We start from the raw sequence: 72,089 nt of genomic DNA, 5'->3' as shown, positions 1-72,089 counted from the left end.
GACCACCCTCTCAAAGTCAGGAATCCCACTCGGCTTTCCTGAAAACATTAGAGAACATGAAGATCTCTCCAAACACCATTATATTGGGTGACTTCAACTACCCAAACATAGACTGGGAGCACTACTCAAGCCCCAGCACCTTAGCCCAAAGGTTCCTGGAAATTATAAACTCAAATGCTATGGAACAACTAGTCACCACTCCCACAAGAGAGGATAACATACTAGACCTGATCATTACCAACATGGGGACTCTATGCTCCACACCTGAAGTATATCCCTCATTGGTAAGATCAGACCATAAATTAATTTCACTGGATGTCCACATCCCGACCCCACCCCCAGCCCAGAAAACCACAGTGAAAAACTTCTCAAAAGTGAACTTCTCACTTCTCAAAACTGAAGTGGAATCCTTCAAGGCCCCAGGGCCAGTGGAAACTACGGCCCAAATTGCAGAATCCTATATAAACGCATTCTACGGACATCTCCAGGAATGCATGGATCATGCTATCCCAAACAAAAACAAAACCCAAACATCCAAAGGCAGACGTCCAGTCTGGTGGACCCCAGCCATAAATAAACTGTACAACATAAGGAGGAAGATACTACATGATAGAGCAAAATCCCTAATAGGGAAGGCATCCCTGATCAGTACTAGCAAAAAATTACGATCCCTCATAAAATCCTCCAAGGCCAGCTTTGAGAGAAAAATTGCTCAGGACACTAAAGACAATCATAAGACTTTTTTTCAGTTATGCTAGGAACCTGGGATGCAACTCCCAGACTTGTTCTGAGTTGATTCTAAACGACAAAAAATACACTGAACCCACAGACATCGCCAATATCCTGGCAGACAGGTTCAGTGCAAACTTCTCGCCTCCCAAAAAAAGAGCAAGTATCTATCCCGGCAGAGGGCTGCCTCCCAAACATCTCTGATGCTCAGGTGAAGGCTGCCCTCTCCAAAGCAAAAAACACTGCTTCCATGGGACCAGATGGCATCCCGGGTTGCATCCTACATGAACTCCAAGAAGAACTAATCCCTCAAATAAAACAGCTGTGCAATCTCAGCCTCACTACAGGATATGTGCCCACAGAATGGCGTACAGCAACAGTGGTCCCACTCCACAAAGGTGGAGCCTCCATGGACCCTGGAAACTATCGCCCCATAAGCCTGACTAGCTTAGTCTGCAAGGCTATGGAGAGGATCATCATGGAGCTCATAAACAAAGACATTGGGGACCTACAGACACTAGATCCTACCCAGTTTGGCTTCGTCAAGGGCAAATCCTGCCTTTTGAACCTGGTTGACTTCTTCAAAACAGTCAACAAAGCCATAGATGAAGGGAAGGTAGTCCACACAGCCTATCTGGACCTAGCAAAGGCATTTGACACAATACCCCACTCGGGCATCATAGATAAGCTATCCAGCTTAAATATAAACCCCTATGTCACAAGATGGGTCGCAAACTGGCTCAAAGACAGAACCCACAGAGTGAGAGTTGCTGGAAACATGTCAGACTCGAAACCGGTCACAAGTGGTGTCCCACAAGGTTCTGTCCTGGGACCACTCTTGTTCAGTATATACTTTTCAGAGGTACAGGCCAACGTGGGAGGACTATGGCTCACCAAGTTCGCAGATGACTGCAAACTAGGCCCCATAATCAACTCTCCAGCTGACACAAACATCCTTCAAAAAGGTCTCCCAGAGACGGATAACTGGTGCCAGAGCCATGGTCTAAAGCTAAATGCCAAAAAGTGTATAGTCATACCCTTTGGCAAAAACAATGTGCCCACAAATTACCACATAGGCGCTAACCCATTAAGTACAGAGAAAGTAATTAGGGATCTGGGGACCCAAGTTGATAGCAACCTCTCCTTTGACAACCACATTGCCAAAGTGGTTAGAAAGACCTTTTACATAGCCCACCTCATCATGAAAGGATTCACATCTATATCAAGAGAGGTAATCGTGCCCCTTTATTCATCCCTCATCAGGCCCATCATAGAATACAATGCCCCTTTTGGGATGTACCTTACCCGACACCTGCAGCAATTAGAAAGACCCCAAAAGTACCTCACCAAGAGGATCAAGGGACTCAAACAGATGCCATATGCTGCTCGGTTAAAAAAATTCCAGCTCTACTCAGTTGCATACCGCCTACTTCGAGGCGATCTATGCCTGACATATAAAGCTATGTCCAATCCAGAATTAATGGACATGCTCCACCTCAGTAAATCTAAATCCCTTAGAGCCACACGCTCGAGGGACTTGAACCTCAGCACTGAAATAAATAGAACTTGCTGGAGGGACAGATTCATAACCCAGAGGCTCCCTTCGCTCTGGAACAGAATTCCAATTCATGTTAGGTAGAGCACCTCACTGAATCTCTTCAAGAAGAATCTTGATGAGTGGATGGGGGATTGTAGGTTTGTCCCGAGGATTACTTCCGTGTCACTATTAGACAGAGGCACAGCAAACTAAACCTTAAAAAGGGCACAGTATACTCAAATCAATGGGTGGCGTAAGCCAAACAAAATCGGGCTAGGCTTATGATTGCCCCAGGGCAGATAGCCTAGTATGAACCTATGAACCTATGAACCTACACAAGTACATGCATCTTATGATAGACGTAGCTTTTCAGGGACAGTATCAGCGTGTGTGTGTGTGTGTGTGTGTGTGTGTGTGTGTGTGTGTGTGTGTGTGTGTGTGTGTGTGTGTGTGTGTGTGTGTGTGTGTGTGTGTGTTGTGTGTGTGTGTGTGTGTGTGTGTGTGTGTGTGTGTGTGTGTGTGTGTGTGTGTGTGTGTGTGTGTGTGTGTGTGTGTGTGTGTGTGTGTGCTGCCTATATGTGTTTGTTTGTGTGTGTGTGTGTGTGTGTGTGTGTGTGTGTGTGTGTGTGTGTGTGTGTTTGTATTAATGTAAAAATAATATCACATATTTTAACTGTGGGCACATGGAGTATTGGGGTTCATACATATCTGTTTTGGTTAGTAGTGAAAAAATAGCTAACATGCTATTATCTTTTAAAATAAAGCAGAAAAATGCATTGTAGAGTACTTAGACCTTCAGAATTGCTGAGGACCTGGTGGCTCCCACACCCACAACAGTATAAGGAGATTTTCACACAGGCTTATAAGAGGAGCCCCATCTTAGGTTCATAGGAGATAACTAGCCTAATGGCCCTAGGGCCTTTACAAGCCAAGCCATGTAATTGCCTGAGTTCCCTTATTGACCATACTTAGATGTTCATTTTTAGCAGAATGATTCTGTGATCAGTACCATATGCCCCTGTCCATGACAGACATAGGTGCCATGCCCGGGGTTAATTTATGGTCACCCATTCAGTTGTCAAAGTTGCACTTGAATAGTGTTTTTGAGAAGTTCTGCTTTACATGGAGTGAGAGTTTTTTTCCAGAGGAGTGGTGATTAATGGGAGATATATCTGTCTCTTCAGCATTTTCTGTTAATGTCACAGGCTAGGTTGAGATCCCTGGAGTGAGTTATTCATGTCCCATTTGATTTGTGGATGTGCAGCATTTCCATTAGTGCAGGGTCCGAGATTGCTGTATAGACCAGGCACAGGTCACCTCTCAGCAGCTGTATGATACAGATTACAATGACAGGACTTTCAGTCTTTCCATGTATTTCATGTTTTGGTTAGAAACCTCTGAGGTATCTCCAGTTGCCGCAGGTATCTGATGAGGTTCATACAGAATAGAACATTGTACTCAATTAGGCCTGACAAGGGTAAGTACAGCAAAACTATAACCTCACTGGTCTTGGATGCAATGCCCTTATTTATGAGACATGCAATATAGAATGCATTTCTTACCACTATGGACATATGATGATCAAAGTTTAGATTGTTATCAACCTGTGTTCCCAAGTCTTGCACCACTGAGTTTAAACTTAGAAGGGTGCTATCTATATCATAAATAGCAGGGGTTACTTCTTTGCCAAAGGGGATTGTGATGGGATACTACTGCCAACCAGTATGATGGGATACCACTGCCAACTAGTAATCAAGGAGCCTCAATCCTCACCACTGGCAACAATGGGGAGCATTCACTGGGAGGATGATAAATACACACACAGTATTTTCAGATGCAGCTCTCAGCGTCAAGTGTAATTTCCCTTAAGAGCACACAAAGACCACAGTCAGTATAGGGCTGTTTTCTCCCTCTTTTTCTGGGTCCCCAGTATAACTCTCCAGTGGCACCACTGTAGAGTTGAGATCTCAGCTGAGTGACTAAGCTAAGACCTCCAGCACCCTCTCTGTCCAGCCAGTGCTTCATCTCCCTGCCCAAGTAGCTGCCACTCTCACACTTTGAGGTTTGATTTAGACACACACCTGGGAAAGGCTGGCACAGGTTTACTAGCTATGCCCCCTTCTGCCCAGACTATAAAGTAGTTAGTGCTGCCACCAGTCACTCCTTATCAGCTCCTTTAAGACCCTTAACAAAGAGTGTCAAATCATACTGTGTAATATTAATATTAACACAAATGGTAGTTTGACCAAGAGCAAGGCTATTAGGAGTGGTCAGCACAGTGTCACCAAATAAATATGCAAGTATTCTCAAAACTTAAATTTCTCTGCACAGATCAGCCACAATTAAATGTTTAAATATATTTAATAATAAATAATAAAAGAACATGACAATACTAAATATATATTCACAGTGACATCAGAGTTTAAAACCACAGGAAATATTTAAAACAACATTGCAGGACAGTCTCAAATAAATAAAGAAAAATATCTAAACTAAACTTTACTATATTTATGACTAAATCTAAGAGAATTATACTATAATATAGGAACTTGCTAATAGAGCAAAACAGATGTGGTGAATGGATCTTCAAGTTGTCAGATCCACGAAAGAATGCAGGATGCTCTGTCTCACTAAGAGACTTCTCAAATTAATCTCAAATATTACTGCTGGGATAGTTTGCAGAATTACGTCATTTCTTGCCATCTGATTCTAGTTCCCAGGTGAAACCCCCACTGCTAGACGTTGGCAGTATTTGGCATCTACCTGTAAAAATACATTGACTTCAGATCTTTGGCAAATGCTGGAAGTCATAAAACAATTCCATTCCTTCATGCTTTCAGAGGTAGCAATTAGTTCAGTCCGAGCACAATGCAGAAAGCTTCTCAGCACAGATTCTGTCTCTAGCTACATTGAAAACTGAAAGATACCATCTTTTGTTACACAGCCTATAAAGTAATTTAATTTGAGCTATTTTACTAGCTCCTGCAATCCAGTTTCACTGTTTATATATAGACAGTTACAATAGTGCATGTGCATTTCTGTTCTCTAACAGCAGGGCACACTGTGGATGCATTTCCAACACTTTATAAAATACCCATTTTGATATACACATGACATACAGTTCTAATACAGTCGTAACACAAGCATTTTATATAAATCATGTTGATATTTCCAAATGACATCTAATTATTTACAAAATTCTAGATAGCTGTGCTGGCACTATCTCCCTTCATCACACTTATTCCCCCTCTTTGAAGACTCAAGCTAGTTTTTCAAGTGACCCTTGAGAAATGTTGCTTGAGATGGATGAGCCTATCTGGGAATACATTAGCCCATACCTTTTCTTGAGAGTCCATCTGCATTGGTATTGCTAACCCCACTTTGGTGCTGTACTGTCATATCATATACCTGCAACCCTAGGCTTCACCTTAGTAGCTTGGCATTTTGCTGCCTGGCTCCATGTAGTCATGTTAAGGGATTGTGGTCTGCAACTACAGTGGATTTCCTTCCATACAGATAAGGCTGAAGTTTCTGCAATGCCTACACTATGGCTAGACATTCCTTTTTTACAGCTGTACAGCATTCCTCCCTGGGTTGGGGCCTACGGCTGAGATATACCACTGGGTGCTTTTTTTACTCTGAGGAAACCTGGCTGAGTACAGTCCCCACTCCATGGTTCCAAACATTGACCTGCACAACAAATGATTTGCTGTAATCTGGACTGGCCAACACAGGGGGTCCTCCCAAAGCACCTTAAAGCTTCTGGAATGTCTACTCACATGCTGGGGGTCCACACTACCTTATCTGGCCTGTTTTCCTTGTCAGGTCTGTGAGGGGAGCAGCAATGGTACTATAACTGGGACAAACTTTGTGTAGTTCCCTGATGTCCCTAAGAATGCCTTCATCTGCTTTTTGGTAACAGGAGCAGGCCATGCCTGAATTGCTTCTACTTTGGCAGGTTCTGGCCTGATCTTACCACTCCCCACTTTATTTCCCAGGTAGGAGACCTCTGCCATACCCACCTGACACTTACTGGGCTTAATGGTCAACCCTCATCTCTGTAGTCTGCCCAGCAACTCCCTAACATGCTGAAGGTGCTCTTGCCAGGAATGGCTGTAGATGACAATATTATCCAGGTAAGCAAGGGAGAAATCTCCTGCTTCTGCTAGGATACAATCTACCAGCCTCTGGAAAGTCACTGGGGCATTTTTCATCATACCAAAGGGCATATTTGTGAACTCATACAAGCTGAAAAGAGTCACAAAGGCTGACCACTATAGCGCTGGGAGTCAAGGCACCTGCCAGTAGCCCTTGGTAAGATCAATAGTGGTAAGATACTTAGCCCTGCCCTCCTGCTCTAGGGCTTCATATGTCCTAGGCATGGGGTAAGCATCTGACTCTGTGTGACTATTTCATTTCCAGTAGTCCACATAGTACCTGGTGCTGTCATCCTTCTTTGGTGCCAGCACCACTGGGGAGGCCCAGGGACTACTGGACTCATGGATTACCCCCAGCTCCAACATTTTCTGTATCTCCTCCCTCAGAGTCTGTTTGACTCTCTCAAGCACCCTATAAGGAGCCTGCTTAATAGGCCTTTGGGGTCAGGTATACACATGGTGCTGCACCAGGTGGGCACACCCTGGTTTCCCAGTGAACATGCCCCAAACTCCTGTATCACTGCTTGGATTTGTAGAACCAGGGTAGGGTATAGCTGCTGGGACATTGCTACCCCTTCCACTGAGATGTCAGTCCAAGCCTCACTGAGTAGATAAGTCACCAGATCTCCCTCAGACTCCTCCTTCCATCCACTGCAAATACTCAGGACAAGGTCCTTTCTATCATAGTAAGGTTCATCATGTTCACATGGAACAGTTTGTGTTCCTTTCTACTGCCTAGCAGTTCTTCCCTGTAGTTAACATCACTGACCTTCCTTACCACTTTAAAGGGTGCCTCCCAAGCTGCTTGCAGATTGCTGTGTCTGACAGGAATGAGAACCATAAGTTGCTGCCCCACAGCATATTCTCTAGCTTGAATATTCCTGTAATAGCAGACCTTTTTCTGATGTTGGGCTTCTGCCAGTTTCTCCAGGGCCAAGCCCTTGAGTTCCCTGAGCCTTGTTCTGAGGTTTAGGACATATGCCACAACAGACTCCTTGTGGGATTCACACTCACCCTCCTACTTATCGTGAATCAAATCTAGAGGTCCCCTCACTCTATGCCCATACAGCAACTCAAAGGATGAAAACCCTGTGGATTCCTGGGGCACCTCTTTGTAATCAAACAAAGATGGGGCAAATATCTTTCCAACTCCCTTTTAAACTGTTCTACAAATGTCTGTAGCATGGTCTTTAGTATAGAATTTAACTTCTTCACAAGACCATTAGTCTGCGGGTAGTAGGGGGTGATCTTTAGATGATTCATCCCACAGCATTCCCATAAGCAAGCCAGCAGGTCTGACATGAAATTGGAACCTCTGTTAGTCAGCAGTTCTTTTGGGAAACCTACCTTGCTGAAAATCTCTAACAAAGCATTTGCCACCTTTTTGGCCTAGACAGAGGATAGAGCCACCTCCTCAGGGTATCTGATAGCATAATCTACTACCACTAGGATATACTTCTTTTCTCTGGAACATGGGGTACTCAGAGGCCCCACAATATCCATAGTTACCCTCTGAAATGGCTCCTAAATCACAGTCAAAGACACCAAAGAAACTTTGACCTTGTGTCCTGCCTTGCCTACTTTTTGGCACAGCTCACAAGTCCTGCAGTGCCTTGTTACTTCCATGGAAATCCCAGGCCAATAAAAGTTCGGCATAATATGTTTCTTGGTATGCTTTATGCTCATATGACCTGCAAAGGTATTGTCATGGGCTATGGCTGGAAGTGCCAGACAGTAGGCTATGGGCCCTACCAACTGCTGTATTGCCTCATACTCTAACCCTCCATTAGAGGTCCACTCTTTATACAGTAACCTTTTGTTGTAGTATACAGATTGCCCTTTTCCTTGAGAATTAGGTGCCTGACTGGCTACCTCCCTCAGGCCTTGTAATGTAGGGTCTGAGAGCTGAGCCTGTCTCAACTCTCTTTGTAACCCTTCCCACGTCCTCTTCCATGGGAAGTGTGGTATTCTCTGACAGTGGTGCCTCACTGTCAGCATGGGTACAACTACTCACCTCTACCCTTGTAGTGACTCTGTACAAAGGAGCATCAGTACCCACCAGCAGCTATGGCTCACCTTCAGTCTCACATGCTTGACTCCAAGCCTGACTGCATGCAACTGCATGCACACAATGTGCTGCTTTATCAAAATCATTCCCTATCAGGACATCTGCAGGAATTTTCTCAAACGCAAAAAACAAGAGACCAGCATACAGTGACAGCAGAATTATCCTTTAATGTTAAAGTGCATCCACACTATGCAAATAAGAACAGACCGGTTTCGGCTTTACATTTACATAGCCTTCATCCATGTTAATGTGTAGCTACTGAGTCATTCTTTAAATACATAATGTAAAGGACATGTGACCAATTAAAGATGCTCATTAAGCCCTGGTTTAAAGAGACCTCCTAATGTAACAATCCATTTTTTCTCCATACCATTTAATATTTCATGCCACCCTAATTTATTATTTCTGGGTCTTTCTATCTTATCTATAATAGTACAATTAAATATTGCATTTTTATGTGTCATGGCATGTTTGTATAGGGCATTAGTTTCTTTATGGTGTTTAATGTTGCTGAGGTGTCCAGAAATTCTAAATTTAAGGGGTCTCGAAGTTTGCCCTATATAGAATGCTGAACAGTTGCAACTAGCTAGATAAACCACCCAGTCTGTGAGGCAATTTGCAAAAAATGAAATATCATAAACTTGAGGGGTAATTTGACTGCTGAAACTTTTGGTTATTAGAATTCTAGGACAGTCTCTTTAAACCAGGGCTTAATGAGCATCTTTAATCGGTCACATGTCCTTTAAATTATATATTTAAAGAATGATTCAGTAGCTACACATTAACATGGATGAAGGCTATGTAAATGTAAAGCCGAAACCGGTCTGTTCTTATGTGCATAGTGTGGATACACTTTAACATTAAAGGATAATTCTGCTGCCACTGAATGCTGGTCTCTTGTTTTTTGTGGATACCTTTGATTTTGACTGAGACCGTGCAACTGCCGTACTCGCAGAGGTTTTTTTCTGTCTGATTTTTTTCAAACACACCTACTTGCCTGCTTCTTTTTCCACCATCTCAGTCAAGGTGAACCCTTACCAAAGGTATTTGGAATGGCATCCTTTCTAAAGCTCTGACCAGAGTAGACTGCCCAAGCAAGTAGTGCTCCTGTTTAACCATTGCAGGCTTCAAAATGGTTAGGTCAGATGCTGTATCTCTCTTAGCAGTGTCCTGTTTCCCATCTACTAAGATAGGATATAACTCCTTGTGGTAGTTTGGTACCCTTGTTTTCTCCAAACAACTTACTGATGTAATTTTGTCATTCCCACTTGCTGGCCTCCCTTCTTTTTGTTCCCCTCCTTGCCTCCATGGACATCTATATGCTACATGGCCCTACTGGTTACATTCAAAACATTTAAACCTTGATCCTGGCCATGTACCTGAACTAGTGGTTTACCCTGTTACTGCTGGACTCTGTTAGGGACATTTGGGCTGCTTACCATGGGTTCCCTTAGACCCATGTGCAGCACTGGGTATCCCTTTCCTGTGCAATGATGCCCTGCTTACTAGGCATAGGTCTTCCTTTTTCCCCAACTCATGAGTGGTACTACATTCCCTATCTGCCAAACAGATTCTCATATCCTCAGGCAAAGTGCTAAATGCTTGTTCCCTCACCAAAAGGTCTGCCAACCCTTCAAAAATGATGACCTGACACCCACTCACCCACCTATGAAAATAAGTGCCTAGTTCAGCATTCATCTGCCTTGCACCTATGCTGACAAAACTTTCCTCTAACCTTTATGTGTTAACTTAAAGAATTCCAATACACAATTTTTAACCATATTATAATTTAAACAATCAGTATCAGACAATTTATAAACAGCAGTTACAGCTTTACTATGGAGTAAGGGGTCAGGAACTGAACCCAGAGCTCTTGGTCAACAGTATACTGTTTACATACCCTTTCAAACTTGTGAATAAAACTAGTCAAAACACACTTTCTGAATCATAGATTATGTACCTGTACCACCCCTGGATAGCAACTCATATTTCTCTGTTTCCAGCAAATACAGTAACAGCTTATCTACTGCTTTTTTAATGTCTGCATGGGTTAATAGTAACTCTGAACACTGTAAAGTAAACCAAAGGGACATAGCATGTCTCTCATGTGTAAAAATGAATTATGTAAGTTATCTATTCTACCTTCCTCCTATATTTGCTGTTATACACCTCTATAATATGTATAAATAAATGTAGCCTGTGAATATTGGCCAATACACTTTTTGTTAAACTCACTCCCCGGGATACATGAAGCTTGCGCCAAGCGCAGGCATAGCATAGGCGATATAACACCAAATATGGCTGCCGAGCGATTCAGGTACGATCCAATTCCAAGTGCACTACCAGCATATGCCAGATCTGCACAGCTCTTGGCTCATGTATGCTAATCACCCCATGCACAGTAGTGCAGCATGCAAATGAAGGTACATAGCGATTCATGAAGTGCTGCAGGCATAGCATAAGCATACAGAAATGTAAACCAAAAAAAAAAAAATGGTTTACATTTTTCCAAACAGAACATCGGAGCCATGAAAGCAGACCAAACTTATGTATTACAAAGTTAACATATGCCAATGGCTAAATATACAGCCAATGGCATAAAAAAAAAACACGCACAACACATAAAAAATAACTTTTAATGTCATGGCCACACTAATGCAAAGTACAACTGCAGGGCATGTGTGTGTAAATGGGAACACAAGGAAAATATATACAGATGTCATAAAATTGCAATGTAACACAAATCATGATTTTGCCATAATAGTCAATGGTATGCATGCTACGCCACAACCAAGGTGCAAGGGTTGCTAAGGGTCTGTGACAGTGTTCGGTGCAGTAACTATGAATTAGTAGTCAATGCCATGCAAATGAGGCAAGTAATACTGAATCACAAACATCCCGCCGGCCTAAGGATGTACCATACGGTGCAGCAGTACAACACCGAGGAGTGGCCTGGAGGTATACATGACATCAGCAGTGGGATGTGCCACTGTAGCTGTAAGCACATTGGAGCAATGCTAATCCAAATTGCCCATTGCTAAGCAAAGCCGCAGGATAGGGGTGTGGATGTAGCCATAGCTTTGCTTAGCTGAGAGCACACATGGTGACCAAAAACGCATGTGCACATGGATGACAATGCGCTCAAAACCCGTTAAATGGCTGCGCACGGCATGCACCACAGCTGAAACAGGAAGGTTACGAGAAGACAATAAGGAAATGCCGCAGTAGGGTGATTGGAATACAACTGAGTAATTAACACCTATTAACTCACAGTGGGCCATTGATGGTAGCTAACATGGCTGCTAGTAGCAACTTGCAGAACAGGATAGGGGAGGTGCCAGATTGCAAAGAAAAGAGAACTGTCACCACAGAGCAAAGCAAACCTGCAGTAGATCAGCTACAGAACACATTTCACAACACAATCCTGGGTTGGGAAAGTACTAAACAAGAAAGCAGGCTGCTGGATGCATGCCTGACAATGGGAGGGGAATCATTATGAAAAGTGAAGGCAAGGGCAAGAAGTGATCCATGGCAGCTAAATGTAATTCAACGCCAAAGGCACCACAATAGCAGTACCTGCAGTAAAACACATAAGTAAGATACCCTGCAGCTCTGATTGTACATACACACCCTATGACATCATCAGTTTCCAAAGCACAATAGTATAAAGTGTGAAGGCACCTCACACACACTCGTGTATTCCCAAACACTGCACCATCAGTGTAAACAGATGGGGAACTTTTACAATGTACTTGTTGGGAGCTGCCATAGCTGTGATTCATCACCATGTATTGGAGACTGAAGGTGGTGTGGAGGATGATGCTGACAACCACCTCAGGCCCCAGAGGAGGAGGAGAGTGTTCAGACCAAGGGTAACCTACCAGGGGCTAGATAATCTGGAGATAGTAGAGCGTTGCAGGGTGGACAAGGACATCATACAGCAAATCGCTGAGCTGTGCCGGCCATGCCTCAGAGCCAGAAACAATAGAGGGGAACCCATCCCAGTGGACATGAAGGTATGTGTAAGCTTGAGAATACTAACCACAGGTACCTTTCAAAGGCCAACTGGAGATATCATGGGATCTCACAGGCATTAGCATCCAGAGTACTAAACCAGTTCCTGGATGCCATGTTACCACATGCCAATGAGCATATATACTTTCCCCGAACTCAGGAGGAGTTGGCCAGCAATATGCGCCTCTTCCACCATGTGGCAGACTACCCTGAGGTACTGGGTGCAATAGACTGCATGCACATACATATTAAGTCACCACCCAGTGAGCATGGTATGCACTACATAAACTGCAAGGGATACCACTCCATCAACTGCCAGATCGTGTGCAATGCCCAGGGCATTATCATGGATGTGTGTGCTGGCAGCCCTGGAAGCTACCATGACTCTCACATCTGGCATGCCTCACAGCTGTACCAGGTATTTGTCAGGGGGGACATCCCATATGGCCACCTTTTGGGGGATGCTGGCTATGCACTGGAGCTGTGGAGGATGACTCCCATCAGAAATGCACACACACACACCCATGCAAGAACGCCATAATGAGGCACATGCACAAACCAGAATCATCATAGAGCGTGTGTTTGGGATAATGAAATCATGGTTCCATTGCTTTGACATATTTGGTGGAGCCTTGCAGTACTCTCCAGGCACGTGTGCCCACATCTTCATAGTATATGCCATGCTACATCATATGATCCTGCGGAAACAGCTGCAGCAGGGACATAATGGTGAAGGCTCTCACAGCCCTCTGCAATTGCCAAGGGCATCACAGGCACAGTGGGATTCAGACCATGAAAACCCTGTGCCAGCACCAGTAGGCATGCCCATATGGCCGTGCCTTGGCAAAGAGGGAACATATAGCACATACACTGACAGTGTAGGCCCCTACAGACTGACACACTTCTCCACCTGTACACACAGTAAAATGGATGGCACACACACATGACCACCTGTAAATTGTCATGTATAGGTGGTCTACTGTGTGCATCCTACATAGGCAGCCCTCAACTATTGTACACACAAAAGCTACTGGTACAAGGTAAGTCAACACCTGAACAGTAAATTAAGCTAACAGCATATGTTGATACTATATGTATAGGTTCCTAGGTGCATCGGTAGGTACATGCCTGATTGTCAGAGGCCATTCATCAGCCTAGCCAAAATGTGTCTGCTGTCACCACCCCATTGATTAACTAACTGTCCCTCTGTGGAGCAGAGCCAATTGCGGGATCCCTGGGGTGTAACTACTGTTCCCCCCCCACTCTGCAAGGATTCCCTAGTGTGTTAATGAGAGGCTCCATATAATGTAATCAGGGATGTAGTTCCAAAGCATGGGGAGTACCCATGACAGGTATCTGTCACCCCAGCATTCTCCAGTTATGGTTGTGGCAAGGTGTAGCACATTACAGTGTGTGGCTCACTGTGACATGGATTACCATAGCTGGAGCACATCCATTAAGCTTCACTTGGCCATACCATTAATAGGTATCATCCATATGTAAACTAACTGAGTTACACATTTGTTTGCAGTATGGAGGAACAGCCGTAGTACAGTCCACATACTAAACACCATAACACTTGTACATATCCCAGATGCCCCAGTGGTAAAGCCACTGACTGTCTCGTGCATGTTCCTGGTTCCACAACCTGCAAGGGCTGTTACGTAATTTCGATGTCCCGAATAATGGATGTTGGATGCAGGTCATTAGAGCACGTTTAAGCACATGTTAGCAGGTTTATGCACCGGCAAGTGCCGGTAAGTGTTGTCTAAACATGACTACATGGACATGTGCAAAACAGGTCTAAGCTTTGCTGAATATCGCACAGATCACGGGCAAGGCTGGCCAGAACTGCTGAAATCTGCATTATTCACTCTTGTACTAATAATGCCTGCTCTGAGAGGTGAAACGACCACTGCCAGGAGTAGAACATGCAACCATGTACACAATCACCTACCACTAAGCTACCTGAGGTGTACCAATGGCAGGTGTGTATTGTGAGTGACAGGTTAAAACACAAAAGGGAGGAGTTCGGGAAATAGTATACACCGCCATGTACCCAACAAAAGGTGTGTTCTCTCTCTCTCTCTTTTTATATATATATATATATATATATATATATATATATATATATATATATATATATATATATATATATATATATATATATATATATATATATAGATATATAGATATATAGATATATATAATATAGAGATAGAAAGGGTGGTAGAGAGATATATGTCGATATATACGGATATACACATATATGCAAATATATCGATAGGTTAAAAACATGTACACAATCATGGAGGTACATGTAAATAGGATACTACCAAATACCGAATGCTTTACATACTGACACACGTAATCACAAGGCTTAAAGACTGAAAGACCACAGTACCGGAACACTAGAACCACGAATACTATTATCACAATGTTAAGGGACATTTAGTTAGTACTTCTGGTGCTGCGGTCCATGTAGGTACTGTGTTTAAGTGTGTTTCTGATTGCTGTAGTGTGTGTAAGTGTGTGTTCTGAGTGCAGTGTGTGTTTCTGTGGGACTGTAATGTGTGTGTGTGTGTGTGTGTGTGTGTGTGTGTGTGTGTGTGTGTGTGTGTGTGTGTGTGTGTGTGTGTGTGTGTGTGTGTGTGTGTGTGTGTGTGTGTGTGTGTGTGTGTGTGTGTGTGTGTGTGTGTGTGTGTTTGCTTCATGTGCCTGTCCGTGCTATATCAGAGGTAGATTATTACAGTAGGTGTGGTGGGCGCAGCCACCCACATGGGGTGTGTATGGGGCATGGCCACCTGGCCATACGTAGTGTAGGATGGTTTGTTTGGATGTGATGGGTAGCAGTGTGTCTGTGTGTGTGTGTGTGTTTGTGTTCTGTGTTTTTGTTAGTTCCGAGAGTTTGACTGTCGAGAGTTTGAGTGTTCAGTATTGTGGGGTTTGGGAGTCTGTGAATGGTAATGTGGTTTTTGGAAGTGGGTGCGTTCCTGAATTTGTGAGTATGCCGTATACAGCAGTTGAAGTCTTCAAATATGTGCGCAACATGGACCATAGCAATCACACATTTTGCCACGACCGAACGTTATGAACAAAGGATATGGAGACTATATTATAGAAATAACCCACGCCTGGGTGTGGGTAATGCTGGATTTACCCACGGTTGGTGTGGTTTGGTCACGAGGGTGAAGCCTGAGTGGCCAAACAAAGACAACCATGGGTAAATCCAGCATTACCCACACCCAGAAGTGGGTTATTGCTTTTATACAATGACATTATTTAAGAAATAAACTTTGTAAAAACAACAGAGATCTTGCTTTCTCCATTGCTTTTGCCCAAAGCTCTGATGTACTGAGTAAGCATACGCATGCACAGTACATCAGAACTGCTGCAGAATAACAGACAGCTGTGGAAGGACAGCAAGGAGGCATTATGCAATGCCATTATTTAAGAAAAAATTATTATTTTTCTTCTTAAATAATGTCATTGTATAATAACAATAACCCACTTCTGGGTGTGGGTAATGCTGGATTTACCAACGGTTGTCTTTGTTTGGCTACTTGGGCTTTGCCCTCGTGAACATACCACACCAACCACGGGTAAATTCACCATTACTCACACCCAGGAATGGGTTATTGCTATAATACACTATTACAAATATGTGCTATGGACATGAGCTAAACATAGGTCCCGCTTTGTGTGGTAGTGTAGTGTCCTGACCAAAATAAGTACAAATACTAATGTCTTACAATCTTGAGAAGTTCTGCATGTTCCATAGTTAATGTAATGGTTGCATAAAATAGTCATCTGTATCTAACATACCTACATGCAACAAGAAACAGGATAAGCAAGTAAACCACTACAAGAATATAAGCTTTTATATAGGCATATATGTAAAGTTCTATACTTTGTACTGACCGTGGGTATGTGTCGGCCTCTAAAATCTGATGTGTGTCCTGCAAATGCCCCACTATGGCCATTTGAAAAGGTGACAACCCAAGCCAAAGAGGTTCAGTCACCAACACAACTCCAATGAGTGCAAATATCTGCCAGAAATACACGAGACAGCTTTCATGTAGCAACATTTCATTACATACCAATGTATTTCTGAAGGGATTGAAGGACCAACATCACCTGCATGCTATATAGGAACCAATTAACAATGGCTTAATGAATAAGCCTGCAATAACCATAGTATCAGTCTACTAAATGATAGGTCTTCAATTAGGGAAGGAGCCCTCACACACATATGGAATATGTATAAATGAAGTACCTACACACCTTCATCTGCTATGTACACCCACCTACATCTCCCCCACACCCGAAACAATTGCATTACAGACTGTAATAACATCACAAATATCCACTCACTCTATGATATCTGCAGAAGCCTTAACATACCTTGTGAGAGACACACTATAATGGCCCTATGTGAAATTGTTGCTGTTGTACAACAGAACAGAAGCCGATGTTACAGGGTTTGTTTGCAATAATCCCGTATCAGACGGCTGATATAACAGCTACACTCACATGTAGAACTACATCCTCTAGCCATTACACACAATCCACAGGGGCCATGAAATTAAAATATCTCTGTGTCTCTCCATATAGCTGTTGCAATTCATCACAAACAACACATCCAGGCCGTCTTCCTTGACGGTAGGGCAAAGGGACAACGCCCAAGTGGAGTATTCAATTATACCCCACCGTTGCCATGTAATTGGCTAATGGAGTAGCTGCACAGCTGATGTGCATGTAATCATCTACTCCGGAACACAAATTGGTGGCAGGATACCACATGTTACTGGTATCTATGTATAAAAGGATGGCTTGTCAAACATTCAAACCGTATGTACATATGAGAAAACCATTAAAACAGAAAATGAATAGGACTGATGTTATCATCAACTCGGACTACTAAGAAGGTATGTAGAACACTCAGTATGTTAGTGTATGTAGTGCCTGTTCTGTATTAAAGAAAGTTTATGCAATGCATATAGTGGGAAAAGGTATTATGTAGTGATGTATTGTTGAGCATAGTAATAGTCGTAGAAAATGTGTGTACTGCTGTGGGCCACAAGGTAAACACCTCATACACCACAAGGGATGCTACATAAGGACATTAAACACAACAATTCCATTCCAGCCACTGTCAGTGGCAGGGTTTGTCCAACAAGTACTTGCCATAACAGGGGATAGTATATGTTGATATACTGTAACAGTAGGCATATGTATGGGCGTATAACTGAGAATAACATGTCTTAGGTGGTCCTGCTGTGCAATTATAATTTGCATTGAGGGATATTGTTGCAAAAATGTGAAATGTACAGTATTGTAGGTAGATATGTCTAACATTTTACATAGCATTATGTTATATTATGCAAACATCAGGTATGTCTATTGGCATGTACAATACACAAAAACAGGATGCATATGACTTGTAGTCACCAAACAGTGTATAAGCATGATAGCTAATTGAAATGGAAGAGCTAGTCAATTATCCATGCACAAAGGACATGTAATAGCTTCATAGGTTCATAGTTAGGTACTATGCTGTCTGGCCAAGTCCATTCATAAGCCTAACTACAGTGTTTTCACTTGTGGCACCTCCCTAGGTTAGTGTCCTGTGCCTGTGAACAGCAGAGCCATTCATTTCCTGCACCTCTGTACAGCAGAGCCACTGCAGTGATCCCTGGTGTACATGTCTGTCTCCCATCCACCCATCGAGGTATCCCTTGAAGAATGCTAGTAAGGGCCCCTGCCTGATGTACATAGAAATCATGTTCCAAAGCATGGTGAGTGTCTGGGTCAGGAATGTATCCCTCCAGCATGTCCTAGTCATTGTTGTGTTTAGGTACATATCCCAGAGCATGTGGCTCTCAGTGGCTTTTGTTTATGTAGAGCATATCCATCAATATTGTTTTGGACATGGGCCTTGTATGTTCAGTAGAGATCACCTCGGAGTATGCAAATGAGTACAGTTGGGGTTTCTGTAGTTGGGCTGCATACGTCATCCTTCGGAGGTCAATAATCCTCTTGGTGTAGTAATGTTGTGGTATTTAAAGCCATTGCTGTTGTCTCATAAGGTACATCCCAAATGGGGTGTTGTACCCTTTAATGTGTTTCATAAGTCATGAGTAGAGAGGTACAATGGCTGCCTTTGTTCTGGCTACAAACCCAATAGAGATTAGGGTGGTCACGTAGAAGGATATACATACCACCTTGGCAATATGGCTATCAAAAGAGTGGATGCTATCTACTTGGGTTCTAAGATCCCTTATTATGTTTTATGTATGTAGGGGACTACCAACTATGTGATAGTCCGCAGGTGATTGGTGTAATCCAAAGTGGATGTCTATGCACCTTGTGGCATGCAGCTAGAGGCCATGTTATTGACACCAGGTATCCGTCCCAGTGACACCCTTATGGAGGATGTCTGTATCAGCTGGTGAATCAATCATGGCCCCTAGTTTGCAGTTGTCAGCAAACCTATTCAGAGAAAGTCCTTCTGTGCTAGCCTGTACCTCAGAGAAGCATATACCGAACATGAGGGGCCCTATGACTGGGGACTGGGGGACGCCAATTGTAACTGATTTACAGTAGGAACTAGGGTATGCTACCCTCACTGTTTGGGTTCTGTCCATGAGCCTCTTTGCATAACATCTCGTGACGTAGGGGTTGATGTGCAGGTGGATGTGTATGTTGACAATACCAGAATGGGGAATGGTGTTGAAAGCCTTTGAGAGGACAAGGTAGGCTGTGTGGACCTCCTTACCCTCATCTACTGCCTTGGTAACTGTCTCAAAGGACTCCACCAGGTTTAGGAGGCATGGTCTGGCCCTAACAAATCCAAACTGGGTGGGATCAAAGGTTTGGAGGCCACCAATGTCTCTGTGAATGAGATCCATTATGATGTGCTCCATAGTCTTGCAGAACAGTCTAGTCAGGCGTATAGGGCAATAGTTCCCCTGGTCCATTGTGGCGCCACCTTTGTGGAGTGTGATAACTGTTTCTGTTTTGCCATTCAGGGGCCACAATGCCTGATGCAAGGCTATCAGTGAATTTGGTACCCAAGTGGGGAGCCATTTCGTTCTGAAGTTTGTGGAAATCGCAGCCTGGGATGTCGTATAGTCACATGGATTCTGTGTTCCTGGTTTTAGGGAGTGCAGCTTTGAACTGCGTAGTTGTGACCGCAGGGACTCTGCATTGTTCCTGAATAGAATTGGGCTCTTTAGGGTGTGAGAGGGGTGAAAAGTTAGCACTGAACCTATCTTCCAGGATGTTGCCAATATCAGTCGGTTCTGTAATGTTCATGCCTAATTGCTGTATGTCAGAGCAGATGTGGGTATCGCCATCGAGAGCAGTGACATACCTCTAGGACACTTTGTGGTAGTCCTTGGAATGAGTCGCAGTAATGTTTACATAGCTAGCTTTGGAGGATGTGATAAAGGATCTCAGATTCCTACTGAGGCTGACCAGGGAGCTCCTCCACTCATGGGATTGTACTCTACTTTGCAACAGTCTCCTCCTTCTGTTGTACATTATGTCTATGGCCGTGGACCAACATAGTGGCATCCATTTTCTGGTGGGTACCGTCATGGCTCTGTTTGGGATAGCATGATCCATGCAGTCGTGTAAGTGCTAATTAAGTGCAGTTGTGTAGGATTCAGCAGTTGTAACTGTATTGTCCATCTGCACAGGTGTCATGACATTTGCTACTGCTGTCATAAGAAGCCTGAAGTTGGCTTTGTAGAAATATTGTACTGTGTTTTCCGTAAAGGGTGTGGTGCCAGAATGTGGATAACAAGGGTGATTAGCGTACATTCGGATCTGACCAATGAGGAGATAACCCCAGGTGTGGAACACCAGTCACACATGTTGGTAATGTCCAGGTCTAGGATATTGTTGGCCCTAGTGGTGGTGCGGATAGGTTGATCCAGCCGATTGGAGGTTATGAATCCCAGAAAGCATTAGCCTAATGTGTTGGTACATGAGCAGGTATCCCAGTTAATGGTGGGGTAGTGTCAGTTGCACATCAGTAATTTCTATTTGAACTCTACTTTCCAGTACACCAAGAAGTGAGGACCATTAACCGTGGGGTATGGTGTGGAATCTGTAGCAAGCTACAATTTGTATAGCAGTTATAGCCACAGTTAGTTGCACTTGGATTACCTCTGATGTATTGTGCTAAGCAACCAGCCTGGAGGTGTGTATATACTTGGGAAATATGGACACACCTCCACCATGGGTGTTCCGGTCCTGGTTACATGACTGAACAGTGTGGTCTGAGTAATAGCCTGTTAGTACAGAGGTGCTCTCAGGAGCCTAGAAGCAGGTCCCAGTCACTGCAGAGATATCAAAGTGATCCATTACAAGGAGTGCCTCAGGTGAGTGTGTTTGAGATGAAGATGTCAAGCATTGAGTAGCATTACCCTCAAGTTTTGCTTGCCTGTTCCTGTTATGGTGGTGAATATGTTATTTGAACCGTACCTAAAACAGGCACTATAGGAGCAGCAAGAGCCTTAGACATTATCCATAATCCCAGGGCAAAAGGTGCAGGCCATCTGTGCCAAAGCATCGTGTTCTGTCAACCATGTCATTCAAAGCAGACAGATACTGGATACCCTTGGAATGACACCAGAAGTATAGCCAACTGTTGAAGTGAATAATTCAGTCCTTGTACTGTGTTATCAGTCTGGATGAATGCCGAATGCTTCTCAGGGCTAGTGTGATACCTGCCTGGGCTACAAGATTGGAAAGCTATTCCATGTCTCTGTACATGTAGTCCAGGAAGTTACATCTCAGGGCATTTACACTGACATGGAGAATGGTGTGGAATCTGTAGCAAGCTACAATTTGTATAGCAGTTATGCCACAGTTAGTTGCACTTGGATTACCTCTGATGTATTGTGCTAAGCAACCAGCCTGGAGGTGTGTATATGGGAAATATGGACACACCATGGTGTTCGGTCCTGGTTACATGACTGAAAGTGTGGTCTGAGTAATAGCCTGTTAGTACAGAGGTGCTCTCAGGAGCCTAGAAGCAGGTCCCAGTCACTGCAGAGATATCAAAGTGTCCATTACAAGGAGTGCCTCAGGTGAGTGTGTTTGAGATGAAGATGTCAAGCATTGAGTAGCATTACCCTCAGGTTTTGCTTGCCTGTTATGGTGGTGAATATGTTATTTGAACTGCCTAAAACAGGCACTATAGGGCAAGAGCCTTACATCCATAATCCCAGGGCAGGTGCAGGCCATCATGGCATTGTTCTGTCAACCATGTCATTCAAAGCAGACAGATACTGGATACCCTTGGAATGACACCAGCATAGCCAACTGTTGAAGTGAATAATTCAGTCCTTGTACTGTGTGTTATCAGTCTGGATGAATGCAGATGCTTCTCAGGGCTGTGATACCTGCCTGGGCTACAAGATTGGAGCTATTCCATGTCTCTGTACATGTAGTCCAGGAAGTTACATCTCAGGGCATTTCACACTAACAAGTGGGGTATGGTGTGGAATCTGTAGCAAGCTACAATTTGTATAGCAGTTATAGCCACAGTTAGTTGCACTTGGATTACCTCTGATGTATTGTGCTAAGCAACCAGCCTGGAGGTGTGTATACTTGGGAAACATTGGGAATATGGACACACCTCCACCATGGGTGTTCCGGTCCTGGTTACATGACTGAACAGTGTGGTCTGAGTAATAGCCTGTTAGTACAGAGGTGCTCTCAGGAGCCTAGAAGCAGGTCCCAGTCACTGCAGAGATATCAAAGTGATCCATTACAAGGAGTGCCTCAGGTGAGTGTGTTTGAGATGAAGATGTCAAGCATTGAGTAGCATTACCCTCAAGTTTTGCTTGCCTGTTCCTGTTATGGTGGTGAATATGTTATTTGAACCGTACCTAAAACAGGCACTATAGGAGCAGCAAGAGCCTTAGACATTATCCATAATCCCAGGGCAAAAGGTGCAGGCCATCTGTGCCAAAGCATCGTGTTCTGTCAACCATGTCATTCAAAGCAGACAGATACTGGATACCCTTGGAATGACACCAGAAGCATAGCCAACTGTTGAAGTGAATAATTCAGTCCTTGTACTGTGTTATCAGTCTGGATGAATGCCGAATGCTTCTCAGGGCTAGTGTGATACCTGCCTGGGCTACAAGATTGGAAAGCTATTCCATGTCTCTGTACATGTAGTCCAGGAAGTTACATCTCAGGGCATTTACACTGACATGGAGAATGACACAGTCATATTGTACCTGTTGAGGAGTGACCTAAGTGCATAGGTTATGTTGCGGATCCTGATACCCGGCAGCCAGCTGAAAGTGACTATCACCTTGTGTAGCCTGCTGAGTGGGACATCAGTGTGACCGCCTATAGAGTCACCTATGACTAGTGTGTTGGGTATGTTATATCGCCCTATTGGCTGTAGTTGATGGGCACACTGAGTTTGTGGGCTATAAGTATTTGGTGTTGTGTTGGGTGATTGGGGCTGCCTGCATTTCTGCTTTGGAGTTCTCTGTTGCCTAGACAGAGTAGTACTGAGAGGCTCCGCAAATTTTGTAGTCTTACTATGTGTGGCCTGTGGTGGTGGAGATCTAGTGAGACTATGTGATGAGTGTGGTGTGGTGCAAATGTTTAACATCCCCACATGATTGTCAGGTTCAGTCTGGGTTGGAGAGAGCTTTACCTCCAGCATGGCTACATATGTGCATCTCCCACAGGTTGTAGTGTTGCATGTTAGGAGAGGAGTATTGACTGTGTACACTAGACAATTTCTATATTGCCTCATGATGCCCATATTCATCATATAGACAGGCAATAACACTGGGAATTGACACTTGGACATGCCTGAATATTTAACTATTTCCCACTAGATATGTGAGGAAAGTGTGTACAACAGCTGTTTTACTCTAAGCAAGCAGGAAATGTAAATACAAACAGTGTTTACCTGTAGAAAATGAGGAGGATTGAGTGCTATAGTAATTAATAGCTCATGAAGTGCTTACATGTTCTGAACAAGTGCTGAGCATGAATAAGCAATACAGATAGGGTGTCGGATAACATAAACACACTGCCCCCCAACAGGTACACAATAACATATCCATGAACACTACAGAGCCCCTGTAACTATAACTATGATGGTAAAAGGTGCACTCAGGCTGCATGTGACCTGTCCACATCCCTGGTTGTATCATACACATATGGCAAAACAGTTTGTTCTACACATACACATCATATAAAACATAGCTTCATGTCAGTCTGTGAAAACAATGAATGGTGCACACCAACAGTTATCACAACCGACAAAGTGGAGACACCACTCATAATGGGTGGCACTGCACTATTTCCCTGCTGAGTCTGGTCTGAAAGTCCATGAACCTTAATCAACGTATATGTTGTTAGCAGTACAGATGTAGATGACAGCATGGATGATTTCACACTGCATATCATACCTGTGACAGGTCATAGGACATCATCACCCATACTGTGTTCCACCTACACTCAGTATACTAGATGTACCTTTGTATGTCACAGGAGTGTTCTGCCAGTGGACTGTTGACAAAACCGACACTACAAAAGGTGTCTGAGTGATATGTGCATATCACACCAGTAGCAGCTACAGTAAAAAAGGGTTAGTTCATTGTACTCCCCCTCATTTTAGCCCATACCAGACAGACAAATGGGAGGCATCTGCGTATGTAAGTATGTGAATGGCTATGACCTAGGAACAATAGCTGACTCAGTGTTGTGGACAACATACAGAATGGGCTTTGTGGGTGAGGTGTGTGACATATGTGCACAATCTGACAGCTACATATTGCATTGTCACGGCTAGGTTAATAACCCTGTACCCATGAACTACCACCTAGGCAGCGGTCAACATAATGGACACTGTGTGTAAGGGATGGTGCTGTGCAGTTTACCTCCCTGAGCTAGAGACATCACCAAGCCTATTAGGTAGTCATAAGAGGCAACCCTAGTCATGACAGGGTGCCATCCATTAACATGGAGATCATTGTACAGCCATACTCATCACTCAAGTGACCAATATTGGATCACATATCACCTTTAAGGAGTATTGCCCATGTTTGGATGGGCAACACCAGCCTTCACAATCCTCATCTCCACTATGTAGCATGATGCCAACCCTGCATAAAGACATATCCAACACTGTGATGTTGGGCATGCTACACGTACATATCCTGATCTGAAATACATGCGTAATGGACATCCACCTTTCTAGTACAAGGATCGCCACATGCTGGACAGATCCTTGTGCCATACACGTTACATACTCCTGCCATACTATGCAACCCTATCCAGCACAGCTGCCCATTTCACCCCTGTCAGACATGGTGTGATGACCACATGGTAGATGTATCATTAACCGTCTGGATCAGTTATGTGGCACTGCTTCACCTGGTGCCGGAAACATGGCTGTCAGCTACAGCTAGAAATCCTTACATCCGATGCTCATACATGGCCCAGGGCATACAGACTACTACATGACCTTGGCATAACATGCTATAGTTGATAACCATCCCTGAAAATACCATCTGGTTAGCCATTGTCCCATGTGTATCACATGTGCAACACAGGCGATACGTGTCAGGATGTTGAACTGCTGTACAGTGCTGTGCAGATGTATATGCAAAATACATGCATGTAAAGGCTTCCGTGTGCATGTCTGCAATGTCAGAGGTCATGTCCGTTAAGGCAGTGTATATGTTGATATGTGACATATACATGCATCAAGGTCAACAGCATTAATGTGGACACATCCAGGCATGTGCTGATAGGTAAGAACACCAGTACAGGCAAACAGACATGCCCACATCAAGACAGCATCCACATGGAGTGTGAGCAATGTAATCAGGTGACACACATATATGGTGATAATATCCAATCCCCATTGGGTGTCACATGTGTGTGACACAAACATGTCAGTGGTTTCAGTGTCATGAAGATTTGCAAAGACAACTGTTCATATGTACTAAATGTAATACACATGTATGTGCAGCTGTATCTCTGTGCATCTCTGAGATACTGTGACCTGTCTCCATCATTATGTCTTCCAGATATGCCTCGAGCAAGGCTCCCAGCCTATATCCCCTTGGAGGATGAGGCCCTTATACCTTAACTCCAAGACAACTATGATATCTTGTTTAACCATGTGCCACTGCATGCACAACAGCATGATGACCTGTGGCAGGAACTTCACAGGAGGGTTAATGATGGGGGTGGCCATAACTGCACATACCAGCAGGTGCGCAGACACTGCATGGACCTGATCAGACGTGCGAAACAGTGTGCAAATGCAATCACCAGGGAACAAGGTGCAACAGGTGGTGGGCCACCAACCCATCCCCCACTCACATGTACCGAGGAGCTACTGGCAAACCTGGGGACACCATCAGAACAGCATCCATAAACCCTAACTGCCATCATGGAGGTGGGTGTCTCTCAACCACCGAGGCTGGAGTTGCCTGGTAAATCACTACTCCACATATAACTATTATATCCCATTTAGTTGCATGTGTCACTGTACAATATGTAATGTAACATCATATGCAAGGCATGTATACACACATGCCACATACTATAGTATGCTACTCTGTGTATGCACACATGTGCATATTCCATAGTATATCCTGTTATACTGGCGAATGTGTTAACATGCACATTGCACCCTGTAGCTGTCATACAGTCATGGATAATGATCAAACTGCTGTGTCACCCCTCTATATGTACCTCTGGTATTCCGCAGAGACAGCAGGCAATTGCAGGTGAGACAGTTATAAGTATCAGGCATGTTAATGCACAGGTCTATTCACCATGTGGCCAGTTAACATATGTACACAAAATGTATGGTCCTGTCACAATATACAGGTCACATCTTTAATCAATCACACTGGTTACCCATGTGCAATACTTATAAACTAAGTGAAACACCGACATGAAACCACAGAAACTGTCATTGCTAGATGTGTAGACAGCTGTGCATACAACGGTGGATGTGTTGTTCAATGTAGGAATATGTACTATACATCAGAACTACACATGTGGGGTACACAAACAGTACTACACAGTGAGTTGGAGTATGGGCAGCCCACAGGATTCACCATTGTGGAATATGCCCCTGCAATGAGTGCACACATTGTGATTTGCCATCTGACATGTCCATGACATGTAGTGGTCTGGCTGCAACATTGTCTCACTATCCCATAAAACATACCCCACATACCAAACATACAACCCTTTGTCTGCATAACCCTGTGGACAGTGGAGTATCTGTTATCTATTAGTGTATGTCATATGGGACAACACAGACATGTGAGATAGATGGCCATCACAACCATTTGGCCAACACATGTTCACACATGGCCATGGAGGATGGCCAGAGATATGTAGCAACACAGAGTAGATGTGATGTGTTTGTGTGTACACATGGTCCAACTATAGCCTTTGTTGAATGGTTATATTGCAGATGTGGAACACTGGACATCCTACAAGCCTGTGCACAGCTTGTGGAGGCGTCACTTAATTTGACCACATAAGATGTGTTGAGCATCATGACTGTGTCACAGCATGACAGTAGTCACCTGTACAGCATCCACATACATACACAGACAACCACATCAGACCACAGATACAGTACATTTCCCTTGCTACTGTTGGACATCACTGCCAGCCGTGCACCATGTGTGTGTGGTACACAAATATCATGTGGGACATGGTGTATTGACAAGTCTGCCATGTGTGGACATGGTTGCCAGGCAGGTAAGATATGTTAGCAGATGTGCAGGGGTGTCATCCGTATGTCCTTCGGTGACCTGTCACACATTACACATCATGGTTTAGTGTGTATACACCTCAGTGACATGGGTCACAATCCGCAGTATATATGTATTGTGTATGCACACAGTCATGGCTATGCACTGTGTGTGTAATCCACACTGTATAGCAATAGAGAAGCCTCATGATTCCATGCAATGGCACTGTGTCTGTACTTCACACTGTATAGCAATATAGACACCTCATAATACCCTTCAATGGTCATGCACATCTGTTAAAAGTGCATTTTATCTGTAGGGCATACAGACAACACTGCAATGTGACACCATTACACCACTGTACATGTGACAGGACACCATTGTGTCAAACATGTCAATGCACATGTCATCAGATTACGTGCCATATTACATGTTAATGTCAAGGTCATATGCCTCACATCAGCCATGTGTACTGTTAACCTGTGCTGGTCCACATGGTGTAACACAGGGATGCATGCTTACTACTATGATTGTGTGAAATGCATGGCTTCTGCTATGACACATGTTTGTTGTTGTGTGCAAGCCAGGGATGTATGATAACTACCACTATTATTGTCTGAGCTGCATGCCGTCTGCTGTATCACATGCATCTTGCATGCCTTCTGTCAAATCACATGCATGGTGTGTATGCGTGTGTGTGTGTGTGTGTGTGTGTGTGTGTGTCTGTATTGTAATGTAGAATCTTTGCTTGCCTTCACTGGTGATGTAGGTGTGTTACCCTCCTGCGGTCCATCTGATGTTAGTGTCCCCAGACTCTAGCAGTGATGATGAACATATGCTTGAGGCACAGGCAGGGTTGTCAGGGGCTGAATCTGTGCCATTGGTTGCCATTCCACCTATATCCCCCTCATCCCTGCACACAGTTCTCATGCCAACACATACCCCATCACCAGTGGCCATAGAGGAAGGACAGTTACCGTGTGGTAGCTTGGAACAGGAACGTTTGGTGGTTATGGAAGGTGTGTATTCACACCATTTTGTCAGTCAAATGACTGGAGATGTGCCACACAGGCATGTGGCCAGTGCTGTTCATAGGAGGACCTCTGGCCGACATGCCACTGCAGGACAGAGCGCAGCAGCTGCTGTCACCAGACGCATGTTTCAGACTGTAATGGTGGCACAGGCAGATGCTGAATGGCAGAACAGAAAAGGGCAGAGGCTTCAGAGGGCTGCTATCCATTCTTTAAATGACAACATCCAGGCACTGGCAAATGCTCAACAGCAGATTGCTGATGTTTTAGACAGATGATTAAGTGGCATGGTTGGAATCCTTGACCATGGCATGACAAGCAGCGAGCGTGAGCTGTCTGTGCTGGAACATCTGGTAGGAGTGAGGCATAGGGCACTTGGACATAGGCCAGCTACATCACCTGGTGCAGGTCTACGTGAACAAGCTACCTCACATGCCCGCTCCCATAGTAGCAGTAGCAGCAGCAGCAGTGCAGCTGGTGCTGCACTGTCCACACCAAGATACAGCAGGCTACGTGGCCATGGCCCTGGATGGACCCAATGGGGACATGGTTCCAGTGGACATGTATCATCGGAAAGTACCCAATCTGTACCTCTGCCTGGTACTGCCCGTGGAACCCCTGGCAGGCACAGGTCATGTGGCCATGGCCGGACACTGTGAGCTGTAAATCCTGGTCTGTACAGTCTGGAGCTGTCAATAATACCCCTGTGTAGGCCAGACACATGGCAGAACTGTGTGCACACATACACGCATACACCAGAAACATCTGTAGGGCACCGCAACACTCACATGCATAACAACCACACATGGCCAATTAGATCATAGGCCCTAACCCACACACATGATGTTGTCTACTGGTATAGCCTAGGCCCCTGGCAAACATTATCACCCTGTGCATATGATGATGCCTGTGCCGCATTCCTGTCATCCACACCATCGGTGCAGGGACATGCTCATATGGTCTGATGCACAGGGTGAACAGAATAGGGAGATAAGTGTAGATTACAATTGTTGTGTACTGTTGACATGCATCAGACATGCCATGTAGTACATGTTTAGAATGCATTGTTCTCTATTCACAGTATGTGTCTTGGTAACAACAGTAACAGCATGTTGGTAATGGTGTCCCACTTCCCTCCTTCAGGTCTAATTGCATGTGCCATTGTGTAGCAGTGTTTGCAGTTTCCCATGTGTAAATGTGGACTATTCACAGTCATGTATGGCAATACCAGCATGCTATACGTAGCTTCAACCTCACTGTTAGAAAGGCTGACATTCCAAAGATGTCTACACATCTACTGATCCAGGAGCATGTGAGATGTGTACTAAGCTACAGTGGCTAGAGATGTGACATCCACAGCGGGTGACATCACAGGTACAGTTACATGGGGCAGGGAGTTTACATAGCGGTCTAGCTGATGACAAGGGTATAGGCCAGTTGATAGCTTGAGACCTCACTGTGTAGCAGTAATACACATTCACATTACAGGATGAGAACACACAACTACACACACACACACACACACACACACACACACACACACACACACACACACACACACACACACACACACACACACACACACACACACACACACACACACACACACACACACACACACACGTATTCGCACACATGTATTCAGATACAGTAACACGCTCACACTTATCAGGTCAATGACACTGTAACACACACACACACACACACACACACACACACACACACACACACACACACACTTGATAGTGTTGAGGTGTGGACCCCTGCCTATGTGGTAATCACCATTACAGTACTGTGCACCCACATGATGCGACACAGAGAATGAACATGTACAGGTAGTCAGTAACGCCTAAGATCAATGCCATCAACAGGGTAGTAGATTGCATCACCTGGAGGTGTTAGGGGTCCTATCTGTTCACTATGGTAACATACATCCTCACTCCATGGACCAGGCAGCCATACATACATACGCACACACACACAGACACACACACTGTGGAGTCCACAACTGAATGCACCTATGTCATGCACATACAGATAGCTCACATGTGTGTGATACACACCCCACCCCTGCCTATGTCTTGCTTTCTACACTGCAGTATGTACAGATCTCTACAACAGTGTACAGGGGTGTGTAACAATTGGGATGTATTCCCCACCATACATGGCATATATGGACACACAAGCAAACACACACGGCAATACTGTTAATCAAATACCTGCTATCTTATGATACGTATGGCAGACATGCAGCAGTATTGCCCGCATTACAATGTGTACCGACACTACCTTTGGCAATTGTGCTGATATATGCACATGGGAGGTCTTAAGTGTTACAGGTGTCAAGTGATTTACAATCAGTGACACTCTGACCGCTGTGTAGGTTGTATGTCTTCCCCTTCAATTAACAGAAACATAGCTTAGTGTTTGCACATGTTATGGTAGGACGGCTTGTGACACACCTGTGAGCTGTCTTCAGCAAGCATCCATCTGCAAAGTTGGCCCACCACTTTATGTCCACACATCCGTCCATATCTGATGTTCATCTTACCATACTGTCAGTATTTCATCATATGCAGTTGGCAATGATGGGGCTGCATTGCAACTGCATGTTGTAGTAAGACACAGGTCACCTGCAAACATCAGCTACTGCACACGCATGGTAGCTGAATGCACACCACTACATGTACATGTGTGCAGGTCCTACATTCCTGTCATTTAGCCATGTTTGTAGGCGTTGCAATTGGTGGACATGTGTGATGACATACATGACACATGGACTGTTGTATGATATGATAGTTGTCATGGGTAACCATTACAGAGAGAATGTTAACTCAGTCAACATTGCTATCACACCTTATGTACTGTTATCATTCAACAGCCATGGACCTACCTTTCATGTGCATGTGTGTAATTGCTGTAGCCACCTGTCTGCATAAAGGACAGCAACAGCTATGCTATGTACATATGTGTTGTGTGTGTGTGGGGCATGTACATATGCATGGCAGGTACATGTATGTCATATCCAAACATGAGTGTGCTTACTGGTGTATAGCAACAGTCATCTGTTACATCTGTATATGACCCAGGGCACCTGTTATGTGTACAGCCAACCTGGTTACAAACAGTGGTATCACTGCATTGCATAACACATGATGCAACTGTGTCAGTACATGGGTAGTCTGCACAGTTGCTGTAGAGCTAAGTACAGTCCACTGGTCATGGGGTCACATGGTGTTGTACTAATGTATGTTCTACCACATGTATGGATGTGTGTTGCTGGTCCAAGGACATGGTGATGTCTGAGGGCTACATCCTAGAATGTGGCTTTTGACACTGTGATCTGCACCTGACACATCAGTACATGTGAGTGGCCTTCATGTACGTGGGGACACCACCACCTGGAGCGGTCCATAATGGTGTTATGGCCCACATGTCTGTATCTGAGCTATACGGTGGTAGTGCTATTGTGCACAACTGAGCCTTCAGCCAAGTGTTCCTCACTGCACAGATGTCAGTATTCCCCATTGCTGGATCTAGATTGGCAGCTGTGATTACGAATGCTACACATCTAGCACTGTTTAGCATACACATACAATGCAGTTGTCCTCCAAGTGTCAGGGTGTTAACCTGGTCTCAGGACATTCATCTATGAATGGCACTATATGGGCAAAGTAGCCACTCCTGGCAGGACATCACCACGGGTGGTATTAGTGTGCCAGGTTTAGATTGGTACATCTAAGGTGACGGACAGCAGCAGACGCTGTGTAGAAGACTGGTGTCAGATATATGTAGTGCAGCATTCATGCTAACAATGACAACTATCGACACACTGTGCCCTTCCGTGTTTAGAATCAGAGTGCATACAAAACAGCCCTTTGCTACTAAGTGTGTGACCATGCCCAGTATGACGTTGTGTAGATGGACACATAGGGCATTCCAAATGGACGTGTGCTATTAAGTGTGTGAGCATGCCCAGTGACACCTTGTGTCAGTTATGTGCCTCTATGTGTATGGGCATGGCCATTGTAACCCTGTATAGCGATGGTGGTTGTCCAGGCAACAGATGGCCATACCCCACTTCAGGATGGATTCCTACATTGAACACACTGGTTCACAGGTATGTACATCATAACTGCCAGCATCCATGTTGATGTCCGCATTCCTAGAAGGTCATATTGACAGTCTTGAAAGGTGTAGTGTCTGTGGCACATCTCGTATCTATATAGTGTTGTAATAGTGGTCCGTAGATAGGCAGTTGTCCTGATCACACCACTGGCGTGTGTTTGCCTCCGTCTGCCTGGGGACAGTAATATGCTTTTAGACTGCTCACACTCCATACAATCCATATCGGCATCTTTTCCATTGCTGATGATGTCACCCACCTAGAAGTATGCCTCTGGGAGTACTGGGTCTCAGTAATCTCGGTAGCATGTTCTGTAACTGTGTAATGCGATAGTGTAATAAAGTAGTTAGGTCTATGTTCTAATCCCAGCTATGCCAACTGTGTGTGTGTGTGTGTGTGTGTGTGTGTGTGTGTGTGTGTGTGCTTCCATCTGCCTGGGGACAGAATAATGCTTTTAGACTGCTCACACTCCATACAATCCCTATCAGCGTCATTTCCATTGCTGATGATGACACCCACCTAGAAGTATGCCTCTGGGAGCACTGGGTCTCAGTAATCTCGGTAGCGTGTTCTGTAACTGTGTAATACTATAGTGTGATAAAGTAGTTAGGTCTGTGTTCTAATCCCAGCCATGTCAACTGTGTGTGTGTGTGTGTGCTTCCATCTGTCTGCGGGCAGAAACATGCTTTTAGACTGCTCACACTCCATACAATCCCTATCTGTGTCTTTTCCATTGCTGATGATGTCACCTACCTAGAAGTAAGCCTCTGGGAGTGCTGTGTCCCAGTAATCTCGGTAGCACATTCTGTAACTGTGTAATGCTATAGTGTGATAAGGTAGGTAAGTTTGTGTTTTAATCCCAGCCATGCCAACTGTGCATGTTTCCATCTACCTGGGGACAGAATAATGCTTTTAGACTGCTCACACTCCATACAATCCCTATCGGCATCTTTTCCATTGCTGACGATGTCATCCATCTAGAAGTATGCCTCTGGGAGGACTGTGTCCCAGTAATCATGGTAGCTCATTCTGTAACTGCGTAATGCTGTAGTGTGATAGAATAGACAGGTAGGTGCTCTATTCCAAGGCATGACAGGTGTGTGTGCTTGGCAGTCATATCCTATGTGTTGATATCTGTGAGTGGCTAGCTCCAGGATGTGTTGAGCGTGTTTTGTTGTTTTCCTATATAGTGTCCATAAATGTCACAATCGCCCAAGAGACTGGGTTGGCAAGACATACACAGGCATTCGCCAATAGGTCTGGTGAGTAAATGTCAGCAGTCCTAATCTTACCCTTAATACAGTCTGACCTGTGTGATGCAATGAAACACACTTGCCTTGATAGTAACTCCAATACATAATGCAGGAGGCACATGTGGTTTCCTTTTCATTCTTGTCTAATGCTTTGGTGTCACGTGGTCCGCTGTATATATATATATATATATATATATATATATATATATATATATATATATATATGTGTGTGTGTGTGTGTGTGTGTGTGTGTGTGTGTGTGTGTGTGTGTGGACATTAGCACACATAAATCTACATGATGGAAAACATGTCCTATACTGCTGAATGCCTGTGCTGGATGATCTGTACGTGATCACCTCAGATGCATGTATATCTGCCATAGCTTAGTGGTAAAGCACATCGTCTGTGGTGTACAGGGTCCCACGTTCAAGGTGTGTAGAGACCGTTTATTTTGTTGCTGGGAAGAACAAGGGACATCGAATACGGTGATAGTAAGGTGCTTTTAACCAGTTGTGTGCAGATCTGCATTACAGTAAGCTGTGGTTATTATTTTGGAGGCTCAGTATGGGTCATGTAACTATGCATTAGAAGACATTACTATGCAAACAAGGTGGAAAATAGTGAATCCCGTTTATCCCCAGGGTGTGATGCAGATCCCAAGAGTGTATGTGTATAGATAGCCGGGTGCAGGACTTGAATATAGGTGAAAGCATGGGGGGGGAGGTTTCAGGCATACTGTATGTACATTGGAGCCCTGTGTCTCGGGATTGCTCCTGCCTTAGCATGCCTAAGCTAGGGGTGTGTCTATACCTGCCTAGTGCAAATGGGAGGGACAACAGCAGTAGGAGAGTAGTCAAGGTGAACAAGCTGCACAAACAGGTGGTAATTAGCGCAATCAGCAGATTACAGGCCCAGCCCAGTCCAGAACACTACGATAAAGTGAGCAAGCACCATACACACAGTTTTTTTCCATAATCTACACCACCAGTGTATACATGCGGGGAAATTTTATGAAACAATCCAACTAAATGAGAAGGGCTGCAGCAGGCAACATTGACCAACATGTGCAGGAGGCTGAGGGTGGTGAGGATGTCAATGCTGCTGAACAACCCTCAGTTAGGAGACAGAGAAGACTGTACAGACCCAGGGTAACCTACCAGGGGCTACATGAGCTGGAGATAGTAGAGCACTATGGGGTGGACAGAGACCTCCTACAGCAGATTGTTGAGCTGTGCCGGCCACACCTGACACATCGAACAGGCCGAGGGAAACCCATCACAGTGGATACCAAGGTATGTGTAGGCCTAGGTATACTAGCCACAGGTACCTCCCTAAGCACAACTGGGGATATCATGGGGATCTCACAGGCATCTGCATCCAGAGTATTCCACCAGTTCCTAGATGCCATGTCACCACATGTCAGTGAGCACGTACATTTCCTCAACACACATGAGGTGTTGACCAGCAATATGCGCCTCTTCCACCAAATGCCAGACTACCCTGGGGTAGTGAGTGCTATAGCCTGCATGCACATATGCATCAAAGCACTACCCGATGAGCGGAGTAGGGCTTACATTAACCACAGGGGCTTCCCCTCCATCAACTGCCAGGTCGTATGCGATGACCAGAGCATTATACTGAATGTGTGTGCTGGCTGCCCTTGAAGCTATGATGATTTCGATATATGGCATCTGACGCAGCTGTACCACACCTTTGCCAGTATGGACATCCCCTACGGTCACCTAGTGGGGGATGCTGGGTACCCACTGGAGCCGTGGCTGATGACACCCATCAGAAATGCACACACACCTGAACAACTATGCCATAATGAGACACACGCACAGGCAAGACATATAATTGAGAATGTGTTTGGGATGCTCCGGTCACGGTTCCAGTGTCGGGACACATCCGGTGGAGCCTTGCAGTATTCACCAGCTACATGCACCCAAATTGTTATGATATGTGCTGTGCTACACAATATGATCCTGCAGAAACAGTTGTAGCAGGAACAGCATGGGGCAGGGTCACACAGCCCCCCACCAATGCCAAGGCCTGTACAGGCACAGAGTGACTCAGAGGAGGAACTACCTGAGCCCGATCCAGTAGGCAGAAGGAGGCATGCCTAGTATGACCTGGCTTTGGCAAAGAGGCAATGCATAGCATATGCACTGACACAGTAGGTACCCAGGGAATGACACCCTCCCTGACTCGCATGGACAGTAAAAGGGATGCCAAACATGACACCACCTGTGCTCAGCCATGTATAGAAAGTGCACTGTGTGCATCCAACATAGGCAGCCCTCCAGCACCATCCTCAGGTCTGGAACACCCTCAAGATAAGTCAATCAACCTACCAATTGGCAGTTGTATTAGAATGTGTTTTTACCTGTAGCTATGGTATGGATGTGAGCGTGCAAGGGAATTTGGTGGCCGAATGTTAGGGCAGCGGACGGTACATGTCCATAGTGGCACCATGACATCAGTAACACTGGGATCACAATAGTAGCCAGTAGTGCACAGGGTGTCCTAACCCACTGCGGGTTATGGGCTGAACATCATGTGTGTCTATACAGCCCACACAAGTCTCAAACAGGTGGACAGGTGTAGACGAACACAGACAAATGCTGTGCAATGGCCTCTGAATATGCCCAATGGATGACCTCCCCCTCCACAGACACACACACTACAGCAGGCCAGGCAGTTGGATGTAGGTTGTGAAGGCTAGGACGCCTGAAACTAATATGTTGGTAATTAAAGCTAGAATCTGGAGTACACTGGTATGCCTCTAGCCAGCACATTAGGTAGGTCCACACACTGAAATGGAGTACCTGACATACCAGTACAGTAGTAGCAAAAGTGTACAATTGACAGCTGTGCCCCCCTTCCAATGTACACATGTAACAGTCATGTGTGACCCCCCCCTGGTGCTGTGTAGGAATGTGGATACAGTTGGATGTTCCCCCCACGATGTGCAGAAATGTAGCAACAGTTAATGCTACATGACCAATGGATACCCTGCAGACATAGCATGCCACCTGTCAGTGTACAATGCAGGGGTCAGCAGCACCACAGTACTGACTACCTCGACATGTAACACATGTGATCCAGTTGACCATACTGGGCATGCTCAAACACATGAAGGTATGACAGTAACGTCAGTCAACAACATGCATAACAGTCATACTGGGCATGCTCACACACAAACACAAGACGGCCAGGTCTGCAAACACCAGTGGTCCGGACATATCTGCTGGTACATTGCTATACTGTTGGATGACTGTGCTGTATGGTATGTGTGTGGTGCTGTCTATTGTCTGTATATTTGCCATGGTGTACTGGTAATTCAGATTAGCTGTGTGCGCTGGGTGTTGCTACCAACAATTGCAAAGGACGGTTCTTTGTTTGCGGCCAGAACAAGGCCATTGGATAAGGAGTGAGTAAGGCACATTGCAGCAGTTGGGAGCAGTTGTCCGTGGGTTTGCATGGTGTTAAGTATGGTTACAGCTTCTTATACTTGTTTAGACTCCACATTTCTTCAACAGTGCAATACTCGCATACTGGTAGCCAAACACGCTTACACCTGCTCGCTCACTCACTTGCACATGCACCGACATTGGTGCTTGCATTTATCACTCACGCTAGGTGGGCGTGATCCCTTGTGATGCCTATTACATCTGACTACATCATTACAGTATCGGGTATGGCTGACCATTAGGCGACGGCATGGCATTCGACTGTACGGAATTGGCGGCCTGTCCAGTGAGTTAATCATATTATATGCGTGTTCCTCTTACAATCTGCTCCCATCTGGCTGATACATGGGAACCAATACTCTGCAATGCAGACAAGTAAATGTGTTTTGGGAACCACATCCATCTGTTGGGTCATGCTACCGCATACCTATTGTATGTTTTTCACCTTTTAAATTGGCTAAAGTGAGACTTTAGGATTAACACCTGTCCCACTTTGCATGAGACAGTCCCTCATTAGACGTATGTGTCATGCAAGAATATTCTAGGCATAGCAAATGTCCTGATTACAGGACAATATTATATTCTACATTTCTTTAATAGTTGCATGTAACAGTTATTGTATAAATGACACTAATATATATTATGTGAAGTAGCATAAGCAACTTGACTGCTGCTAGACTAAGCTTTGATTTGTGCTAATATGTATATTTCTGTACTATGCACGGCTGTAGGTATGTTCTGACCTGGTACGTCTGACATTTCTATGGAGCAGGTCCCACTTTGGCCATTTGGAAATGTGGCAGCCCTATAGGACCTATATGTAGTGATGTCAGATATGGCAAGGCAACACATACCCACAACCAGTAGAAAATTGACTACTTCACCGGTTTGCATAAGTAAAGGTTATTCTTGTAGCATTATAGTTGCTAATACTGTTTCTTATAACATCTAGGTGTTTCAGATACAACAAAATTGTTTTATGCAACCACTGCAAACAATATATGGATTATTTGCCCGAAATCACAGGCCATGTGCCATAATAACGTTCATTTTGCATGACACAACTGCCCAGAGGGGAGTGTCCCTCACAAAGGCGGACAGGTGGTAACCCCGAACTATTATGCTATCATCTACCTAAGGTAGTCGGCGGAATATGCGCTTTCCGTCACTAGCAGACCTCACATACGAATGGGGGAGAATGAACATTGTATCAGGGACACTGCATAACACCCTCAGGGACACATTTAGATGATTGTTTCTGTTAACCTGACACATTGACAGTCACAGGGCATACCTATTCATTCACATTTGTCGAGGTACATGCTGTTTATGACTCAGACATATTGTCATTAGTCATTACGTGTATTCCGCCACCTGTCCACCTAATATCACTAGTTCTGGAAGTGTTTAGTTAGGACTATGTTAGATTCTGATTTGTAATCAGGGACATCCATGATAATCGGGTACAAGGCACTGATATAGTCCCTATGTGTTCCCCAAATGGTTTACGGACTATCCAGTAGATGTGCTTCTACAGTTTTGGAGGTATGGGCGTCTGCTATGCCCACATAGGAATATTAATTACTTCCACGGGGCAGGCCTAGTGCATCTCTGCCAACCAACACCTGCACACCTACACCCATAATTGCATACCCATGATTCCCATACCTGACACCCCTCTACAGCACTCATGACTCATCCTTACTGTGAGCGCAGCTGGGGTATGAACACACCCCTACACACTGCCCACTCTCCCCGTGTCGGGACACATGTCATATGTTTTGTCAACCCATGTGTTATCAGACTTGCACAACCTACTGTTCCGTGTACAGCTATATCCTGGTCGCGTCAATCATCATAGGTTCTCCTGCATGGCAAATTGTTGGTGTCTCACAAGGGACCCTGTGATCCATGTTTAAAGTGTAGACCTTGCAGATCTCTCCCACTGGTACTTTCCTGCTGGTGGTCTGGAAAGCAGTGGTGTATTTACCTTTGTTGCGTGTCTGTATGTCTCACTGGCCTAGCTGGGGAGGTGTGGGAGGTAAACGTTTGTTTATTGGACCTCCCACTAACATATGCCCGGTCTGAACATATATTACCCGTAATTGCTGTAACGTAACCTAGTTATATATATATATATATATATATATATATATATTTATTTTTTTGTGTATATATGTGTATATATCTATATATGTTGTATGTGTATATATATATATATATATATATATATATATATATATATATATATATATATATATATATCTATGGGTCTACTTTAAATAACCGAACCGACACTTCACCGACACACAAAACACCGACCCCAAATAACCGAAAACACACAACACCGACAACTCACAAAACCAAACACCATTACACCGACACAAAAAACGTAAACTACACATTACACACAATGACATATCCACTAACCTTAACCCAAACCCTAACCCTAAGGTCCGACACTACCACACACTTACCCTACCGCACTAACCTAACTCACTTAACCCACCCTAAACCTAAAGACTGTCACTATCGCACACTTAACCTACCTGCACCCTAACCCTAACTCACTTAACCCACCCTAAAACATAAAGCCGTCACTATCGCACTCACCCTACCCGCACTCTAAACCTAACTCACTTAACCCGTCCCTAAACTACAGTCCGTCACTATCACACACTTACCTTACCCGAACCCTAACTACGACACTACCGCACACTCACCTTTCCCACACCCTAACCCAAAATCCCTCAATATCACACACTTACCTGACCGCTCCTAAATCCGTCACTATTGCACACTTACCGAGTCACGCTCACACGTTGCCCTTGTTGGTCTTTCGGCTGTCGGCAAATCACCTTTTCGATCAACTTGCTTTTCGGTCCTTTCGTCTCGGTCTTCTGCATGTCGGTGAAGTGTCGGTTCAGTTATTTAAAGTAGACCCATATATATATATATATATATATATATATATATATATATATATATATATATACATGTGTGTGTCTGTTGACCAATACATTTCCCGGCCGTACGCTCTTACACATGTGTATTGGGTTTTATATCTGCTTCAACAGCATACTATTGCCTTAGGCATTATGACACAAACACTTCACTCCGGTTAACTTGTAATCAGTATTTAGCACATTATACAGCGGACAGATGTCGCAACATGTTCATGTACGTTGTACCGATGGTAACTAGGATGTGATGCAGTGTCATTTGACCTGTTCCTCGTCTGCACAGCCTATTATTCCAGCTACTGTATTTGTTTGTCTGTGCGCATTCATATTATTTATGTCAATAAATGTAGTGCATGTGTTACAGAGAATGTACTTCAACATATTGTTGTCTGCATGTGCGTATGCATATATACCTATTACGTACTAGCTGACCTACACGGGCCGGTCCTTTGGAACTGGTGCAACCAATCCTGGCACTCCTGGATCCATAATCGCATAGCCATAGTTTCTACACCCCATCCGTGTTGAGTTTTCATGCGTAACAGCCATTATCCACCTGATATTGCAACCATGACACATCTTTACACATTACCCTCTCCAGAGTGTTTGGGGCCCTACACACATTTTGTACCACCTTGTGTATTCACAGGGTCTCCCGCCATTTATATTTGCACATACGTGCCTTTCCTGGTGTTATGGATTACGGCCATTTGCGGGTAAGAAGTGTAGGTGGTCACAACATGAACTACATTCCGTCTGTGTGTAATGTTGACATAGCAGTTCAATGATATTATGCCCACTGGTAGAACCCTGCCTCTGGTGTGAATAGCGGTGCTCTGCTCACTCTTGGGCAGCTTTATCTGACATACACTGCAAGCGCTATATAATACCTTAGTTGGTCTAGATTCCCTTCACAACCCTTGTGTATGCTTTATTCTTATGGTGTTCATTCTTACAATATATATATATATATATATATATATATATATATATATATATTTCATGTCTGTGGACACACACACACACACACACACACACACACACACACACACACATATCTATATATATATATATATATATATATATATATATATATATATATATATTTATTTTATTTTACATTTGTTGACCGGGCTAGTCTGGCTGGATACATGTCCATTTTCAGCAGAGGCCCGTGGAGAAAAGCTCCACTATATACTGGTACATTACATAAAATACATTACTATAAGATACAACTTATAAGGATTAATGAACTAATTGAATGTAGGATATTAACAATACAGAAGCATTGTTACAGAAATGTACAGTTCTTAAATTACATCATTTTTACAGAATATGTATAATACTTAAAATACTAAATACTGAGTAGAATTCCTAATCCAATGTTATTAGGAAAAGCAGGAGTAGTAATTTTGAAAAGAAAGAAAGAAAGAGGCAGCACATACAAAGGTCTATACTATATAGTATTGACAGTTATGATAATGCATTTGTGCCAGGGCACCAGTTCTAAGAAATAAAATTGCACAGCAGGGAGCAAAGTATAGGTTTAAGTGAGAGGGTAGATGACAGGATCGAGAGGTGTATTGAGTAAAGAGAAGAGATGTTATAGGAAAAGTAATATCTAAGTAGATATACGGTGAGCTACAGACGAGGAGTGATACAAGTAGTAGAGACAAGTAGAGAAAGCAATGGAGAGAGCTGTAGAGAGAGCACTACATAATACGGGGTGGGAGGATTTCCACTGGTGTTTCCCTTCACATTCGTTACAAATGCTTATATATATATATATATATATATATATATATATATATATATATATATATATATATATAAGTTACATCTGTACATAAAAAACATACATTTGCTATGCTGGGAGCTGCTTACACCTTTGCAGGTGCACTCGCATATGCTTACGGTGAGTTACATATGTTTACTGCCACTTCTTTGTGGTTACGTGTGCCTTATTCATTATGACAGTACAACTTTGATTGAAGGAATCCGGTTAATGGCCCCATGCGAAACACACATTCACCTTTACATGTTTAAATGTTGGCTTTACAGCACAGAGACATTCATTCCACAAGAAAATGATATGTGCTATAGCCATACTTGAACCAGGAATGCCTTTACGTTAGGCGGATGCTCTAACCACTACACTATTGATGTTCTGCTTCATTTATATGTATACCCATGGTTCATAGCTACCCTAACATATGCTTCAACACTTCACTTACGCAGCAGGCATCCATTCTCCTGTTGGGAAACTGCAGTACTACACATGCGATATTTCCTATTCCCTACTGCTCTGGACCCATGCTGCATGTTTACTCACTCCAAGGGTATTCAGAACTCCAAAGCTTATAGCCCTGGCACATAGATGTGTTTATTGTCAGGGTGTTCTTGTGGTCATCTGGGTTTAGGCTTGTCTGACTGGTGACTGTAACTGCCCTGTACCTGTTTAAAAGTCAGAATTAGCACGTGGACAGATTAGTCCCAATGTTAATATTCTACCTGTCTTTACAGATGCAGGGGTTTGGACACCTCTAACCAGATTATTATGTCAGCACTACATAATACGGGGTTGGAGGATTTCCACTGGTGTTTCCCTTCACATTCATTACAAATGCTTTATTGTGACTATGTTCATCTATCTATCTATCTATCTATCTATCTATCTATCTATCTATCTATCTATCTATCTCTGTGTGTACATACACATACACCTACATACCTATTTGCATTTCCCATACAGTTGAATGTCCGCCACGCATACCCACTGCCTTTACCTCCCTATATCCGAAGGATATTATTCTGGCCATCACATAAAATTAGCGGCCCTTACATGGCTTGGACCGAGAAACAGACACACATTAGTCACTGGTTTAACCACTACACCATCCGTGGTGCATTCTGCATGGATAGCAGTTAGGATATATGACTTCACTACAGGTATTCAACAGTACTAGCAACAAATGTGACAGTTGGTTGGTGTACATATGTGTATGGACCTCTCAACCACTCAGGGACTAATTTCAACAGTGACAGGGACAAGGCAAGGACAAATCAGGGACAATCACGGACACTTTTACAATATTAGTACTATTACTATATCACCGGTTTAACAACTACACCATCCGTGGTACATTCTGTATGGATGGCAGTTAGGATATATGACTTCACTAAAGGTATTCAACAGTACTGAAAACAAATGTGACAGTTGGTTGGTGTACATATGTGTACGGACCTCTCAACCACTCAGGGACTAATTTCAACAGTGACAGGGACAAGGCAAGGACAAATCAGGGACAATCATGGACACTTTTCAATATTAGTACTATTAACTTGAAACGTGTTGACAGATTCAGAGCATATGTATTAATACTTATTTTCTGAAGTTAAAAGCGTCTATTACTCTTAATTATTGTCATTATTCATTCAAGTGTCATTCAACACCTTTCCTCCAAAGGTCACTGGTCTTAGGAGGGATTAAGAGGCTGGCCAGTTATTGTGCGAATGCTCTGACCACTGGTAAGGTTGCCACATTTTCATATGTCCAGGATGGGATATATTCGGGACACACCAGATTTTTCAGGCCAACACATACCCACGGTCAGTACAGGGTTTAGAAATTTAATTATTTTCCTAGATGAGAGCTTATTCTTGTAGCAGTTTAGTTGCTTATTCTGTTTCTTGTAAGATTTACATATTTTACATACAAAAATAACTGTTTTAGGCAACTGTTACATGAAATATGGTACATAGTTATTTCTTACAATTACAGGACATTTGCCATTGTATCATTCTTGGTCAGGACACACCTACCCAAACAGGGACTGTCCCTGTCAAAGTGGGACAGGAGGTACCCTGCTTACATCAGCGCCTTAATCACCCTATATCCAACTGCCACTATGCGAATGTGTAAAGTATATTTTCTCGATAATTCATGTGGGGAGCCGTGCATCATGGTCAGGTGTTTGAACCCGGGTAGTAGGTTCTGCATGACCGGCTAGAGGCTGAGCAGTCTCGTGAACCACTACTGCACATACAACTTGTGTCCAGATGTCTACAGAACTGGACTTCGTGTTGTGATACCAAGTCTGATGTTTACACAGAATACTTATTCCATGAGGGATATCCAAAAATTGAACAAGCCAATACCTTTCGATTTTTTTGGATTTACGAAAACGTGATAGGTTTTTACATGCAAGGGATACATAGTTTGCAATCCTGACACTGCCTAGGGTGACACTGCCTACTAGATATGAGTAGTAGTCACTATGTGCAGATATGGCTGCACCAAGCTAGCAGCCTGAGTATGGCTGGATTTGGTGGACATTCAGGAATGGGGGGGGGGGGTTGTGTGCTGTAGAGGGGATGATGGGTATTCAATTATGCATCCAGGTGTGTTGTAGTTGGATGGCTCAGTTCCGTCCTGACCATTATGTGGGTATGTGCTGTTGACATTTCTGTACATGTGTATCGCACATTTTAATATTCATATGTTTGTGTGATTGTGTTCTACAGTATGGCCTGTTAGGTTGTATCGTGGATGTGTATGTTTGTTTTTTGTGTTTCTTTCTGATTCACCCACTGCTCCCTCATACACCTCCAGTTCACCTATTGTGCATCCAACACAGTCTCCCCCTTGCGGATTATTACATTACCCGTCCCCCCCACACCCATATTTCACACACTCCATCCTTCCCTTCTCTGGTTGAGGGCCCATGGCACGGTCAAGGGAACTCATTGCATACACTACATATCTCTGGTACCTGTATGGTTATGAGGACTACCCTAGCATTTTTCACCTTCCACATGCTGTACATCACGCACATAGGTACACACAAATACTTATCTTTCATGACATGGTAGGTAGACCCGGGTAATACCCATTCATCTTTGACCCATCCTGACAAAGACTGCTTGGACTGCAAATGGGCCGATTTTGGCCGAATGCTCTGACCATTGGTAGGGTTGCCACCTTTTCCTATGGCCAGGATGGGATATATTCCAGACACACATCAGATTTTACAGGCCAACACATACCCACAGTCAGTACAACGGATAGTACTTTTGTTTTATGCCTAAATGTAAGCTTATTGTTGTAGCAGTTTAGATGCTTCTTCTGTTTTGTTTACTTGCTTATTCTATTTCTTGTAACATGTAGGTATGTTACATATAGAAATAACTATTGTATGTGACTATTACATGAGATGTGGGACATAATTATGTCATACGGTTACAGGATATTTTACATTTATAATGGATTTGGTATGGATACAACTGCCCAGATAGGTACTGTCCCTCACAATGTGGGACAGGTGGTAATCCTGACCATTGGGCTAGACTTAGCTATTGGCGGCACGCTAACACAATGCGTTTTGCTTCCACTTGGTATAACTATCAACACTGCATTAGAATACGGGCACGGGGTTTTAAATGTCATTTGTTCGAGGGATGGGGATTCAATATTCGGCTACGTGCATTTGTGTTTGCTTCTTATTTTTGTGTTTGCAAGAACTGTCTTGCATGCTTTGTATACATTTCAGTATCCACAGACACTGACAGGTGTGATTACTATTGCAGGCAGGCTGCAATATTCAGCATTTTAGGTTGCACGTAAACAGTCGACTTGTCCACGCCTCTGTGCGGTGCATCGACATGCCCCATGCACTCGCGCACATTTCCTATGCAAGTGGATGTGGCGGCAGCGCTCCTACATTAATATGCATATGGCACTACTGCTCCATCTGCATGCTGCACGATCGGCGCAAGCCTAACGCCGGCCTTGCACCGAGCTTCATAAATCCCGGGGACTATTATATATGTACTATACTTCTATAAGAAGTATAAAGAATGTTTCCTCTGCATATTGTCTAATGTACCTTTTGGTTAACGTGCTTTCTCTTGCTAACGATTTTACTGCTCTGGAGCTTTTCTCCCCAGGCCTCCACTGAAAATGGACATATATCCAGTTGGACTCCGGTTAAAAAATGTAAAATAAAAAATAAAAATAAGTAAAATAAGGCATTTGTGTATTTCTCTGCATTGGTGTTATTGTTTTCTATGTTGGCAGAGGCTTTGAAACCTTTATTGAATTACTTAGCAGGCAATAGTTTGCTTTGGAAAAAATCTTCATCATCTGCCTGAGGATTCACATAGTCCTAAATGATCCCTATTCAGAAGAGTGCACAGAAGTTGTAATAGCTTATTTAGGGGTTGAGTAGTCATTATTTCACCTTCCTTACTTTTATACCTCAGAGGTTTGCACAGAAGGTCACTATAAGTGAATAATGTCTAGGAGTGATAAGCTGGCATACCTTTCTGTGATCACAATTTTTTTTTTATTTTCCTTATAATCAGACATCAGACATGTTCATAGGTGGCTATCTTCTGGGGGTAGGTGTAAGCAGCATGTTGTGTATGTATGTGTAAGCATCATTTTGAAAGATGATACTGTAGTCATTTTAATGATTCATTATTGTCACAGTTTGATATTGGAGGGGTACAGAGAAGTGGGTTGGGGGTTCAATGGTAGTGATGAGGAGCCATACTACATATATGCATGTTAACGGCAACTAATACTATATGATTATTGTTATTAGTCCTTTCAGTTTCATCCCAGTCTGACATTATATAAGGGGTTCATATAAAGTGCCTATCATTTGTTGGGGGTAGGGAGATAAGCAGCATTTTCAAATATGATCTATGCATCTTCATAAACATTTCTCTTCTTGGTTTATTTGGAAATATTCCATTTGTCAGCTTTGGGAATTAAGCCTAGGAAAGAAGTTACTTCTTCCTTGGAAAAGTTAAGACTGAATTTCTTTAGTCATGAGTTTTATTCATTCCATCAGTAAAGCAAAAGGTTGGAAAAAAGGGCTAAAATACACTTCAGATTGTGAATAATTCTATGGCTTCCAGGTGCCTGGGAGCCCCAACACTATCAGCTTAATTCACGTATTTTGGGACAGTGCTGGCCTGTTATGCTGCTGAGAGGATACAGGAAAAAAGCTGAAGCGTAACAGAAAAAAAAAAAAATAGAAAGACATAATCCAGATGGCATAGGGAGACTGATGGAGCAAGACAAACAGATATTATTGTCTTGGGCTAAATAATAATCCTTGCGGTAGCATTGTCGCCTCACAGCAAGACGTTGTCCCATTCTATTTTCAGCTAGAGTGTCTTCTGTGTGGAGGCATGCGTGAATGGGCATGCCTTCATTGAAGGTTGTGCATCAGGGCTGGTAAATCGGCATGTAAAAATCCACTACCAAACATTAGTGGACCAGAGTTCCGCTGTGGCGACCCCTAACTGGGATAAGCCGAAAGACACAACAACAACATTATTAATTAATAGTGTGCACTTAATGTCTGTTTGACATGTACTTGCTTTCTGCAATTCAGTTTTCACATCTTCATATATGCATTTGTAAATATGCAGAACATGAAAATAAAATGAGAGATGAGTGAACTAGGAAGTGGGATTATATAGTACTGAGAGGCTAATGATATTTAACGACTGGTCAGCAGTAAAGATCTGCCACTGAAAGTCATATGCATTTCAAGGTAGGAAGTTTCAGGTGACATCTGCAAAGAGTAGACTGTTAAAAGTTTGTTCACAGTTACAAGTATAATTCTTTGTTGTAATTCATTTACTTTGCTATTGTATGATAATTTCATCAGAAGTTAAGGACTTCTCAGAATGAACTGATGTTATCTATAAGAGATGTGAAAATAGAAGGGAAAGACAGATAAAGTGAATGATGAATTTGTGGATGCAAAATCTGAAAGTGCAACTGACAAATTGGTGTTTGTTTGGGAATGTTTGCACGAGCAGGTTGGGATAAAATTGTAATATGATTCCTAGTGCAATGTGGTCAGAAAAAATGGTTGGTATTACCAATCATGACCTTTATTCCACACAATCAGTGTGAAACACTCATCAGCTGGGAATCCAATCCAATAATCAATTATTCACATGGCTACTAATCTGAAATAAACATTACAATGTTATTTTCTAAAAAAATAAACAATATAAAAGGATTGTTGTTCAGGAAAGGTCAGATTTGGACACGCTATGACTAAGAAAAAGCAATTATTTCTGTTTGTTTTTTTAAATCCTCTTAAAAAGAGAGAAGTGAAATACCTAAAGTGAAAGTAAGAACCCATGCCTGATGAAACAATCTGGATATATTAGGAATATAATAATCTGCAATGCCTACAGTAAGAGTACAGTTAAGTGTACATGATCTGTATTCAAGAACATCCCTACCACAATTTTCATGCTTTCTAGTCACTCAAGAAGATTACACTGTGTACATGTAGTCTACACTTGAATCCTAGAGATTATCATTTAACAGTGAATACAACCTGTGTAATGTGGGAGATCGCAGATATACCCCAGGGATTACTTCAGTGTCACTGCTTGACAGAGGCACAGCAAAATGATAGGCATAGTTTTTATTCAAACTAAAGGGGTGGCGAAAGCCACATAACTATGGGCTAGGCTTATAAATGCCCTTGGGCAGATAGCCTAGTATGAACCTATGAACCTATATACAAGTTGTAAAAATATATCTTTTATATTTTGCTTATTAATTAATATAGAGCCACCAATTTCTCTTCAGATGACCTTTGTGGAAAGATATAACAAACCTGTGTTCTAAGGCTACAAAAGGAGCAGAGAATGTGTATTGCCAAGTAAAAGGTAAACTCTGCTTTCTTTTAGTTAAGATGCAGATAAATATTTCAGTCATGGATTAGAAGAAAGCAGTGACATGAGTTTGTTAGGTATAATATGGAGAAGGCAAGCTAAAAGTTATTACCAACATATTTAACAAAAACAGCACAGATTTAAATGAATATAGAGAATGCTGAGAGGGCTGTGGTATGTTTAATACAGTTAATTTCATACGCACATCAATTATTCAGTCTCTTTTTCTTCAAATGGGGTTGAACACAGTGACATACTTTATGTGCAGACAAGCCACCAACAGGCTTCATGCAGATGGCTTTGTTCCCTTTACCATGTATTTAATATACCTAAGTGCAAATCTGCATCATCTGGGGGTAACTTATAATATTAGCAGAGTCAAGCATTTTCAAAGAAATCAAGCTTGTAGGATCAAGAAGAAATGCACAATACATGCTAATCACATAGGTAATGTAAGAGAATTCTACTTCATTCCTTTTTTCAAGAATCATTATGGTCATGGGTATTAAATACTGGGGCAAAAGCTGGTCACTACATCATACTGTACCTTACCACATTATACAGACAAAAGGTTAGACAATACTGGCATTACTACTGTTACTATTACTATTACCTGTCCTTGATTTTTTGAGACGTGGATTGTTGCATCCTATGGGAAAATGTCATGGAATGGTATATGACAGATTAATCTGCACTTCTATCTTACTGTACAGGGGATTCTAAGCAGTAAATGGCAGAACCTAGCAGCAAATGCATAACATGACAGAATATAATTGTTTTGATGTTATAAAGAATTCAGAAAAGGTCACTCATGCTATGTTGACTGTCCATAAGACTCATTCTGACATTTGTTAGAACTTGTCTACAATTGTTCATATCTGCATAATATTTGTGGAGTTTCTCATAATATTCTTTGGATATGGAATGTGGATGTTTAGTATTGTTTTTCTACATTGGATAAACTAATAGCTTCTATGGGGTTTTTCTGGGTGCTCTCATTCCCTTCATCATCCTAAAGACATGCCTTACTATGTGAAGCAGTGATCATCTACATTTCCCAGTTAGTAAGTGTTTGGTATGTGACTGCATGTTTCCTCTGTAATGCACCCGTTGCTTGCTAGGATAGGCTTCAGTGCTATCGTGACACTGAGAAGGATAAAGCATTCTTCAGGAAATGAGTGAATAAAATGAACTCATAGTCACAAATGTAAAAGAGAGGCAAACATCCATAATGTGTACATGTTGGTGTATATTTGTCAGGAGTGTTTTAATACTGAGCTGAAATATTAGTTTTTTTTTTTGAAAAATAAATATTATTTTAGTTCTGATATCAGACCAATACAATGAATCAATGATTCTGATATTTAGTGAGTTTTTCAATCAGAACTTAGTATATGATTGTATTTCTTATGAACTTAATGACAGAAAACTGAATAGTCCAGCAGCTATGCATACCTATCAGTGGTTTCTACAAATACTGGAACACATCTACTTATTTATCTATCTATCTGTCAATTCATTTCTCTCTCTCTCTCCCCACCTGTACTGTAATGTCTCATGAACTCTGAACTGGGACTCATACTGATGGCAGCCATGTTGGGGAAATGAGTGAGCTGTACTCCATTGTCCTTATTTCTCCGAGTGCATTAAGATGTTCTTGAAGACCCCAAATCAAAATGTCTGCTATGGAATTATCAGAACTGAGGAAAAAAAGTGTCTCTTTGGCTTGCCAGTTAATCTGAAAGCAATGGTATAGATACAGCATTAATCCTGGCTGTAATTGGCTGGTTTACTTGTTATATATGAAATTTTTATGAGCAATTCCTGCATTTGCTGAGATAAACAACATTCTCAGAACTGCATACAAGAACCTCTGTATCTCAAAAATTCTGTTTTGTGAAGTTGTATCGTTGACCGCTTTACAAATCATTGCATGGTTTGCATCTTTTTATTGCAGACTTTTTTCCACATGAGGTTGTTCACTTTTGTGAAATATATTGCTCCTAATAATAAGATGCTGTAGCAGTAGTTTACCCAGAGTTGTTGAAAGGGGTGACTGCCATAGGTACAAGCTGTTAGATGCTGCAACTAGTAGCTCAGCTACAATTCTGGACTATTCCTCAATGTGACTAATGACAAAATGGTAGCAATAGTGTCCTGAACCATGGCTGGATATAGTAAATAAAATAAAGCACTATTACAAGCTTTCATGCATTTATGTATACTTTATCAAGTAATTAAGCACATGGAATCTACACAGACTTAAATAATCAGACAACAAACATGAGATAATTATTTTCTTAAGAGGTTTTGGTTTAAAATATGTTTAATACTGATAGCATCATTAAGACAAGGTCCTGTCATGTTACTAATTAAAGTAATCCATTTATACCCTTTGGCTTCCATTAAATTAACAATTTTCTATCCTCTAGGAGACCTAAATTCCACTATCACATAGCAACACAAAACACATGACCACTTTCATGGAACCTCTCTTAACAAATCTGCCCAAACAACAGAGATCTCTGAGGCACAAATGCAAGCAACCATCCCATTCAAGCATAACCCACAAGACACATGACCCTCACAAACAGTGTGCCACACAAGCTAAGCCCCTAACGCAGAACAATGTACCAAACACATTAGTCATAGGTGACTCAATTGTAAGGCACACTGACGTTCCACTCACTAGGCTGAATAAGGAGAAGGTCATGGTCAGCTGCCTGTCAGGTGCCAGGATTCGCCACATAACACATGCACTTGGGTCGCTCCACAGCAAGTACAAATATGAATCCGTCATCGTACATGTTGGTGTGAATGACCTAAGATGTATCTCTCTGGACTACATGAAAAGAGACATGGAGGAGCTCTCTGATCTTGTAGCCCAGGCAGGCATGACTCTAGAAAACAATACCTCCAACTCCAAACCACAACTGGAACCAGTGAAAAAAACCTTCACAGCAACCGGTAAAATCCAAAAAGCTTCATTGTACCACACACCGGTTGAGCGCTTTCTTCCCTACTGAAGGGACTTCATCAGAACAGTTTCAGTTTTACAACCCAGCCCTTTTATGTAAAGAAGCACCCAATTAACCAATTAATTATACTAAACCCTTACATAAAAAAACTACAGAGACATAAAAGCAAGATGCATATAACAATTATGTGTATACAACAGTTCAAAACATTACATGTCAGTTACATATCAGATAAATTAACTTTCACTATAAAAACTTTAAAAATATTCACTCAAATGTCTAAAACTAATTATGTTACCCTAAAATATTTTTTACCATCAAAAGACATGCCATATTCACATTTTAATTAATACCAGGTGTCTGGGTGGCATTCAGCCTTAACTGCCACCTTAACTCACATATATCTAAATGTACATCCAGTATTCTACCCTGAGGGTCCTTAACCAACTGTTGCAGTACAGAAAATTTAAAAATGTGGTCCTTATTTTCAGATATATGCTTACTCAAGGCGTTAGTCATTTTGTTGTTTCTTATATCGAATAAATGTTCCTTAAACCTGTCCTTAAATCATCTACAGGTTTTGCCCACATAAAAAGCAGGGCATGACTGGCATCTAGCCACATATACCACATTCTGACTGTAACAGTTAAACTGCCCTCCAATGTGTATATACAGTCCATTTAGCATCAAATACTCTGGGGTGTCTCCTATATTCATACAAAAATTCCCCATTCCACATTTAAAATTCCCCCATTTTCTGCTAGAAATAACCACTTCTTCATTTCCTTTTGATTCTAACAAATTTTTGAATGATCTGTCCCTCCTAAAAACAATCACAGGAGCAGATCCTACTTTTTGCACAATACTTTGATCATATGGCAAAATTTCCCAATTACGTGTGAGTATTTTGACAATTCCATCTGCATTCAAATTGAAAGTGGTAATAAAACTAAGCTTTCTATCAGGGTCCTCCTTCCTGACCTGATAGGCTACCTGACCTCTACCATTATTCCGATCAAGCCTGCCCAAAATAGGTTGGTAAATGCCATCCGCTCTCTTTTTAATCACCTCATTGGCCACCACTGCCACTTAACCACTAGGATATCCCCTCTTCAGAAACATTTCTGATATAAACTTCACTTCTTCCTTAAATGTGGCATCTTCACTCACCATTCTAGCAGCCCTCATGAACTGCTCCTTAATGATGGACTTTTTTGTACATAAGGATGCTAACTATCAAAAATCAAATATGAATTGGAAAAAGTAGGTTTATGATAGATGCCAGAGGTATGTTTTGCAGTTTCCTTATCAATCATTAAGCCCACATCAAGATATTTTATACCTTCCATGCTATAATCTTAGTTAAACTTTACAAATTCCACATTGGCATTAATATAGTCAAAAAAAGTTTGCAGTAACCCTATACTGCCTTTCCATACAAGAAATATGTCATCCAAAAAACGAGTGTAACATATAATATACTCTCTGAATCCACTCTTGAAGACATATTCTTGCTCCCAGAATGACATCACGTAATTTGCAAAAATGGGGGCACAAGTTGCCCCCATGGCTACACCTGTAGCCTGCTTAAAATACTGTCCCTCAAAATGAATGTAATTGTTTTTCTGTACAATTTCCATCAAAGCAAGCAACATATTAATGGTGTCCTGGTCATATTTGCCTGTTTTTACTAACTGATGTTCCAGCCATACGAAGCCAGTCTCATGTGGAATGACAGCAAACAAATTACATACATCAACGGTCACCAGTATTTTGTCTTTACATGTACAGATGCTGTTTAACTTTTCTAAAAAATGCCAAGAATCCCTACAAATATAATCAAAACATTCCAAGCCTTTGTGTAACTGTGTGTCTAAAAATTTACTAATAAAGCAGGTCTTTCCCTGCTTTCCATCTACTATGGGTCTAAACTTTGGGTTAAACAACCTCTTATGAATTTTGGGGATACCAAATATATTAGACACCATAGGGTGGTCATTCCGTACATAATTATACTGTTTTTCATCTAGCTACCCTTCCAGCACCATGTCCTCCAACCTCAAATCAACAGTTCTATACATAAGATTGACTTTGTTAATTGAACTTTCCTCATATACCTCTTCCATTAATAAAGCATTCATAGCATTAGAATAATCCCCAGAATCCATAATCACCAAGCCATTTCCCTTATCCGGCTTCATGACACGGATGCTGGGGTCTTTAACTATTTCCATCAGTAAAAGCTGTTCTTCTTTAGTTAAATTATAGTCAAATACATTCTTTTCTTTCATTAGCTGACATTTCATTTTCACAAACCTTTTCATATATACTTATAAAGTTATTTGTTGGTGGATTGAATGTACTTAGCTTCCTTAAATTATTAACTTCTTCCTGGATTTGTGTATTAGTAAACCACATTTTGCAATTTAATTTTCGTACAAATAATTTGAGGTCAATAAGTACTTGTGCCACATTACCTCTCCTACTCAGAACAAAGGTTAAACCTTTGGATAACAAATTTGCATACTCAAGGGTTAAAGGTCTACTGGAATAATTATAAATCTTAAAATCACCACTATTATTTGTAATAATATCTGGTACTAAACATTTTTTATTTATCAAAGCTATTATAACATCAACGTCTTCCTTTTCATTAATACAATCCATAATAGCTTCATCCAAATGCTGTTCAGTTAAACTGGAAGCCATATCTAAACATTCAGGCATCATATTGTCATCTGGCATACGAAAATCAACAGTTACTTCACTACTATTATTTTCTGGGACCAAAGATTCATGTTGCCACCCACCAGAGGCAACACACATTATTTCTACAGTAAAATTTCGCTGTTCACCATCAACAAATTGCATATTACACTCATTACTATTAATATTGCCATGTAATGCTTTACATTCTCCATTCTGGTCATTTTCCACATCAAATAACACATTACAATCTTTTATTCCATAAAACCCTTCCCCATCAGTTTCAAGAGTCTCAATAGTAATTTTCGATAGCAGTACACTACCCTCCTGCTGGTTAACATCAAAGTTTTTGAAAGGACTTATTTCTGAGCAGTCACAGTCCACGGGTTGCTTTAATTCTGTTTGCCGGAGCAGCATTAGGTCAACTGGTGCCCTAGGCAAAAGGGCTCCACGGCACCCCCCCCCCACCACACCAACTGGTGCCCCCTTTCTGGTTTACCTATACCAAATAAATACTGAAAAAGTGCCCCGCTACAGCAGCACCCTAGGCGGCCACCTGGTTGGCCTATGCCTAAGGCCAGCTATGTCCGTTTGCAGAAGTTCTGACACCTTTGGTTCTTCAGTCTCACCCCTTGATGATTGTATTCCCTCTGTCCATCTCCAAAAAAAATGATTTTGTTGCTGTTTCCTTCCTTTTAGGCATTTAGACTGCCATAATTCACCTTAATTTGGTGAATGCTGCCTTACTTCCTGATCATGATGTACTCACAGAGATGACATCACTTCCTGCTCTCTCCGATCCATCTGATTGGGTCTAGCATTACTGTTACCATGGTTTCCAGGGGAATATGGATACACCCTCCCTTTTACATACTCATTGAGATCTCTTTTTAGTTTATTGTATTTTCTGAGATATGTTTCTGAACAAAAAGTGTCCACTTTACTAAATATATTGTTATAGTTAGTTAAAAACCTGTCAAATAATAAATCCTTTTGAATGAATTCATTATTTTCATCCAAGGTTTTTGTTAAACTGTCTAGGGCTCGTGTTTTATGTTTTACCATAATTTCCATCAGTTCAATTCCAAACTTATCAAAAAATTCATGCAGTTCCTTAAGCATGTCTGAATTGTTTTCAGACCCATTAGGATATTTCCCACATTCTCAGTCCACATGGAACCTGTTGTAGCTCAATTTTTCTTTCAAGATATGAATTCTCCATCTGCAATCTCTTGAAAGAAATCAGGTCTTTTTCTAGTAAACCAAGCCGATCTACCATAGATAAATGTTTTTGTTGTCCAACAATATTAGGGACTGAACCCTCACGAAAGTTAAACCCATTTGTTTTCCACTCTGCAAGAACCACTGCTGTTCCTCTGGAATCATCCACTCTTAAACCACCAGAATTGTCCATTTCTCTGGGCTGGGTAGCCTGTTAGTAGCTGTGTTAGTGGCAAACCTAAGCTGCCAAAAATACTAGAGGCACCACTCTGCTTATCAATCAATGATTTTAAATGTGTAGGGTGCGTGGCTAGCTGCTGATTAATTTTTTGCAGCAGCTCCATAATGTCCTTGTTAGCTGTGGATACTTCCATGCTGTAAAGGATAAAGCAAATAACAATACCTCCAACTCCAAACCACAACTGGAACCAGTGAAAAAACTTTCACAGCAACCGGTAAAATCCAAAAAGCTTTATTGTACCACACACTGGTTGAATGCTTTCTTCCCTACTGAAGGGACTTCATCAGAACAGTTTCAGTTTTACAACCCAGCCCTTTTATGTAAAGAAGCACCCAATAAACCAATTAATTATATTAAACACTTACATAAAAAAACTACAGAGACATAAAAACAAGATGCTTATAACAATTATGTGTATAGAACAGTTCAAAACATTACATGGCAATTACATATCAGATAAATTAACATTCACTATAAAAACTTTAAAAATATTCACTCAAATGTCTAAAACTAATTATGTTACCCAAAAATGTTTTTTAACTTCAAAAGACATGCCATATTCACATTTTCATTAATACCAGGTGTCTGGGTGGCATTCAGCCTTAACTGCCACCTTAACTCACATATATCTAAATGTACATCCAATATTCTACCCTGAGGGTCCTTAACCAACTGTTGCAGTACAGAAATCTTAAAAATGTGGTCCTTATTCTCAGATATATGCCTACTCAAGGCATTAGTCATTTTGTTGTTTCTTATATCGAATAAATGTTCCTTAAACCTGTCCTTAAATCATCTACAGGTTTTGCCCACATAAAAAGCAGGGCATGACTGGCATCTAACCACATATACCACATTCTTACTACAACAGTTAAAGTGCCCTGCAATGTGTATATACAGTCCATTTAGCCTCAAAAATTCTGGGGGTTCTCCTATATTCATTCAACAATACCCATTTCCACATTTAAAATTCCCCCATTTCCTGCTAGAAATAACCACTCCTTCATTTCCTATTAATTCTAACAAATTTTTGAATGATCTGTCCCTCCTAAAGACAGTCACAGGAGAAGAGCCTACTTTTTGCGCAATACGTTGATCATATGACAAAATTTCCCATTTACGCCTGAGTATTTCGGCAGGCCTGGCCGGAATAACGGTAGAGGTCAGGTAGCCTATCAGGTCAGAAAGGAGGAGCCTGATAGGAAGCTTAGTTTTATTACCACTTTCAATTTGGATTCAGATGGAATTGTCGAAATACTAATGCGTAATTGGGAAATTTTGTCATATGATCAACGTATTGCGCAAAAAGTAGGATCTGCTCCTGTGATTGTCTTTAGGAGGGACATATCATTCAAAAATTTGTTAGAATCAAAAGGAAATGATGATTGGTTATTTCTAGCAGAAAATGGGGAATTTTAAATGTGGAATGGGGAATTGTTGTATGAATATAGGAGAGACCCAAGAGTATTTGAGGCTAAATGGACTGTATATGCACATTGCAGGGCACTTTAACTGTTGCAGTAAGAATGTGGTATATGTGGCTAGATGCCAGTCATGCCCTGCTTTTTATGTGGGAAAAACCTGTAGATGATTTAAGGACAGGTTTAAGGAACATTTATTGGATATAAGAAACAGCAAAATGACTAATGCCTTGAGTAGGCTTATATCTGAGAATAAGGACCACATTTTTAAGTTGTCTGTACTGCAATAATTGGTTAAGGACCCTCAGGGTAGAATACTGGATGTACATTTAGACCTATGTGAGTTAAGGTGGCAGTTAAGGCCGAATGCCACCCAGACACCTGGTATTAATGAAAATGTGAACATGGCATGTCTTTTGAAGTTAATATATATTTTACAGTAGCATAATTAATTTTAGACATTTGAGTGAATATTTTTTAAGTTTTTATAGTGAACGTTAATTTATCTGATATGTAATTGCCATGTAATGTTTTGAATTGTTGTATACAGATAATTGTTTTATACATCTTGTTTTTATGTCTCTAGTTTTTTATGTAAGTGTTTAGTATAATTAATTGGTTAAATGGCTGCTTCTTTACATAAATGAGGTGGGTTGTAAAACTGAAACTGTTTTGTTCTGATGAAGTCCCTTCAGTAGGGAAGAAAGCGCTCAACAGGTGTGTGGTACAATAAAGCTTTTTGGATTTTACCAGTTGCTGTGATCTAGTTTCAGTTGTGGTTTGGAGTTGGAGGTATTGTTATTTGGTTTATCCTTTACAGGATGGAAGGATCCACAGCTACCAAGGACATTATGGAGCTGATGCAACAAATTAATCAGCAGCTAGAAACACACACTACTCAGATAAAATCATTGATCGATAAGCAGAGTGGTGCCTCTAGTATTTTTGGCAGCTTGGGTTTCCTCTAACACAAGCTACTAGGGGCTAGCAGGCTACCCAGCCCAGAGAAATGGACAATTCTGGTGGTTTAAGAGTGGATGATTCCAGAGGAGCAGCAGTGGTTCTTGCAGAGTGGAAAACTAATGGGTTTAACTTTCGTGAGGGTTCAGTCTCTAATGTTGTTGGACAACAAAAACATTTACCTATGGTAGATCAGCTTGGTTTACTCGAAAAAGACCTGATTTATTTCAAGAGATTGCAGGTGGAGAATTCATATCTTGAAAGAAATATTGAACTCCAACAGGATAACATGACAGAATATAATTGTTTTGATGTTATAAAGAATTCAGAAAAGGTCACTCATGCTAGGTTCCACGTGGACTGAGAATGTGGAACTATCCTAATAGGTCTGAAAACAATTCAGACATGCTTAAAGAACTGCATGAATTTTTTGATAAGGTTGAAATTGAACTGATGGAAATTATGATAAAACACAACACATGAGCCCTAGACAGTTTAACAAAAACCTTGGATGAAATTAATGAATTAATTCAAAAGGGTTTATTATTTGACAGGTTTTTAACTAACTATAACAATAGATTTAGTAAAGTGGACACTTTTTGTTCAGAAATATATCTCAAAAAATGCAATAAACTAAAAAGAGATCTCAATGAATATGTAAAAGGGTGAGTGTATCCATATTCCCCTGGAAACCATGGTAACATTAATGCTAGACTCAATCAGATTGATTGGAGAGAGCAGAAAGTGATGTCATCACTGAGAGTACATCATGATCAGGAAGTAAGGTAGCATTCAACAAATGAAGTTGAATTACGGTAGTCTGAACGCCTAAGAGAAAGGGAACAGCAACAAAATCATTTTTTGGGGGATGGACAGAGGGAATACAATAACCATGGGGCGAGACCAAAGAACCAAAGGGGTCAGAACTTCTACGAATGGAATTAAAACAACCCTTGGACTGTGACTGCTCAGAAGTAAGTCCTTTCACAAACTTTGATGTCAACCAGCAGGAGGGTAGTATACTACTAACTGAAATGACTATTGAGACTCTTGAAACTGATGGGGAAGGGTTTTATGGAATAAAAGATTGTAATGTGTTATTTGATGTGGAAAATTACCAAAATGGAGAATGTAAAGCATTACATGGCAATATTAATAGTAATGAGTGTAATATGCAATTTTTTGATGATGAACAGCGACCTTTTACTGTAGAAATAATGTGTATTGCCTGTGGTGGGTGGCAACATGAATCTTTGGTCCCAGAAAATAATAGTAGTGAATTAACTGTTGATTTTTGTATGCCAAATGACAATATGATGCCTGAATGTTTAGATATGGCTTCCAGTTTAACTGAACAGCATTTGGATGAAGCTATTATGGATTGTATTAATGAACAGGAAAACACTGATGTTATAATAGCTTTGCTAAATAAAAAACATTTAGTAGCAGATATTATTACAAATAATAGTGATGATTTTAAGATTTATAATTATTCCAGTAGACCTTTAACCTTTGAGTATGCAAATTTGTTTTCCAAAGGTTTAAGCTTTGTTCCGAGTAGAATAGGTAATGTTGCACAAGTACTTATTGACCACAAATTATTTGTACGGAAATTAAATTGTAAAATGTGGTTTACTAATACACAAATACAGGAAGAAGTTAGTAATTTAAGGAAGCTAAGTACATTCAATCCACCAACAAATAACTTTATAAGTATATATGAAAAGGTTTGTGAAAATGAAATAAGACAGCTAATGAAAGAAAGAATGTATTTGACTATAATTTAACTAAAGAAGAGCAGCATTTATTGATGTAAATAGTTAAATACCCCAGCATCCGTGCCATGAAGCCGGATAAGGGAAGTGGCTTGGTGATTATGGATTCTGGGGATTATTCTAATGCTATGAATACTTTATTAATGGAAGAGGTATATGAGGAAAGTCCAATTAATGAAATCAATCTTATGTATAAAACTGTTGCTTTGAGGTTGGAAGACATGGTGCTGGAAGGGCAGCTAGATGAAAAACAGTATAATTATGTACGAAATGACCACCCTATGGTGTCTAATATATTTGGTATCCCTGAAATTCATAAGGGGTTGATTAACCCAAAGTTTAGACCCATAGTAGATGGAAAGCAGGGAAAGACCTGCTTTATTAGTAAATTTTTAGACACACAGTTACACAAAGGCTTGGAATGTTTTGATTATATTTGTAGGGATTCTTGGCATTTTTTAGAAAAGTTAAACAGCATCTGTACATGTAAAGACAAAATACTGGTTACCATTGATGCATGTAATTTGTTTACTGTCATTCCACATGAGACTGGCCTCGAATGACTGGAACATCAGTTAGTAAAAACAGGCAAATACGACCAGGACACCATTTATATGTTGCTTGCTTTGATGGAAATTGTACAGAAAAACAATTACATTCATTTTGAGGGACAGTATTTTAAGCAGGCTACAGGTGTAGCCATGGGGGCAGCTTGTGCCCCCATTTTTGCCAATTACGTGATGTCATTCTGGGAGCAAGAATATGTGTTCAAGAGTGGATTCAGAGACTATATTATGTGTTACAATCATTTTTTGGATGACATATTTCTTGTATGGAAAAGCAGTATAGGGTTACTGCAAACTTTTTTTGACTATATTAATGCCAATGTGGAATTTTTAAAGTTTACCTATGATTATAGTGCGGAAGGTATAACATATCTTGATGTGGGCTTAAAGATTGATAAGGAAACTGCAAAACTTACCTCTGGCATCTATCGTAAACCTACATTTTCCTATTCATATTTGAATTTTGATAGTTGGCATCCTTATGTACAAAAAAAGTCCATCATTAAGGGGCAGTTTGTGAGGGCTGCTAGAATGGTGAGTGAAGATCCCACATTTAGGGAAGAAGTGAAGTTTATATCAGAAATGTTTTTGAAGCGGGGATATCCTTGTGGTTTACTTGCAGTGGTGGCCAAAAAGGTGATTAAAAAGAGAGCGGATGGCATTTACCAACCGATTTTGGGCAGGCCTGTTCGTAATAATGGTAGAGGTCAGGTAGCCTATCAGGTCAGATAGGAGGAGCCTGATAGAAAGCTTAGTTTTATTACCACTTTCAATTTGGATGCAGATGGAATTGTCAAAATACTCAGGCGTAATTTGGAAATTTTGTCATATGATCAAAGTATTGTGCAAAAAGTAGGATCTGCTCCTGTGATTGTCTTTAGGAGGGATAGATCATTCAAAAATTTGTTAGAATAAAAAGGAAATGAATGAGTGGTTATTTCTAGCAGAAAATGGGGGAATTGTAAATGTGGAATGGGAAATTGTTGTATGAATATAGGAGAGACCCCAGAGTATTTGAGGCTAAATGGACTGTATATACACATTGCAGGGCACTTTAACTGTTGCAGTAAGAATGTGGTATATGTGGCTAGATGTCAGTCATGCCCTGCTTTTTATGTGGGCAAAACTTGTAGACAATTTAAGGACACATTTAAGGAACATTTATTGGATATAAGAAACAGAGAATAAGGACCACGTTTTTAAGTTGTCTGTACTGCAACAGTTGGTTAAGGACCCTCAGGGTAGAATACTGGATGTACATTTAGATGTATGTGAGTTAAGGTGGCAGTTAAGGCTGAATGCCACCCAGGCACCTGGTATTAATTAAAATGTGAATATGGCATGTCTTTTGATGTTGAAAAACAGAAAAACGGCAGCAGCGGAACCACAGCAACACTGTTTTTATTGTAGATAGAGTAAGAGCTTTCGTCGGTGTACTCCACCAACTTCATCAGACAAGTGACATAACATATAGTTGCAGTTTAAATACTTTCAAACTGCCAAATCAATTACACAATTAAAACCATTTTTTAGAAAATTAAAGGGATATTCCCAAAAAACACATTGCAACAAAGAACGCCAAAGTGAGAATAAATTCAACATTACTAGTACTGTGACCTGGTTAAATATAAATGAGTTCTTTAGATTGGCAGAACATTGCAAAGCCTTTATCATAAATAGAAACAGAAAAATATATGATTAAAAACAGAAAAATATATGGTTAAAACTAGTCAACCAGTATGACAACAGTATTACATAGTCAAAGTTTTTGTCCCTTCCCTGTATACTTATTTGTGTTCTAAAATTCTTTGTCCAAAAACTTAAATGCAAACCAACACCAAAACCATATATTTGGCGCTAATCCACTATGCTTATGTTTAAATGAAAAAAGTTGGAAGTTCATAGGTATTGTTATAATCCAAACCCAATACTTTGAAAAGACTTACACCATATACTGTGATTCTAATGATGCACCAGAAAATACACTAAAAAATACAAAGTGTATAATGTAAGTTGTGTTATACATGTAGTTGTATTAATAATATTATTAAATTAAACAAGCCATAGTTAGAATAGCCTTATCTATTCAGAGCCTTAAGTTTAAGAAGGCATTTAATAGAAATGTAATCATTAAGCCCTGGGGGCACATGAGCCGAGGTACATATCTGCCATCTTAATTCACATTCCTCCAGTCTGAGTTCCCAAGGCCCACCCCTAATATTGTGTTCTACCTGTTGTAATACCACAAACTGAAATTGGTGGTTGGGGTGTTGTATAATGTGTCTCACTAGATCATTGGTAGTGCTGTTCTTCCCAATACAGTAGGTATGTTCATATACCCTTTGTTTGATGCCCACAATGCAGATTCATTAGAATCACAAATGAGGTTAGACTAAGGGATAAAGAATATCATATAAGGAGTAGGTTTAATTGTGAATCCCAATGTGTGGTCTATGCAGCAACTTGTGTCTCCTGTGATGCATACTATATATGGAAAATGGAGAGAAAAATCAAACAAAGGGTATATGAACATACCTACTGTATTGGGAAGAACAACACTGCCAATGCTCTGGTGAGACACATTATAGAACACCCCAACCACCAATTTCAGTTTGTGGTATTACAAGTAAAACACAATATTAAGGGTGGGCCTTGGGAACTCAGACTGGAGGAATGTGAATTAAGATGGCAGATACGTACCTCGGCTCATGTGCCCTAAGGGCTTAATGATTACATTTCTATTAAATGCCTTCTTAAACTTAAAGCTCTGAATAGATAAGGCTATTCTAACTATGGCATGTTTAATTTAATAATATTATTAATACAACTGCATTTATAACACAACTTACATTATACACTTTGTATTTTTTAGTGTATTTTCTGGTGCATCATTAGAATCACAATATATGGTGTAAGTCTTTTCAAAGTATTGGGTTTGGACTCTAACAACACCTATGAACTTCTGACTTTTTTCATTTAAACATAAGCGTAGTGGATTAGCGCCAAATATATGGTTTTGGTGTTGGTTTGCATCTAAGTTTTTGGACAAAGAATTTTAGGACACAAATAAGTATACAGGGAAGGGACAAAAACTTTGACTATGTAATACTGTTGTCATACTGGTTGACTGGTTTTAACCATATATTTTTCTGTTTTTAATCATATATTTTTCTGTTTCTATTTATGATAAAGGCTTTGCAATGTTCTGCCAATCTAAAGAACTCATTTATATTTAACTAGGTCACAGTACTAGTAATGTTGAATTTATTCCCACTTTGGCGTTCTTTGTTGCAATGTGTTTTTTTGGGAATATCCCTTTAATTTAAAAAAAAAAATGGTTTTAATTGTGTAATTGATTTGGCAGTTTGAAAGTATTTAAACTGCAACTATATGTTATGTCATTTGTCTGATAAAGTTGGTGGAGTACACTGACGAACACGCTTACTCTATCAACAATAAAAACAGTGTTGCTGTGGTTCTGCTGCTGCCGTTTTTCTGTTTTTCAACTGTTTTGGTTTCACAATTTGACGAGTTTGTTTTGGTTTGTCTTTTGAAGTTAATAAATATTTTAGGGTAACATAATTACTTTTAGACATTTGAGTGAATATTTTTAAAGTTTTTATAGTGAACATTAACTTATCTGATATGTAATTGCCATGTAATGTTTTGAGCTGTTGTATACACATAATTGTTATATGCATCTTGTTTTTATGTCTGTAGTTTTTTTATGTAAGTGTTTAGTATAATTAATTGGTTAATCGGGTGCTTCTTTACATAAAAGGGCTGGGTTGTAAAACTATAACTGTTCTGATGAAGTCCCTTCAGTAGGGAAGAAAGTGCTCAACCGGTGTGTGGTACAATAAAGCCTTTTGGATTTTAACAGTTGCTGTGAAGGTTTTTTCACTGGTTCCAGGTATGACTCTAGGCTTGAGTAGCATCCTACCATCACCATGAATGATACCACAGTATAAGCAGAAAATGATTGACTTCAACAATTGGCTAATTTTCTGGTGTCATTCAAAGGGGATCCAGTATCTGTCTGCTTGGGATGACATGATAGACAGACCTCGATGCTTTGCCAGAGATGGCCTGCATCTCTCACCCCACCTCAAGGCATTCTTTAGATATGTCAAGAATCTGCATAACAATAGACAGATTTGCTCTGAGCTACAGCACAACAGCACCACTTATACTGAACCAACTGATATTGCCAATATCTTGGCAGACAGGTTTAGTGCGAACATTACTCCCCCCTCATCCTGCAAAGGGCCCATCCACATACCCGAGGAATACCAACTCCCTATTATCATGACTGCAAAAGTAGAAACCACACTGACCAAAGCTAAGAATACAGCTTCCATGGGACCAGATAATATAACAGGTTGTGTCTTACATGATCTACAAAAAGAACTGGCACCACACCTGAGTGCCCTGTTCAACTACAGCCTCACTTCTGGCTTTGTCCCCACTAAATGGCGCACTGCTACAGTCATCCCACTCTGCAAACAGGGTGTGACTACTGAGCGTGGGAACTACTGCCCCATCAGCTTGACAAGACTGATCTTTAAGGCTATGGAACGTATTATTACAGATCTTATAAATAAGGATATAGGGAACCTTCAAACCCTGGAACCCATGCAGTTTGGGTTTGTGAAAGGCAGATCATGTCTGCTCAATATGATAGAGTTCTTCAAAGCTGTCACCAGAGCAGTGGATGAAGGCAAGGCTGTCCAAACAGCCTACCTCGATCTAGCCAAAGCCTTTGACGCCATCCCACATTCTGGAATCATTGATAGGCTCACTAATCTGAGCATTAACCTGTACATCACTAGATGGGTTGCCAACTGGCTCACTGACAGAAACCACACGGTGAAAGTAGCTGACTCCAAATCTGACTACCAAGCAGTTACAAGTGGAGTCCCACAGGGGATCATTTCAGAGTCCTCTCCTGTTTGGTATCTGCTTCTCTGAAGTTCAAGCCAACACCAAGGAAATCTGGTTAACCAAATTTGTGGAGGACTGCAAACTGGGAGCTATTATTGATTCTCAAGTTGATGTGGACATCCTACAAAAAGGCCTAACTGAAACCAATGACTGGTGCCAAAACCATGGCCTTAGGCTCAACGCCAAAAAATGCATTGTCATTCCTTTTGGGAAAAACACGGTGCCCATAAACTACCATATCAAAGTGAACCCACTTAACTCTGAAGGTGTTATAAGGGATTTAGAGACACAGGTAGATAGCAATCTCTCCTTCGACAACCACATTGCCACTGTAGTTAGGAAGTCTTTCTACATGGCACATCTCATCACAAAAGGTTTTTCATCCAGGAAAAAAGAAGTCATTATCTCTCTCTACTTGGCCCTCATCAGATCCATTATAGAGTACAATGCCCCATTTGGCATGTACCTTACTAGACACCTCCAGCAACTGGAAAAGCCACAGAAGTTCCTCACTAAGAGGATCTTAGGACTCAAACATGTGCCTTATGCAGATAGACTTAAAAGACTTAAACTTTACTCCATTTCATATCACCTACTTAGAGGCAATCTTTGCTTGACATACAGAGCCATGTCTGACTCAAGTTTTGCTTGACATGCTTCATCTGAAAAACCCCAATCCCTCCGTGCTACTTATTCTAAAGACCTCAACCTTATCACCACATTAAACAGAACCTGCTGGAGGGATAGGTTCCTAACTTGGAGACTTCCAGTACTCTGTAATAAACTCCCCATTCACATCAAGCAGAGCACCTCACTGGCCCTCTTCAAGATAAATCTTGGTGAGTGGATGGCAAATAGGAAATTTACCCCTGGAATCACTTCAATCACATTGCTAGATAGGGGCACAGGGAACTAATGTCTGGTAAGTCAGATAACTGGGAACACTATAGGGCTAGGCTTGCACTGGCTCCAGGGCTGATAGCCTAGTACTTACCTATGAACCTATAAACTTTAAAATGAAAAAATATATGCTTAACACCTTCTACTACTACGTGCTTTATTACTGCATAATTTTTATCTCCTCTTCTTATGCTGGACATATGCTTTATTACTTTTTCTTTTAGTTTCCATTTTCTTTTGACTATGTTGTAGGATATACATGTTCTGTAATTGGATAAATATCTTCAATGACTCACAGTCAACATAAAAATTACATTTAAACTCTTTTCCTATAACTGAATTATATAGACTCTCTGAGTATCCATAACCTGGCATACTTAACATTTCTTGCAAGAGAAAGGTTCTTGCATTAATCTGTACTTCTTGGGAGGCCGAAATCTTATAACATAACCACTGTTTTAGACATCTCTTATTCTTAAATGAAAACTTAGGTGCATCACCTAAAAATGTTAAATATTTGGCTTACTAATTAATATTCTGGAGCTCTGCTAATAATGTCGCACACTGTACTTATGTTCTTACCAAATGCTAAGCTTCATCTGAATTATACCCTCTATATAGGCATGACTCACCACTGTATTTATCACTAAAGCCACATTAGATTCTCTTGTGGTTAATCTCATATATCTGCTAAGTTCTCTGTGTACCATATTTATAAACACATATCTTGGCTGCATACTATATCATTCTAAATAGTTGTTAACCTTAACCACCATGTGATAAACTTAGTCTGCACAATCCCTTCTTCATCTCTCTAGAGGGTTACATCTAGAAACGTATATTTATTTTGTGTGCTATTCACAGTAAAATCGAATAATTTGTTGCACTGTTAAGATAGATGGCATATTCTGTTAGGATTGGCTTGTCACTTAGTCATCAAAGAAAATTGTAATCCACAAATCCACTATAAGAAAGCTAGCTTTTCTGTTTTATCATCAACGATGAATCTATGCTCCCATTTAAGTATTAGGGTATTAGCATAGCTGTTTGCCGAGAAGTACTCATGACTACTCCATCTTTCTGTAAATAAGTTTGTTCCATAAGTAATGTAACAATATTCTCTAATACCAGCTCAAAAAGTATGCATAGTATTGGCCAGTTTTCATGAACATCTGTACTAAATGTACATTAAGTGTACATCTTCTATATTCAAGAACATCAGCAGGAAAATGAAAATTAGGAGAAAGATGGTGGGAGTTATGCTTGTGCTGTCTGTTCACTCAAAATGGTGAGCACTTTGGGCCCAGTTCCAAAAGACATGCTCTCTGTATAAGTGACCACTTACACAGAGAGCAGGCTGAGGCAATTGCTTTGGAATCTGGTCACCACAGTAAGCCTGTTTACAGATAGGCCTTGCACTGAACTATGTCACTTACAGTGAGAGCATGACTTTTGGAATCAGGGCAGATTACACTGAAAGCAGCTCTTTCAAAATCTAGACATTAGTGTCCACTTAGTGTAGGCATTCATTAATCCACCCTAGTTTGGCTCAAATATGATATAATACATTCTACCACTTTTATATTGGGAGTCATTGTCGGCAGGTTTTTTTTATGAAAATCTGAGTAATGTAAAATATTTTACTGAGACATTATTTGGTATCCTGTAATAGTGTATGGTCTTCTGATAGAGTGGATGTAATTGCTTGTCTAAATGAATAGCTGTTGGCCATACCTCTCAACTGTACAGATTTTCTCAGAACAACCAGATTTTTTACACATATTTTTGATCTGTTTTTCATAAAATTGTGGTTTTCTGTTAAATTAGTGACAAATCATTAAAACAGAAGTTAAAAAATAATGACAGACAATTGAGTTTCAGACTTCATATCATTCAAAAAATTCATGCTAAAAAAAGTTATTCTTTCAACTTTCTAAATTTGTAAGAGCAATATTTAAACATTGTCCCTATTTTTGGGCCTTTGTGTCACTTTTATTTATGGCTTTGTCCACATTTCTTGCTTTAAGAGGTTGAGAGTTATGTAAGGGACTCACCCCCTACCTGACACAATGGACATAAGCGAGGTTATTCCATAGTCTTCCATATTTGAAGTGCTGTCTATATCATGGATATTTTAGGATTACTAATTTAAAAATAATCCAACAATTATGTTGTTATATATCCACTCATATGCAACTGGTTTAAATGAGTTTAACAGCCATATAATCTGAGTAGCTTCACATTTTCTCTGAGTAGTCATTAGTATATGTGTCTTAAAGCACATCTTCTTCTGAAGAAGTCGGTATTTAGACAAAAGCATTGATTAATGTTATTAGTATGATAATTTCATGGTGCCGGTGTCATTTCCTGTGCTGTTGGCCAGTGTAGTTTTTCTAGTTTTGGTGTCGGTACTGTGGTCATTTTATTTATTTTTTTAAAGATGTTAAAACTGTAGATTCTGCAACAGTTCAGTCATACTTATTACTGTCCCTTACTCACTCTTAAAATAAGTATAGATATGTATGTCAGTGTATAGGATTAAGATTGTGAGCTAGTAATGAGCTATTTCTTGTGGTTCTGGTTCAATTCCCTCAGCCTCAATTTGCCTTTTCTGTAATACTGAGCAAGTTTATAAGCCAGACAGTGATCTGCACAAATTTGTAAACTGGGCTTAATGGTCTCTGGAACTGCATGCTTAGTAACAACATAAGAATGTGTAAATTAATGCTAATATCAGGGGTTGATGGGTGGCTACAAAACTCCTAGGCTTTTTTAAAAGTATAAACATCTTTACTATTAAAATATCTGTTTAAAGTCTCAATTATTTACAGTAGCCCTAATGTCAGTGATGGCATTAACAATGGTAACATCACTTGCTGGAACGTACAACAAACCTTTTAAACTTCCAAAGTGCCATAATACAGTCAGATATGCATTTACATATTTGCATTAAGCTGATATAGTTTGACTGCATATCCAATATTTTTAGAACTGACTCATTCTGTAGGCAGTTAATGGCTCTTTTAATCTGCCCGGAAAATTCATGATCCTTAAAGAACACTGAACAATGTAAAACAATTGCTGGAAGTAGAAATTCAAAGAAAGATTTATCTAACCAGCAACAAAGGTCAAGAGGTCCAGCCCACAATGCAATGAATGTAGAGTTGAAACCATGTCTGTCACTTTCTCAAAGTCAAAATAATTAAACTCTGCTCAGTAAAAGTCAAGATTATCTATATATGAATTACTACAAAGCACTCTTGGCAAACATTCAGCACTGAAGCAATTCTAATTTCATGAATTAGAATTATAACCCAACTGAAGAATGGGGTCCATTCCTGTCATGGTATTAGAAACTCAAAACATTTGTAGACATTAATAAAGAGAGATGGTATAGTCACATCATGGGGAAAAACTTTGATCTTTGCAACTTTATACACAACAATGTGCAGTTCCCTTACATTCAAAGCCCAATATATATATATATATATATATATATATATATATATATATATATATATATATATATGTGTGTGTGTGTGTGTGTGTGTGTGTGTGTGTGTGTGTGTGGCTGCTTAAATGATGTAAACCTCATCATATTGACAAAACAAAATATTAACAGGAAAAAAGTCTAAACTCCAAAATATATAAACACAAAATTTCAACAAAATCAAAGTTATGCTAGAAAAGAGTTTATGCCCTTTCCCCAATGTCATGGGGTTGGGGGGTAGGCTTGTTCCCATGCAAAACCATTCATTTAATTTTTTTTCATTTCTGTAGTCTGCCCTCTGAGGATTAGATGGTGTGGTTTTGTGTGTGTTTGTGTGTGTGCGTGTGTGTGTGTGTGTGTGTGTGTGTGTGTGTGTGTGTGTGTGTGTGTGTATTTTTTTACACACACACACACACACACACACACACACACACACACACACACACACACATATATATATATATATATATTAGGCTAAGAGAGGAAACACTGAAACTGCTAAACTATTAGAAGACAAGGCTAGAACGAAACTGTTGTAGCAGGTGAACCTTGAGGGTTCTGTTGGATGGAAAAAGCCACGCAGACACCAAGGAGTTCAGTTTGAGCGCTTTCGTTCGCACTTTTATTTCAAAGTAAATGAACTTCTTCAGAAACTAAACATTAGTGCATTCCAACATTGTAATAAATAGTCAAAGTGATGTCATGTGTGACATGTGGGGGGGAGGTACTTTGGAGTGGTAAAGTGCCAGAGGAGGGAGGTACCTTTGCAGGGTTACCTGATCCATTTAAGAACACATTTAATGTTGAGGCTGCCATTAAGACCAGGGTGGTTGTCTGCTCCAAGTCTGATTTGCCACCTGAGTTCTCTGACCTCTATTGGGGTACTGGATTCCTGGCTAAAGCTAGATACTTTTTCAAGTATCAGGAAGGTGAACTTGGTGGGTTTTTTGCAGTACGCCGCATGTTTGGCTAGAGCATTATTGTGGTCACCCCTTCTGATGGCCTGGTAGTGTTCTTTTATTCTATCACTTAGTTTCCTAGTGGTCATGCCAACATAAAAACATGGGCAGTGGGCACATCTACCCAGGTATACCACATGTGTGGTGTTGCAATCAAAGAGCCCTTGTGGTCTGACTGGTTTGTTGTTACCAATCATGACTACTTCATCTGTGCTGATATGTTGGCAGCATATGCAGACTCCGCATGGCTGGGTCCCTTGTTTAGTGCCCTTCTTGTGATTGATGTGTTTTCTTTTCTCAAGAAGGGTCTTCAGGGAGTGACATTTTTTGTGGGTGAAGACAGGAGCTTCTCCCAAGGATTTGCTGAGGGCAGAGTTGCAATTTAAGATGTCCCAGTTCTGAGTCAGGGTTAGTTTAATCGCCTCTCCGTCTGAGGAGATGGGGATGGGAAACCTGGGTACTGGGTCCTCTTTTGGTTTTTCTTGTTTGAACTCCCCATAAATAAGGATGGGCTGGTGCCTGGAGTGTCTGTTCTCAGTCACTTCCTGGGCAATTTTGTTCACTAATCCTTTTGGGTAGTTCTTGGTAAGAAACATCTGCTTGAGTTGTTCGCTTTTTGTAAGAAACATTTCATCATTGCTCACTATTCTGCTGAGCCTGACAAGCTGTCCCTTGACAACATTCTTTTTCATAAAGTTTGGGTGTAAACTTCTGAAATCAAGAAGGTTGTTTCTATGGGTGGGCTTCCTGTAAATGTTAGAGGAAAAAGTGCCCTTTTCTTTGTCGAAGCTCAGTTCGATGTCAAGGAAGTTAGCAGTGGTGCCTTTGCTTCCTATAGTGAACTTGAGGAAGGGAATGCTTGCCATAAGTAGGTCAAGGAAATAGTCTAACTCTTGTTGAGAGCCATTCCACAGGAGGAAGAGGTCATCTATGTATCTTTTATACATGATGACTTTGTTGAAACCTCTGAGATGGGTAAGTGTCTCTTCCTCCCATGCGCACAGAACTAGATTGGCATAGGAGGGTGCCATCTTGGCTCCCATAGCGACTCCTTTGAGTTGCTTGTAAATAGAATCCTCAAA

This window comes from Protopterus annectens, chromosome 2.part0 (assembly GCF_019279795.1).
Source record: "Protopterus annectens isolate FY-2018-M chromosome 2.part0, PAN1.0, whole genome shotgun sequence".
NCBI lineage: Eukaryota > Metazoa > Chordata > Ceratodontiformes > Protopteridae > Protopterus > Protopterus annectens.
Note: the sequence above shows the minus strand (reverse complement) of the source record.